The sequence below is a fragment of the Puntigrus tetrazona genome, chromosome 6, assembly GCF_018831695.1.
Source record: "Puntigrus tetrazona isolate hp1 chromosome 6, ASM1883169v1, whole genome shotgun sequence".
In the NCBI taxonomy this organism is placed as follows: domain Eukaryota; kingdom Metazoa; phylum Chordata; class Actinopteri; order Cypriniformes; family Cyprinidae; genus Puntigrus; species Puntigrus tetrazona.
Window position 1 is genome coordinate 17,377,516 of NC_056704.1, and position 72,089 is coordinate 17,449,604.

A 72,089-nucleotide genomic window follows, 5' to 3' on the forward strand; every position below is an offset into this window, starting at 1 on the left:
AAATTACACTGATGCTAGGAACACCTGCAAATTACTGAAATGTGTGCATGAATGCAACAATGTAGCAAAGGTCTCAACAGTTTGGATTTATGTTTTAAAACAGTCATTCGAAATATTTAAAAGAATCATGCAGCAGTCAAGTCTAACATGAAAAATGGCCATCTAAAATTTTTGGATGAGCTGTCCAGAAATATTATCCCTTTACTGATAACTGACTTTTTGCGTGTGTTTGTGAATATGGAGCATGGATCAGTCACGGACCAGAATAAAACATTCATAATGTTAAATTAAACAAATTCATTGATGGTGTTTACAAAAAAACTAACAACCAAAAACACTGAACTGCACAGATTGCTCTTAGTCATAATGTTATGATTTTTAAAAATATCTTCTATATCTCTGTAAAACATGCTCTGTTAATTGTCTGTTCAGTTTTGCATGTCAAAATATTTCATGGCCATCGCGCTGAATCAGCGTGGTTGATCTGTCAGCAACATTGGTGATATCTTTGAAACAACATCGGTAATATCTTTAATTTTAACAGTCTTTCAAAGGCCTTTTGGTTCATAATATTATTTTATAATTTATTCTGTTTATACTGTATTAAATCTAGGGTTAGCCTTACTTGATTTTAAATGCTCGCAGCAGCCCGTGAGAAGCTGAATGTAAGACAATGTGCTTCTTGTATCCTGTTGAGTGTAACAACAAATGAACAAATGTCTTTTTGAAATGTCATTCAGCCTGTAGCCTGAATATCAGTGAAATAAACAATAATGCGCTTTTTTTGCCAAAGCGCCTGTGGTGTCATCATCAAATGATGTTACATTTGGGAACGCAATCAGTTATCAATTTAGACCTTTTGTACTTGTTTCTGTGGTGAGTGTAAGTCACAGAAATTCAAGAAGAACGTTTTGTTCTTTAATAGTATTTACTTGTCTATTAATTTGTAGTATTCTCACAGACTTTTTGCTGTTATTCCACTGAATTTATAAAGCCACCAGAATATTGTGGTTACGCATTTCTTGTTCCAACCTACCATTAAAATATGCACAAATATAGTATGCTGGTTGAGGCTAATGGGTTTGCCTTTTAAAGTCGATTTTCTTTCACAGCTCAACCAAAGTTCTTTATTGAATCCCATTTTCTTACCCTAATGCACATGCACAATGACACAGAAGTCTCAAGCAGGCATCCTGATAAAAAGACTTTTGTACAATTTGCCTTTAGTCCTGTTAGGTCATAAACGACTCCCGCTCTGACCACTAAAAATGCCGGATGAGTATTTGCTGTACAAGGGGATTATCTAATAAGAGATGCATTTAGAACCAAGCTAAGGGATCCCCAAAAGCAATTCGTTGGCAATTTAAAATTGGTTCTTGCAAGCTGGGACTGATTGGGTCCTATTTGTTTCTGTCAGGTTGAACTTGTCTTATAATCATCTCCTCAGAAACCAGAACCAGGAGATCAAACCTCACTGAGATCAACACAATGGATCAGACATCAATCCCCTGTGCTTTTGCACTCTCAAAATTGTCTAGGTCTTCTAGGTGAGACCTCATAGTGCCAGAACCAAAATAAATGAAAAAGCCAAAAAATATTTCTATACCAACCTGGCTTCTTTAAAATATGTACATCTGTGCAGTTTTTGTGTGCGTCTTCGCAGTCTGTGAGCTACCAAACAAATCTGCCATCTATGAAAACCCATAGAAATAAGGCTGCGTGATGTTAATGTTCAAAAGCATCAGTTTTCAAATATCCCAGCAAATTAATATTGTTTTGAAGGGCTGTTCTTCGAGTAGTTGTGTGAAAATTACAATTTATAAACCGAATATCTGCAAATTTGTGTGAACAGCAATAAAAGGTCTCTAGTGTTAATTTCTTTTGGAAACTGCAGTGATATGTACATCAAGGTTGTTCTATACGCTTGTCGTGTTGGATGAAACTATGAAGAAACTTGTTGTTGAGTCCATTAAAATACGTTAAGTATATTTTAAATAGTGTGCCTGGCTCTGTAGGTCAAGCTTAATTCATTTGTGAAGTAGTTTCATACTGGGAACTGGATGCAAATTTTCAAATTCCTCTGACTCTTCATTACAGCAAAGCTCATCAAACAGTTCAGTTTGAAGCAGGTGTAGGCCCTCTCCTAAGGGAATGCTTCCACTTGTTGTGATCAAGAGGGATAATGTAGGACTACACAATCCTTCAGGAGTGGAACATTTTAGCTTTCTGTAGAAAAAAAAGTGAGGATGTAGTTTAAAGAGAAAATTGTGCAAGTTGAGAATAGTTATATATATCTATTTGGACCTGAAGGGGTGCCGCGTATGTAGCAGGATTTTAATGTCGAAAGCGGGAAGGTTGTCAAAGTCACTTATTTTCTCAAGTCCAACAGACCACATGCAGCTTTTAGCACAGCAGTGTCCTCTTCTATTTTTTTTTTTTACTTGTTTATGTCAGCCAGCAGAGTGCCCTGGATTCCCAAAAGGGCTGTTTTTGAAGGCAATACATTTCTGCAGTGTATAAGATCAGTGACCTTTATAATTTATTTCTCTAACCTTATAGGCTTATAAGCTTATACTTATTTATTTTTCTCTCTCTCCGTCCTTGGACTATTGAAAATGTCTTGTTTATTCACTGTTAAGTATTTTGCATTTGATATTTGAATCAGTCGTGTTTACCTACTTAAATCTTTGGTGTGTGAAAATGTAAATATTGCTATGGTAACATGCTTCAGATTTGTACACTCATAAAAAGTAAGGTAAGGTTCTTCAAATCAATGCCATGGAGGAACCACAAAGAACCATTCAGTCAGAAGTTTCTTAAAGAACCATCACTTTTTTACCTTAAGAATCTAACCTAACCATTTAATTCACAAATGCTAAGTCATTCAGAAATGAAGCAACACTAGTTTTGAGAAAGAAAGAATAGTTTACCCCAAAATGAAAATTTGCTCACCCTCAGGACCTCTACGAGATGGTTTCTGCATCAGAAAAGATTTTGAGATATTTTGCACTACATACTTGCTTACTAATGCAGTAAATGGGTGCCGTCAGAATGGAAACCTAAACTGCTTAACATAACATCACTATATGACTACAGGATGAGTAAATTTTGAGCAAACAGATTTTTTCTATTCGGTGACCTATTCCAATTCACACAGGAATGAAATAACACTACTGTTGCTCTGAGACTGTTTTCATTGGGGGAGATAAAAATTGACGAAGTATTGTGTCTAAAACGTTGTTCTTGCTGTATTTACTGTTGTGGCATTGCTTAATTATGATACTATTTCTAAGTAAATGTCGTGTTTTGCGCATGCATATAAAGTTGTGCAACATCGACAGCAAAGGTGGTCAATGGTAAATTCTAATTGAATGTAAAATCGTGATTGATTTGTGCTCATACAAACTACATCAAGTGGAAAGGACAGTGTGAGTAACAAATTGATGTTGATACGGTCCTGGCCCTGGACGACAAAATGGCACTGGTTTGTGAGTCGGTGGTTCTTGATGGCATTGATCTCCCTGCGGATCCTTTTGTTCTCTCAGGTAATAAAGCTGCACATTGATTTATTGGCAGCAGACAGCTACCTTTTGCCTGCCTCCCATTCACTGCAGTATCTGGCCCTCCAGAAACCTACAGTGAAGTCCAAGATAAAGTTAGTGTCAAGTTAGCAATGCATCTTCATCGTGAATCACAAGAACATTACAATGTTTACATTGAGGAGATCAAAGAGGCGACACGGCCACTATTGATCAAGCGTTGGCGCATTGCCTAAGAGTGCTTAGTGAAAAAAGCTAACCTACTAAGTTGATGTATGCTCTTTCTTTAATCTTTGTCTGCGCTGGTGAGTTTTCCATCTTCATCAGGGGAACTGCACAGTAAATATAATGCAATGCTCAGTCTTTTCTTTTCCACAGATCTTACCGTACAAGTACAGCAGAATGATGAATTGTTTGTCAGGCTGCGAGAAAGACCGATTGCCTATGTAATGTTTTGCCATTTCTTATTGTCATATTTGTCATTACAACAACGTGTCAACTCATTTCGGCACAAACTGACAAGCTCTCATTTTACAGGCTCTCGGTGCCGCGCGCAGGTGATTTGTGTATGCATTCTGGCAGTAACTGCTCCCTTGGTCATTTGTGTTCGCAGAGTAATTGCTACAGCGTGGGGTGTTTCACATGTGAAAATGTTGCAGTAGCTGCAATGCGGGTAGATACTCCAAGAAGAGATAAAAGTAGTGATCTTCCCTCTAAGAAGCTTCTTTTCTAGGGAAGCACAAATGGAGAGATTTGAAAGGTGTCTCTAATATCTTGTGCAACTTTTCTTGAAACGTGCAATTTCCTTTTGGCGTATAATCCTTTGACCTTTACATTATGCAGTTTGTGTAAATCGCAGGTAGATTTTCAACAGCCTTGTTGGAAATATACCTTGAATTGAGAAAAACATACATCAATCATAATTCTTTTACCCGCAATTTAACGTTAAACTTGACACGCTTTATTTTAAGGTCCAATTCTCGCCATTAGCAAACCATCAACTACGAATTTTGCCTCAACAAACTTCTAATTTGCTGTTATTATTATTAGTTAGTAAGGTAGCTTTTGATTAGGATTAGGGATGAAAATCAACTAGTTTATGGTGACCATTGTTCCCTATACCAGAGGTTTACCAAAAACTCCTAGCCATTGCAAGCACAAATCTGTCCTTTTTCTTAGAAAGTCATAAAAATAGTGTTTACAGCTTATATTCTGTGGGGGTTTTGCAGTACAAAATGCTTTTTATACTGCTAAGAAAATATGTAAACTTTGTAAAGGTAAGGCTCATTTTTTTATTGTGCTAGTTCTAGGTAAAAGGTGCAAACATGAAGAGGCGATTGACACTTTTTTGTTGGCATTAACGTAATCTGTCATCATGTGTTAATTCTAACTAATTAGCATTCACACTGTCTAAATGAATGTACTGTTATGAAAGAAAAAAGTGAGAAAAAACTGAACTGAGAAAAAAATAATACTTCTGACAAGCATGAACAGCAAAAAATATGCATTATATATGGAGGTGCACAGAATAAGTAAAGCAAAACTCTATACGGTGTATTCACAAAGGCACACTGGATTCCACAATCTTTGTCCCATTTTGGCATCACTGTTACATTCCAGTATAAGGCTCATTTGTAATCATATATATTTTATGTTTTAGAGAAACTGCTTTGTTGTGATGTAACAAAGTGTGTGGTTAAAATAAAGCAATGTTCCAAAAAAGATATGAAAAAAATAAAATAAAATAATGAAAACAGGAGACCAATACAAACCCTCTATTCCAAATGCTAAAAATAAACAATGTTTAGATGAATCCAGAATATCAATTGAAAACATTTGAACTCAAAACATTGCATATATGTGGCTCTATTGAAAAAAATGAAAAATGTCAAAATTATATCCAAAGACGCCTTTACATTGTTAAATCAACCTTGCGCCTTCAATTATGACTAATTGGAGAGAAGAGACAACGTTTTGATAATAATGAATGATCAATAATACAGGAGACACATGTGATATCAGCATAGACTAAATCATAATACTCCAATGTTCAGATAATGTACAGGACTTTGTAATGCTTTTAGTAATAAAAAAGAAAAGTGAATTAAAAAATTGCATGAACCTAACAAGCATATAATATAATTACGTTTTCATTATTATTCATATATCATGTCCAATGTATTTATTTCCTCATTAAGTGCACTCAATTGCAAATATAAAATGTGTTTCGTTTTCCAATAAACTAAACTGTCACATAGCAATAAAAATATGCTGATAAATAATGCAACCATTACTCCATTACAACCATGATGTTTAATAACAATTTATCTACAAAATTGACTGACATCACTGTATTCTTTCCAAGGAAAGCGCACTGTCACTGAAGCAAAAGAAAAACAAAATATATATATAAAAATTACAAACAAACACTCCATATATTTTTCAAATCTCTTCTTTGAACTCAGTGTACTATACAATAAAAATGAGTCTGTTTTGAGCAAGATGATCCACTAGTGAAAGTAAAGTCACAAAAAAAAACCTGTCATCAGTGTCCAAAAGTGTCTCTATCACTGAAAGTCATTGCAGCTTTGACTTTAACAGTCTACTCTGCATTTTTACAGTTGTTCTATTGCTGTCTGCTGTGATACTTTAGCCGTTAGCTACAGAGTTTAGTGGTCTCATAATCCAGAGAATTGGGGAGACGGGCATTGAAGGACTGGAGCGAGGCATGAATGCGCACTACCTCATTAGCTGTCAGTTTGAGACGGTGCCGTAATAAGCAGGAGAACAGGTCCAGAGGTTGCTGTCCCGGTGGAGAGAGTCGGTTGACCCGGTCTCGGATCTCCAGCAGCTGGAGCAAGGCCGAGTCCTGGGAGCCCTGTGTGTACGGGTAGTCCAGCTGCAGGATCAAGTCCCGGATTGCTTCCGGGTCAAAATGCATACTGTAACCGAACACTTGAATGCTGTTGATCTTCATATACCCCAGATTTCTAGTGGGGTCGGCCATTTCCAAAGGCTCCAGGTAAACACTGTCATTGGCCCCGGTGCCAGGAGTTTTAATGCGGCTCCTCAGGTAAATATGGATGGTCTCAAAGAAGGTCTTCCACTTGTTGCCCAAAGTCAAAGTCCAGTTAAAACATTCTAGCGGAAGGTCCAGCTTAGCAGACTTCCAGTCTGGAAAACTGTTCTCGTTCACAGGAATTAACCAGCTTTCTGAATGGCTCCCTCCGAAGGGATTGATAAAGAGCGTGAGCGCAGGTTCCAGAGTGCTGTTTTTCGTAAGGCAAATTTGAAGGGAGATGCCCAAGAGCATATGGACCAGGTTGGATTTGTATTTGTTACTCTTTAGCGTAAGCAGCATTCTCTTCCTCCATGAAGGATCGAACCAGCTATTCAGCCGCATGTCGTTGCTGATGAAGATAGCGTGGACCTCCAAGCGCCGATCAGCTCTCTGTAGGAGGTAGCGTAGCTCCAGATCTTGAAGATCAGTCTCAAAGCCCAGGTAGTTCTCGGTGGAATCTGCCACCATTGGTCGACAGGTTCCTTGACTTAACATGTAGCCGATGTTGCAACTGCCGCAGCGAGTGTGGTTGTCGCTAGCACAAGCGGCGCAGGCGGCACCTTCACCCACAGAGCATGGTGTGGGTACCTGGCAGGAGCTGTGGTCGTATGCACAAATGCAAGTGTGCAGTTCTTCTGAGAAGGATCCTAGCTGGTTGTTCTCTGAGCAGTATAATAAAGACTGGAAGTAGTTCAGCCAATACGACTGTGGCCTAAGATAAGATAAACATCAATATCAGTTAGACTGCCTAAACGATGATTGTTGAGATTAAATTGTCATGTATCCAAAGCCAGTACAGCGGCAGATGGCAAGATTAAAACTAGCACAAACATAATTCTGTTCCACAAAACGTCATCTAAAAGACTACAGGCATATACTGTTCCTTTTTACTGTTATAAAAAAAATTGAAAAACTGTCACTTAGCATCTCTCTCTAACAGTAATTGCTTCATGTTTATTTTCACAAACCTGTAAATGTTTTGCGAAATAAACTTAAAAATAATGCTGCTCTAAACTGCTGGTTCTCAACTGGCGGTTTTTGCCAAATCTTGAAAAAGATGATATGCTTTTTTTTTCTGATTAATATGGACAATGAGCATAATGTGCTCGCATTTACAAATGTATGTTTCATTTATTTATTCATAATTATCTCCCTTAAGTTCCTTCTGCATTAATCTGGGTATTTATTGTGCAAATCGTACATTTCTGATTTATGCATTGTTTTGTTAGCTGTGACCTGTTATTAAATGTTTATTAATGTTTCTTTTTTTAATTAACCAATTGTCTAGTTACTATATATACTATAGGATAACACAATAATTAGTGTTAACACAAATGACAAAATGGAAAAAAAAAAAAAAATAGAGAAATCATAAGTTAGAAAAAAGTACATTAACTTAAGAAAAAAAAAAAAAAAAATATATATATATATATATATATATATATATATATATATATATATATATATATATATATATATATGTGTGTGTGTGTGTGCTGTATATACTTTTTATTTATGAAATATACAATTTATTTTACAGTGCAGTTGGATTACAATATATGCCTACTGCTGTCAGGTCCAAGTAAATGTAATGGCTTTTTTCTAATTTAAGATCTTTTGAAAGCGCAATAAATCGAATAATTCAACATTACATTATTTCATTTATTTTATTTAATATCGAAATAAATATTGTATTGTGGACCTCATACCACAATAATATAATATTGTGAGATTTTTAAAATCGTTATAAACTATTAAACAATGTTGGTGCTTGGCAGCCGATGTAAAATCTTGGGCCTGAAGCAAAACCAGTTGAGAGCCACTATACAGACTTATTGATTGTGGGTAAACACAAAGTTGTCTCCTCGGAGACAAGAGCACTAGTGCTCCCTTTCACTGAAGCACACTGACAAACATCCTCTCGGCAGCCCGTGGAGTCTGAAATGTGGGCCACTCATGAACACAAGTAATAATGATGATAAACACTATGTGAAGAGTTTCCTCTCTGGATACAGTAATTGGGGGCATTATTCCATTTCGGAATTAAGTATCAGTGTATTTATCACCACAACAATGAGGAGATAATGAGTCTGTTGTGCTCACCTTTCACGCGGTAAGTTGATGTGGGGTTGCTTTTGGCACCTCTTGCTGAGGCTGAAGAGCTTGTAAACCACTCGCTGGGCTCGCTTGAAGAGACTTTTCATGCTGCTTTCTAGCTGCTCATAGCGCCGTTGAAATACACCATCCAGCGACCACAAATGTTGAATCATCGAGGAGTTGAGAAAGAAATTCTGCGGCAGCCTCATGAGAAATGTTTTGAACTCATCTGTTGAAGAAAGAGTACGTTCTCTCAGATATAGAAGCATTGTCATGTAAACGTGAGTGAACAGTGGATAAATGCCTGAACGCACTGCCTTTATACTTCACTCTCCTTGACAATAAGAAGGAATCATTTCAGCGAAGAGACTTTTTTTTAAGCGGTTCCTACAGAGCGTTTCATTTTAGCTGATGGGGCAGGACGCTGAATGCCTTTGATGCTCCTATCAGAAGGACACATTTACGATACCTGAGAAAGTATGTACATCTGGCACTTCCTGATAGCTCTAATAACATAAACTTTGAAAGTAATTGAACTCGGGGATATTTTGGGAAGAGGGGAAAAGGATGACAGCGTGGAAGAAAAAAAATCCATGCGTTTTAATTTTGCTCAAGCATTAATGGTCACTGTGGGGTGACCTCGACAGGCAGTAATACAGTACCTAAACATTATGCTAAGTGCTTTCATTCATATGCTTGATGAAAGATGCTGGATGGGCAATAAAGCATTTTATGGGTGATTAATTCTGCTCAACATACTGTAAGGCAATATGTTGAGCAGGATCTTTTTTCTAATCCCACACTGTCTCTGAAGGACATTGTGTGGGGAATGTCAGGATTCACCGAAAGTTATTCATATTTATTCACACCAGTGACCAGCGTGACAAAGAAGAGAAATTATACTAGATAAGACTGTGCAGGTCAACAGGGTAAAAAGTTTAACGAATAGTTATTGGCAAAATTCCACAATTAATTATTCACAGTGAATAACTAATAATTATTTGTGTATTACAAGTTTTCAAAAACGTTACATTCAAATATGCAAATGATGCATTATCTAATTAAATATGGACTGATCTGCATCAGTTTCCAGAACGCAATCTGAAAAATCTGATAAAGCCAGGTTCAAAATGATTTTTGTCGACACATTAATTTTAAAGTTTCTTAACACAGGATATTTCCCTTTTTATTACATAAATCAGAAAACTGTAGAGAGATTTCTTATCACCATGTTTGTAGGAATAAAACGCTATAGAAATAATGTGAATGATACCATAAACACCTTCAGTAAAACCTTTCAAAATGCAGACTAAAATTAAGCTGTAAAAAATGTTGTGTGTTTTTAAAGTAGAGGTGTCTGGCTCAGTGCAGGAAAAACACCAGATTTATAGAAAATAGGCTTTAAACAAATATACTGTAATTGAAAACTTCAGTGGCAAATAGATGAGGTTTATACGACACACATGGGTACTGTATTTTGGATGTTTCCTTTCAACTAGTCTGAAACAATATAGGTTATAAAAGCCTAAAATGACTAGTGTAAGAAAAAAGAGAGTTTGTCCATCATCAGGGATGAATGAACAGTATTCAATTACATAACTTTATAAACAATCATAATAACTACTAATATTAATGCTGTACAATACAATTCCAAATTAGGCCAAATTAAGTTAATTGTGGTTGCGATTGACATGTGACAGGACCAATGAATAATAAAAGCTAAAAGCATTCAATTAAAACATTCTGAATTCAGTCCCTTACCCGAATCTTCAAACTCTTTGTAGGTAAGAGCCCATGATTCAGAGATTCGCAAAAGGCTTTCCTCCATGGCCTGGATATCCATGTAGGGGCAGTTGCACTCTGGGAACTTGGAGTCACATTTGCACCAGCAGTCATTGTCTCGACAGACAAACGTTCCCTCTCCATTGCAGGCAATGTAACTAAGAGCTGCCTGGACGAAAGTGTCTCTGAGATAATCTGGCAAAATGACTTGCAAGCCTTCAGTTACAGAGAAAAGAAAGATTGTTATAAAAATACTGGTTACTGATTAAAGTGGTCTGATAAAAAGAGTCACTCGGTAGAAATGCAGTGCCTGCAATTATTGTATTTTCTGTTCAGCAACTGAAAACACAGCACATGCTAAAACGCCTTAATGGTGCTTTTGCCATTACAGCGGTTTTGATTCTTTTCCAAAACCTAGTGAGTATTCACGCTGTGGACAATAATCAAAACAAATTATAATCAAGCCCAATTCTCTAATGATTTATCCTGTAACAGATAGGTGTAAATCAACTATGCGTATAAATGAGAAGACAAGGGGATTATACCTGCTGTTTGTCTTTTACTAAGTTTCATAGTATCAGTTTCCACAAAAAAAATATTCATTGGTGCAATTGTTTTCAATATTGATAAAAATAACAAAACCAATTCGGCATGTTAGAATGATTCCTGGAGCATCATGTGACACTGAAGACTAGAATAATGGCTGCTGAAAATTCAGCTTTGCCATCAAAATAAATTATATATTAAATACATTAAATTAGAAAAGAGTTAGTTAATAATAGTTTAGAATATTGATGTTTTAAGATATATCGTAAGCAAATAAGTGATGAATTAATAAATTAGCATACTTTTACTTTTCAAGCAAAACTTACGCTTCAGTATTAAATGAATCGTTTCATAATCTGCATTTCACTTCATTTGTATTTGAAGATATTACTGAGTTTATTTCTGAGATTGCCTTCTCTTGGGAGGCTACATAATTACGCTGCCAACCTTTCGGAACAACCTTCATGTCAAGAACATGACTATGATGCCTTAAAATGCTCCTTTGAGCAGAGCTCTGTAGCTTTTGAAAAAAAATAAAAGTGCTTCACATAAAAAAAATGCCTATCACAGAATCAAAATTTGACATACTATATTTGAAAAACATTTTATACCTTGTAAATGGACTTTGTTCTCGGGACTCTGAACCAGCACAGAACTGACAGAATCAAGGTTGTCATAGTTACTGCAGCCTAGAGGGCCAGTCCTTGTTTCAGTTACCTGGGAAACAAATTTCAGACCACAGAATTATTAGTTTCACCGTACGGTTACTGTACCATGGTATTTTACATTAAAAAAACTGTGTTTAATGAACCCCTTTCCCATGTTTTGCTTGTTAAAAGGAATAATAAGCAGCCTGTCTGTGAACAGATGCATTATAAGAGCTTCCTGTGCTTGGTGAGTCACTTGTCCCAGACATGGTGCTAATGCGCATGCAGTGGTGGTCCTCTCACAAATAATCACTTACTGTTCTTCTCATCTTATTGAGAGAGCTGAGCAGGCTGTTGCACAGTGTTTCATTCCCCTGCTACGTTATGAAATGTATTTAATTGATTAGCTTACTCATTCAGAGATTCTTTCACACCCACAAGAAAAACAGAAGTCCATTTCTTTCTACAATGCAGAATGTTATCTAACCTTAGCGGAGGGTACTTAATGATGGTCAGACTCTGTGTAGCCGTATTGATTTAGGCATCTCAATTGACCTTTACTGCAAGCTAGCTCTACTATTATCTGCATTTGCAATAAGAGATCACACTCGATTTTTTCCTTCTCTTTTCTAGTCATTCGTCTCTCCTCATGACACGGAGAAGCACGCATAATTGATTCACACTTTTCTCTCTTATGGTGCCAGTGAACCTTCATCAATTCAGTGATCTCTTTCGATTCGGCCTGTCAGACAATATCTTTTCCAGGCTGACAGTTAGATAAGGTAAGACAAGGTTGTCTTCTGCCACTCCATCACAAACCCACTGAACAGTCCAGTGTTGGTAACAGGGAACTCTGCAACGTGTAGGTTTGCACCACGGGTGTTTTTTTTGTTTTGTTTTTTTTTTACAATTTTGACCTTTAATGTTGCATAGTTACCATTTACATATTTCTACAAATATACAGTACAGGTAAAAGTTTGGGTTAACGTATGTATTATAATTTTTTCATTAATTAACTTTTTTTTAATCATGGATAAAATCCTTTTATTTAGCAGGGACTAATTAAATTGGTAAATTTAATAAACAGTATATATATTTTGAGCTTTTTTTTCATCAAAGAATCCTGAAAAGAGAAGGCATCATGTTTTTCTAAAAAAATATATACGTTTTTCTAAAAGAATATAATTCTGGGATAAATACCAAATAAAATAGTTATGATAGTAATAATAGTGTTTTTTTTATAGTTTAATCATGATAACTCTCTGAAGATTTTAGAATGGTGATAGATATGCTAATGTTAATGTATTTGGTCTTGGTTTTGGTAACTTGCTACTACCAATGGATATGGTGATATGGTGCCATTGAGTATTTAAGACATAATACTGCTGCACAAATAGTATATAAAACACCTGTAGGAGATCTGTGCAGGTGGAGCTGGGGAAGGTGGAGGGTTTTAGAGAAACTGCACTGCAGGAATCCCAAGTAAATTATAGACAGCCATATCAGTGCGAGGCAGTAAGTTCATTGGCTGCGTATGCAGCACGAACCAATCAGCTTGTGCCAAGTCATGTAACTCATTATTCACACACACAATTTTTTTTTCTCCACAAGATGAAGTTTTAAGCAAGCAAATAAATAAATAAGCAGAGAAAATAAATATATAGATGACTAGTTTGCATCCTCACCCATCCCTAGTTAATACAGAACATATGGCCTGAATCCCTGGCTTGAGCAAAAGCTTGAGCTGCAATAAAACACATAGCTTAGCTCAGCAGTAATTGATTTTTTTATAACGACCATACCTGATGCAATCAGATGATACATCTATATGCTTTATTTTTTAATGCACCATATGATGTGCCATATGGTAAAGGGCTACTGATTGATGAACAAGTGGAGCATGATATTAGATTTCCTTTACAGATAACAGCTGTTATTCAAAGCAAATACTTTGCATGTCACAAAATACCTTGTAATGGCAAATTATAGGCCACCTGGACTTGTGTGATCCTCTGCTGTTCAGACTTAATGTGAAACATCAACAGTCTGCTGTTGATTCCCAATCTGCATAGTGAGCAGCTATTATGGATCAGTCAAATATCTCAATTATAGCCAGAAAACAATATTCTGTGTGGAGATATTAGCCACCAAGTTTGGCTGATAGAAAGCTTTTCTCCGATTTCACAGCTGGACAAATGCCACAGCTTCAGCATTTCTTTTTGAAAGCGCCACTAGACAAAACGTAATATCCAGATTTTCCATGGATGGTCTCGCACAGCCAGAGTTTTGACCTGCGGCACAATTTTGGTCCTCAAGTGCAGTTTACTTTGGTTATGAACAGCTCACTAAGTCAGGAAGAGGCCACCTAACTGAATAACCAATATGCCTTTCAAACAAACAGAAACAGACAGGAAAAAATAATCAAAACAGTGGTACGGTAGTCTCAATGAACTGGACAGAATAGGGCATGTCAGCTGAGACTAGCATGGTGGGATTTGCTTGAAAAATTCTACCTGTAACAGAACACAACAGTCAATTCTCTGCGAAAGAGTTGGAGTTGTCTCCCTGCGGTTACAATTCTGACACGGTGTGTGTTTCCGAAGGTATCATGGCTGTAAATTCAATTCTGGCTTGGCTTAGAGCTGATCTGGTATGAAGAAATTGTCAAATCATGAGCAAAATGATCCCCGCCGATTGCAGAATGGCTCGGGTTTTCACGCATTAGACAAACAACCTGAGCAGAACCACAAAGGTGGGATAAAGCCCGACTTTGTAAAGAGCTTCGCTCCAGTGTTTCCCTCTCACAGTCCCAGCACACCGCCACACTAATAGGCTTTTCCTATGAAAGGAAATAGCTAAATTTTCCCCTCCACGGTGCCCAGTGGGGGGAGCTAGAAACCTCATTCTGTACTCCAGCTCTGTTTAATCTGGAATTCATATGGAGGAACGTTTGCCTCAGTCTGTCCCGTGAAATGTAGACATGGGTCAACGCCCTGTGGAAATGATACGCGTGTCAGAGGCCCCTGCTGCTTCTGCGATTCATTCTCTTGCGCTGTTGGAGCTGCACCGTCCTGCCTGGCAGGCTGCTTCCGTCACTCACTGGCTCTTTTGCTTTTCTCACTAGCAATAGACAAACACAGCCTTGACACCTGAGATCTGCCCTCCCAACTGTAATAAAACCGTCTAAGCACTGCAGCAGTTGTGTGCCGAGGGAAAGCGCTGTTGTATATAATGGGTTGGGGAGGGATCATCAAAGTGTGGACTGGAATATATGTGTCAAACTGTGCGTCGCTGTGACAGAGTAAATGTCTGTTTGGGGGATTTGTACTGCTTTGTGCGACCAATTTTAATGGCTGTCAGCAAAAGTGTAAGAGCTACTTCAAATAGCACATTGACTGAATCTCTAATTGTTACAAATATGAAGCACGAAGCTTTCTTTGCCTATTCAGATTAGTTTGTGTTTATCTTTGAGGATTAAAGAGAAATGTTAAGAAAGTAAGGCATGGCATATGGCAAATGTGATATTAAGACATTTAAAAATGGCTAATTATTAAAGCTGTTTTGTTCTGTGTTTACTTTTTGATGAGCCCTTTCCTGGAATATATGAGACTTTTTTCCTTCTTTCTCCCAAACAGTGTTTTCAGTATATCTCTGTCTAGGAGGTGGTTATTGCAGATACAGAATTCCATCATTGTTTCTGTATCATAATACAGGAGAAATAGGCAAAAATACAGCTATGCATAGACAAAATGCAGTAACTAGAGATTTTGTCAAAACAGATGACTGAAATCAAACAGTTTTAATGAAAAATACTGCCAATGTTGACAATATTTATAATAAACAGAGGCCACCGTAAGCTTTAGTGTTGTCATACTTAATGCATTTTGCAGAGCTATACAAAAGGCATTAGACTTTCAAGATGCAAGACATTCAGATAACCAGAGAAAGTATACTGTGTTTTTGTTTCTGCCTGATTTTTAATATTTCCCAAAATTAAGCAACCTCATTCTCAACATCAGTGCTGGGTTTAAAACGTTACTTAGTTACTGTAATTAAATTACTTATTCACTGAAAAAGTAAATAAGGGATTACTGTTCATTTTTAGCTAATTTAACTTACAGTTGTATTACATACTGTAAATAATTTCAACATAAAGTACTTGCGCTACATACTGTATGTAATTTCAACACTTCTAAAGTCAATATTGAACTTGAAATCTACATTTACAGTCTAAAGATAAAACTGACCCTCTGTGTGCAGGTGTGTTCACATTCAGTTTTTCCTGATTCATAGAGAAACCATACAGATTAAACTAAAATCATACAAATCTACAAATATGTCTATAGAAAGCTTGAAGTGTTTACTTTTAAATTAACTAATTAACTAACTAACTGAAAACAAATATTATCCGATTGAATAATGCATATGAAAGCAAGGCTATAAAATAATAAAAGCTTTCCCATGTTTGACTCAAATTGAAAGAATAAAGAGTTCAAAGGTTTATAGAAATTTTTAAGCTGTAGCCTATTAGCGATTTGAATAATTAAGTTACTTATTGAGTAACTAAATTACTTTTCAGACACAGTGATTAGTAAAGTAATTTAAATACAATACTGATGATGTAATCATTAACTGTAATTAATTACTTTTTAATAGTAACTTACCCAACACTGCTCGGCACCACAGGTCATTCATAAATCTCACTCCTGAACAACATACAACCAGAGCTTTTTTTTTTTTTTTCTCACAATGCAGAACTTGTCATATTCAATGGCGAATGGATATCTCCAGATACCCACTCATAGCATATGACACTTCTCATAGCAGGATCATGGCAACAGGGAGAGTGAAAAAATGCACTTTGTTATACAGAACATGATTATTCTTGAGGAGTTGAAAGAAGGAAGCTGTGGGCTCTGACTTGACTAATGACATACCTTGATGGCAGTGGAAGCAATCTGGATGTGATGCAGTTTTCGCAGAGTACTCTCCCTGTCTATGAAATAGGAGGCAGCCAGCTGGTGCAGGGCCTCCAGAGTCACAGCCGTGCTGTTACTGGTGTAGTCGCTCGCCTCTGCTTTCTTACTCAACTTCCTCTTGTCCACAAATATAGTCAGAGCCTCCTCTCCTAGCAGAAACAGAACAGACCAGGCTTATTGATATAGAAATGTTTTACAGTAAGAATTTATCTATTCTATGCTCCTGCAGAATGTATTATTCTGATGAAAGTTGTAGCTTTATATAATCTGACTGATAACCAGGACAGGGTGAAGTAAAACTATTTGATGTTTATTAGAACCTATAAAGCATGTATTCTGAATGACCATATTTCCCATCCCTAATTAATAACTTAATTGAACAACTACCTTACAAAAACTATTAATAAAAAAAATTAATTTAAAATTGATGAAAGTTGGGCCTTAAAAGAAAGTGTGGCCAAATATAGATTTTCTGATTATTCACAATCTTTATTTTAACAAAGATTCTTAAAAAATTCCAAAGATCAAAAAAGATTTACCCTCCCTATTTTCAGTGGCTATGTAATATCACGTATTAATATCATGTATCAGTATTTCCAGAACTGGTTTTCAGGAAAGGAGACTCTATGAAATCTTCAGCATATTAAATTATATTTTATCTGTGCTAGAAATATATATATATATATATATATATATTAGTTTGTACTAAATCTAATGCAAAGTTTGAACAAACAAACAACAAGTGAATCAAATTAGTGCATCAAAAACATACAGTTTATCTAGTTTTGCCCGATTCTCACAACAAATTACTCTAAACAGCTGGTAATTTCAATAAAATGTTCGAAAAGACAAGTTACCATTTTTCCACAATTTGAAGAATTGGCAGTTAGTGTTAGCAGAATCAAAATTGTAACTATAATAAGTTAATTGGAATCGAATCAATTGGAATCAAATCAAGAGATTCAATTATCAAGCAGAATTGAATCAGGAAATCTGTAAAGGGTGACTTTACAGTTTATGCTTATACTGTATCTGTAACTCTCTCTGGCAGTTGGTATTCCAAGCAGATCTGTTGCAAAGCCAAGACTTGCATCTCCATTTTCATGCTCTAACCTTACACAATATTGCTTGTTTTCCAGAGCAGTGAAGGCCACATCAGTTGTGTACAGCCAATACTTTTGCATTACGTGAAGTAACTTGTAAGCACACACTGTGTGCAGATTTCTGAAAGGTAACCCATTCTGGACATGATGCCATCTGTTTACACCTGCCTCCCCCTTCCAACCACACAGTGGAAGAAGTAATACATTATGCGGCAAAGCATGTCACAAGTGATTTTGCTTGGCTTGATAGAGTGGAAATTGAGATGTAAATATGCATGAGATCTATTTGTGTTTCTTCTGCATGAAAAACGCTAGTCTTCAAGTTAGCTCACAGTAGGAATTATGACCTTTGTGCAAAACCACCATGAGGATGTTTCACAGGAATATGTTTTTCTACCTCCTAGTGTAGCTGACAGTAGAAAATGGGTCCCATATTTCTTGATCAGGTTGTCAGTAATTAGCTGGGCAGTGGGTCTGCGTCCCAGGAGTCGAATGTTTCTTATAAACTCCGGGGTGAGAGGCAAAGGGGAGTTCAGGAAATCCCGTCGCTCTACAGCCAAGTTATTCACTTTCCACCGGCCAAATTCCCTGCATGAGAAAAACAGAGACAGTAAACAGGCCTGTCCCTAATGATCTGTTTTCATTAACATTTCTCGACTGTTTTGGACATGATAGAAGGAGGCCTGCGGGGCAACCAGCGCTCCTGCCAAGCTGCATCTCTAGCCTCAGGTTCTCAGAGCATGTTTCATTTGGGGTATGAATACCACGCGTAGGGCACCGCCTCTGAATGTGCAGCTGACAGGTGTTATGCTCAATGAACACTTCGTGACAGAAATCTGCCCCGACAGAAAGACTCATAGAAGTCTGCCCTGTGGTGACAACCCATACCTTTCATAAAAGTGGAAGAGAAGAGAAAGAAAAGCTAAATGAAAAAAATAACACCACAAAGCTCTAAAATCCTTCCAGGCGAAAACCCCAAAAAAACAATGCTCCAGGCTTTGGTGACTCATGCATTTTTGCAATTCCTTCTGCTCTTAAGCTTCCTCCATAGCACCACACGAGACACAGTTTACAATATATCACACATATGAAGAAAAACTAAATGTTTCTGAATCTGTAGGAATGATCATAGGTCAACGTGAAACAAATTAGTCTGCACTTTCAAAAAAAGAGATACAAAATTGGGTTAATAATATGTACACTTAAGGTACTAAGAAGTATTTTTAGGGTGTGTTTATGCTTCTAGTTCAGTTCAGTTTTAGTCCTGGTTTTCATTTTTAACAATACAAAACAAAAGACAAGAATACGGTCAAATGTTGATAATGTGGTGGTGTTAATTGCAAAGTTACTTATTGTCAACAGAATGTTCATAAGGGACCATCAAAATAAACTGAAACCATATTTTTTGCCAACGTACCAAACATCCGCAAGTCGATGCTTAAATGCTTGTTAAATGTGTATGTATAAGATGAAATTTTTACCAGCTGATAACTCACAAAGACCATATAAAATGTATAAAGGAGTCAAAGCAGAGCCAGAAATATTATTTGCTGTCATGAGTTTGCCTGTTTGTTTGTTCTGCACCAAAGTTTAGATGGCAGTGTTCAAATGAACTGCACTAACAAAGCAATTGCACAAACAAAAACATGGTTGCTACAATAAAACCATGGCAACATGTTTTTGTGACACTAACCATAATTTGATTGTGGCATTTGTAGTAAAACTGTGGTTAACAAATGGTAAGCGCTACCTGGTCTCATGGCATAAATCTACCTGGCTACACTGTTTTAGTGAGACACAAAATATGTTCCAACAAATACATATCACTGCAGTTTCCAAAGGAAATGAACACTAGAGGCAGTAAAACTCTGATGCATTTTATTCCTTTTCACACAAATTTGCAGAAGTTTGATTAATAAAGTATAATCCTCACGCAATTACTTGAAGAATATCATGTAATGACTTCAAAACAATATTAATATGCTTGTAGATTTGAAAACTGATGCTTTTGAATGTTTGCATCACACGTATCGATATGACTTCATATCTAAGAATGTATGTTTGTTTTGACATGATAGAGGATTAGTGACAGTCCATGGATCAGGTACAATACATACCCGAAGCAACGTAATAAAAACACAGCAATACGTACCTATATCAACAAAATAAAAATGTGCCAGGGCTGTTTTAAACCTGTGTTGTAGTGCCAGTGGAGATTTCTCTTTGAATCTGCAGCGTTAAAAAAAAACAAAATATGGATACTACACTTTTATTATAAACCATGGTTAATTTTTTTTGCAAAGGGGGTTAGCATTTAGGGGTAAATAAGGTGTGAGGTCTGTACCATTGACAGCTTTCTACCTTTGATTTGAATGTAGAATTAAGTCACATTTGTTCAAGTCTATGAGACTTGTTTTAAAAATTTTTAGCTTGTTCTATGCACCAACAACACCATTTCATCTAAACTGGTTCTTAACACAGTTTTGTTTAATCTGACTGATGCAATGAAAAGAAACATGCCTTTTATTCTTGGCACAATTTGTTTTCAATCTGCATCTATCTTATTTTATTTAAATAATCGTATTTTACAAATGTACTCTGTTTACTTAGAATCAATTTTTTAAGACATTCAGTAGAGTTAAGCTCAGAACTGGTGATCAATTCATGAAAAAAATTGTTTGTGCTCACTTAACCACTATTTCAAAAATTGAGCCTGATGATGTTTCTCAGATTTTTATTGTCATGCTGGAATGTGGACATTGGTAGGTCCTTGTTTGTTGTTTAAGAAATGAAAAGCTACAGACTGCATCAGTTTGGTTCAAAACAAAATTACTGCCAAACAAACAACAAGCCGGAAACATAAAAATCACTGCAATAATCATCCAATTCTAGACTCTTCAGTATGTGCTCATTTAAATCCAAATGGTGACTTGGCAGTGTAGATTTCAATGAGTGTACCTACCAAAATTGTTGTAAATGTTTGTAAGCGATGCAGGACTGCGAAAGAGACACAGACAACCGTGGGCATGTTTATCTTTGGTTCAGAGGTGCTGGTGTTGGTTGTGCAGACCAACCTCTAGATGTTGACGTGGAAGTTCTGCACTATTGGGTGTTTGATGCTTTTTGGACTGATTTATATACTTAACTGAACCTTAAACATAGCTGAAGTGCAGGAGCTCAAGAACTGTTAAGTAATGACAACTGAGATGTCATTTTTGAGATGCTACATTTTTGTACTCGAGTCAATTTAAGTGTTAAAAGTTTGAAACGTAGATGTAGAATGTTCCTTTTGTACTCATGTACTCCTAATTTTTCCCTAAAGTGTGGTGTTGAAGCCACTCAACCCCTGAGCCTTATGACATTTTTTCTAACCATTGTCCTATTGTTCTCAATTATTGCATGTGACAGTGTTACTGCAACATAAGCATTACTGTTATCATCAATTTATCTAATGTATCTGTCTACCTTAAATTTGGTGTGGTAGGATTAAAATATGAAATAAGGTATATTTATTAATAAAAAAAGTGATGCATTTTAAGTACATAGGGTTTATTGCCTAATAATGCATATACATGTTTCTTATTCATTTAAAACAAATTGGATTTATTGGTACTATTAGATAAATCGTATAACTTTTTACGTTTCATTAACATAACACTGGCAAATTTGCACCACATAAGGTTTATTAGTTAATTTAGATTACAAATATGTAATAAAAATTTAAAAATAAGTATACAAAGTGTATGACTTGGCCTAAATATTTTTTGAGCCTAGTTGGGTATCTTCAATGCATCAAGTCACTTTTCAATGTAGACATGAAAAATAGCATGTCAGCTAATAAACTGGAACTGGGTAGTTGATATAAACACATCCTAGTAGGCCAATGGATCTTCCTTGGAGCAAAATACTAAAAGCATTTGTGCCAACTTATTGCAGGATGAGTAGCTGATGAAGCAATTTAAAAAAAACTTGTTTTTAATTAGCCCTGACAGAAACTATTTTGTTTCTTAAGTGAAGGTCAAGACTAATGCTCTCTTTTGTCTCACCAGCAGCAACTCACATTGCATACAAAAATAACAAATTTAATTCATGCAGTTACAGGCAATTAAGTATTCAAGCCTTTTCTCTCTATAATTCTTTCAACCCCCGTTCCTTATTTTAAGCTCTGCGTTATGCAATTATGCATACGCTAAAATCGGCACATGCCTCTACAAAAGGCATTGGCACAATCTCGCACTCAATACATCTCAAAACACCCTCCAATCGCCGTGCGCCTCTCTTCTATAAGAGCCTGTCCTCTCAGTTAGCCGAGAAATAGTGAGTAACCTCATGCACAGGTGATGGATGGAGCTGGGGTGGCCTTCTGAAAGGGGATCTATCACATTAAATCAGGAGTAATGACAGAGGCCTCCCGACCCAGATGTTTGATTGATTCATTCCAGCAAACGCCCTTAATTCCATCTGCTGTTTTGCAATTCATAAGGGGCAAAAGTGATAGAATTATGTCGAAATTATGTCACGAAAACACACATTATTAATGTATGGTCGAAGCTGTCGTTGGATTTATGTCAGAATATCATTTTGGGTAATTTCATAAGCTACGCCCTCAGCTGCTGTAAATAACGGTAATATTGCATTTGGCATGTGCTATACCAACAATTGGGACAATGTCTGCTTGCCTGAATTTCGATGATCTGTCTCAGTTTCACATAGCACCACGATAAGCCAGTTTTTAGACTGGACAGTTCTTCGGGAGCTGTGATGAGCTAGCCTTCAGGAGTTCAAAGGTTCCCCACAAAGAGGAAAGTAAAGACGGAAAATCCTCCCTGTCATTCTCTTTCCCGTCACAGCTGAGCACGATAAGCTTGGATTGTCTTATCAGGTGAGGCTTTGTGTGAGAGCAGTTTAAAGGCTTCTCTAGGAAGCACTCTATGGGACTTCTGCTGTGCTATATGAAACGCTCATTACGACCGTAGTCATCATCAGTCTTCACAACGGCGCTGAAACCGATTCTGCTTTCTGCGCTTTGTTTCTCAGCTTTTTGTTGCAGAACAAAAAGTCCTCAAGGCTTATGTCACAAGCTTTTATCTCTGCCTTTAAGATACGTATTAAAAAGATGATTTGAATATCATACAGAAGAAAGTGGCCCTAAAAGAGAAAACTTTAAATAAGGGCAGCTGTCATCGTGAAAAGAAATAGCATTTTATGAAATGACCTTTTACAAGCAATTTCAAACTGATTTTCCCACTTACGTTATTAAGATTGTGTGTGAGAGAGATAGAGAATTGCCTTAGTCTGTGCGCACATCAGCCTTTCTGGAAACTGTCCCGTGGCAGTGGTTCAGTAAAGCAGGTGGTATATTTGGACCCCGTCTTTGAATGTTATGACATGGCATTTTCCCAATATTCTACAAAGTGAAATCTCCCAAATAAAAAAGAACTATTTCCAACAAAGAGCTCATTAAAATTCTTTCAAATTCAATCAAGAAGGACGCGGAGAACTGAAGGAGGGATGAGACGGTGCACTTTCATTACCCGGACGACAGTGTTACACACCACTGTAAGTAGGAGAACCACTTCTGGTAATTCATCTTCTACCTGTCATTGTGGATTATTTGAATTGAGCAATGTAACAAAGCTGTGCTTGAAGGAGAAAAAGCTATCCCCGATATAATATTGCCACTTTTAATCTCTCTAGGTCTGCTACGTTCATGCGTTGTTATCGGCAAGGAAAGAAACTGAAAAAGTGATTGCTTAAGTAAAAGGCTCCAGGCTGTGCAACATATTACAGAGAATCTGCATTAGCATTAAAGATGCGATCTGTTCTAAGAATTTCACAAACACAATATGAGACACCAAGATGAATTAATCATCTTTCCATGCATTATCTGTATATATATTGCACCCAACAGATATGCTAAAAAACTATTAGATATTTTCTTTAAAACATGTATGAAATGTGTGTTGTATTGTTTATAATATTTATAATATTTTTAGTACATAAGCTTTTATAACATACTTTTATAACTCATTTAGTATAACAATGGCGCTTACACCTAAGGAGGGGAAAAAAATTAGGAAATAAAATGCAATTTAGTGCAATAATCTGGGACACATAAAAAGGCATATGTATATCAGTCGTCACTCTATTTCTTCAAATAATGTCTTGGTATGTTCACATGTATTTAGATGTTTTTAACCAAATCGACTTACAGATACAGAGTTGGCAGATACAACAAGAAATGTAATGTATAAGGAGACTGATTTATCAAATTTGATACTCACATTTTAACCCAATTGTTAAAATAAAAAAAATTATGTATGTATAATCAAGAAGACCAAAGCTGCTTAAAAAGAACAAAATGTTAAGTTGCCTTTGTCTTTTTTAATATAAACCATATTAAGATTGAGCATGATTAACACTAATAATGTTTAATAATGTTGTCATCGGTCAATAATGTTAAACTTATATAGAAATATAGAGAAAAATGCTTTTTCTTCTGAAGCACAAGACTAGATTAAACGTAAAGCCCTCATAACACACTTGGTACATAAAACACGACTAGAGTAATTATCAACAAAGCAATCGTTTTTAGCAAACGAACAGACTAATCTCGACATCACAAGACAACAAATAACTGAACGCGACAGCTGACAACAATATCAACAACAACTGTGTAAATACAAGTGGCAAACTGTCAAACAATGCAACTGTTCAATTATTCAAGGCCCAGTGCATATTGAGATAAGAGGTGAATGGGACTGAGCTGGAAAATATTTTTTAGGCTAGGCCTAAGTATAGTGATGGTTGCACTTCTTAAACTTTTTAAAACTTAAACATTTAAGAGCTTAAGAAATTGTTATATTTGAATGCTTTACCTAAACCCTGGAATACACGTGAAAGCTTCTCCTTTTCAATTACTATTTTGATATAACACACTTATTTAATCATGGAGTGGTTGTAATCTTCCCCTAACACAGCCTTGCTGCCGACAGTAGCCATCTCAAGGGAACAGGTGATAATGCCGAGTAATAAGAATTAAGAGCCCACTAATCAGTTGGCCACATGATAAGACTATTAATCTTGCAGAGGGAGCTCTGAGCCTCTGAAGCACCAGGTTTAGCCAACAGGCTAAAAAAATTCCAATGTTTTTATGAAGGGCCAATCAGAGCAGCCGTGAAGTAGCTCCCGCAAATTAGAAGATGTCAACTGTGGCCTCTGAGAACAGATGAATATTCGATAACTGTCCTGTAATGATGGAAATGATGTATGAGAAATCACCAGAAATTTAAGAGCTGGAATTTCTGCTCACTTTCCAACAGGCTAAATTCTACTAACTGCAATTCAACAAAAAAAAAGTGTATTATGCTTCTTCTGCCAAGTTCACTTCAGCAAAAATAAGGCCTTTAGAATACAAAACCTTTCAAAAGTTTGGAACAGGTACGGTTTTTAAATAAGCTTTCGAAATAAGCCTTTTATTCTCACCAAGGCCACATTTAGTCAAAAAAATGCAGTAAAATTGATATTCTTTATAATATTACAGTTAAATAACTCTTTCCTATTTTAATAAATTTATAGTGCTATTTATTCTAAATTGAATTTTCAGCAGCCATTATTCAAGTTCAATGATCCTTCACACTAATTTGGTGCTCAAAAATGTTTAATTTTATTAGCAAAGTTGCTTTTTCTCTTTCTTTCTTTCATTCATTCTTAAAACCTTACTGACGCCAAACTTTTGAACACTATGTATTGACAAAATATTTTACTACAAACCTGTTCATTTAAGTATTCATAAATTTCGTCATAGGAGTCATGCCTATTTGAAGTGAGTCCCGTTCAACATGCCCCCTCAAATTTCTGAGCCAAATAGATTCTGAACAGTTTACAAAAGATAAAATATATTGAATGTTATTTTTTTTACACCTATTAACAAGCATATTACTAGAATATTAGCCATTTATCAAAATATTTTACTGCATAACTTTTTTTTTTTTTTTTTATCTATTAGTGCAATCAACTAAACCTTTTTTTTTGTTTGGAAATATGTAAAATGAAAAGAGAAAAAATAAAACACAGGCCTTTATCGGTCATACAGTGCTATTTTGGCTGCTGTGTGTCAGATGACAAGCATCTGACTCCCCCACCCCCCCACCCCCAACCCTCTTTTGTTTGTGCATGACACCTCCTGAATCCAGATGATATAACAAAATAATCCATATGCTGACTCATTATTTATATAGCAACAAACAATACACCCACTTACAATGAACATTTATATTACATGAAAAAATGTGTTACACTCCTGATATACATATTACATATTTTACAATATACATATTTTTTATATGTCCAATTAATTGGTATAGATAATTCTGTGTTGATTTCAAAGGATCATTTTCTGTTAGTCAGCTCTTCAGAGACGGTTCTGTTCTGATTTCTGTCGATTATAACAAAATTGCTTTATAAAGACAGGAAAACAGCAAAAATGCATTTATTCATTCTAATAATGCTCAAGGCTAGAGTAAATATACTGAATCGTGACCCGCTGACCTTTTAACCCAACATAAAGCAGAAACCACAACTGGTACCATCACAAAGCATGGCAAGCCTCAGTTCAATTCTAACTAACCTGTAGATCTTGTATCTCGTGGAAAATCCCTGACGGTTCCTCTCCACGAATTCAGTGTACTCCTGTGAGTGGTGAAATGGGCCCTTGTCAGAAAGAAGCCAGTCCAGGGGGCCTGCGGGGCCTTCTTCAGCTAAACTGGCAGAGCTTGTCAGCCAGCAGCGAAGGCTGAAAGTCAGCAACAGCAGCTCCCATAGAGCCATGGGGGAGCAGCACAAGGCTTCAGGAGCACAGGCTCTGGTGCAAGACCACACTCCACCACCCGGCACTGAAGATCAGCATGGCTTCGGCCCCACAAACGCTCGCCTAAACACACACAGCACACAGATTGACAAAGAAAGAACAAAGATGCATTAGTAAACACTCAGTCACCTTCACCTCCACTCAGACACACTCCCCAAAACAACTGTTCCTTTAAGTGAAAAGTGCACACACGGAGAGACACAAAGACAGGCAATTAACAGGGAATTCTGTTTCCTTGAGGCCATGAAAACTATTTAGGACTCCGGAGAGATCTTGTCAACATAGAGAGGGGAGAAAAGTACGATGATTCTTTGTGGGAATAATCTGCTAATTGTCTGTAAGTGAGAAATGTAATGTATTCACATAAAAATGTTCTCTGCATGGTAATGAGTGTTTTAGTACTTCAGAGGAACAAAGTATCACCAAATTAACAATAAACGAATGTAAGTGAAATAATAAGAACCTCCTGTGCACATGTTTCCAATTTTAGCATCCGCTGTGCAACTGCGCCGGTACATGAAATGGAGAAGTTCTCCCGAAAACTGCTTATATTAATCCAAATTATTTCTAACTCTCAACAAGCCTTTTTTCGCTTCAAGTGCAAACTGTATAAAAAGGCAAAATGTGACAGATACGGTTTAAATCCAAGCACTGTAATTCAGTCCCATGATAAACAGATGCCATGAGCGCATTTTCGACATCTCTTTCAGTAGTTAGTTCTCAGCGTCTCCCGCAGTCCCGCCCCTTGTTCTAACCCTGTTATTATTTCCATATTTCCACCAAGTGCTGTCAATCATTCTTCACGGCCGTGACCAAACCAGATGTTTGAATAGAGTCTCATTACTGTATTCTGATGACAGTCTGTCAAGTCATGTGTGCCGTGTGACCATATGTGTGGGCGACTTTCAAAAATCATCATACTTTTGTGGAACGGTGTGAAAGGAGATGCACATACAGATTAAAACTCAGACCTTGCCATATAAATGCACCACATTGACTTGTGCATCACTGCTTAGTACAACCTCTAATTACAAAGACATGCATATCAAAACAAAAGCTCTACTATGCCTACACTGCAGTACATTTATTTCAGCTGTATAACATTTACATAGCTGTTGGTCACCATATCAGTTCATTAAATATTTTTAAGCTTAGCGTTTCAAATCGCAATCATAAGTTGTCCACTTTTGGAATTTATTCCTATGGGAGGCCTTTCTCAGATGATGTATCTACACCCCATCTCACACAGAACTTTAATGTATGTAGCACGCTGATAAGCACATCCATAACGGTGTGAATACAGCCCCGATCCGAGCTACAATGCTTTCTGCTGTGATTACAGCAGATTTAAAAGCAAGGCATTTGCTGCATGACATCTAATTCTTCAACGCAGACATCCGTACTTCTCTATGCATATTGATGAGGAAGTCTCAGCGGAACACAGTAACCACTCAGTAGGGATCCTACAATGCGCTGCACTTCAGCGCCACAGTGCACCACAAAAAAACCCTTTCAAATGCCGCAATCTCCACGTTTCCATCAGCAATTCTTTTGACTTGCTATTTTTCTGCCTTGAGTAACAAGCGTTTTGCTTTTGTGTAAAATCACTGTTTACATTTCTCCCAAGAGCAAAGCATTGTTGTATGTGTTCCAGTTTTTTCCCCCCTCTTTTTCTGTGGGGGGGAGGGGATGGTAGCTCTGCTTGGCAGGTGGCAATGTGGAAAAAAAAAAACCCGACGATTAAAAGACGTGTAATGTAAGTCACAAGGGCAGAGAGAAGCTTTGAGATGGATGGTGCTTCCAGCTCCTGTTCTCTTCTGAACATACTGTTATTTCAGCTTAGCTCTATATAAAAAAAAAGCAAACTACTCTCATTTTAGTCAGCAACTTGTAGTTAAGTACTTTATTCAAAAGCAGAATGCCAATGAGAGCAGGGTTGTGATCTCTGCAACTCTCCGGTCCTTTGAGATAAAACCTGCACCTTGAGTCAACAGCTCAGAACTGTACCTGCATCCTATCTTCATACGCCAAATGTGTAAACATGTATTCATTGAGAGCACAGTTCATTTCAAAGCAATCTGCTGCTATAATCACATTATCTCCCCCACCCGGTGCAGTAACAGGATTTTGGTTATTATCTGCAGGAATAATATCAGGTATGTGTCAGTCCCTGTTTACAGGGGCATCATCAGACAATATCTGTGGTTACAAAAACAATACACTTCATCAAATGCTGCTGAACAGATCCACCTTGAAAGAGAAGCCGAGGTGTAGCCAACTTTTAGACCACAAATAAAACATCTGGCCAGAGAGAGAAATTTATTTTTTATCATCAACGGTGGACACATGAAAAGCACCAATGGTGCCACTTAAATATAATTGAACACCAAACAGGTTTGAAATATCCTCAGGCTGGTCTGAAATGACATAAAAGTGACAATTTTGCCAACTTTATTTTGATTAAACCACGACTTTCTATAAAAAGGCTCTGAAACAATACGTACTGGGAACAGCGCTTTCACCAATATAACTGACTTAACTTGACAAGCGTGACATGTGGAGGACTAAAAGAAAATTTATGTATAAAGCGTGTGGGATGAACAGAGAAATAAATGATGGAGGAGAAAGTGTAAACACATAAATGAGGATAATTAAGAAATGAAATAAGTATCTGCATGAGCCAAATTAAGCAAAGGTCTGACGGGAGAGAAGATCAAAACATTAGCTAGTTTTCTGGGAAACAAGGAGAAAATAATTATTCAGAGTTATGTTGGATTAAAAATTGTGTTATACCACAGTAGAACTCATAAAGGGTGCTTTAAGCTCTTTATGGGGAGAAAATTATGTATACAGTTTTGCACGATCATCTTAGCCTTGCTACATGACATGCAATTTTTCATTTAAACTAGATGTTCCGAGAGTATTTGTATCATAACCTGCAGGGTCTGCAATAGCAATACAAACACTTGCATTGTAATTTGTCATGTAAATGGTGACTATGACAAGGTCCTGTGTATTCACCTAGAGGGACGAATCATTTTAAAACTACAGCCCATGCCTGGTAATAAGAGAGAAGCAGACTAGACAAATAGCTGTCTGAATGACAAAAAGCCAATCTGTTTTAAACGGTATACTATTTTGCACAAGAGCATTGAGTTATATTCATTAAGCGGCATTGCGACTCTGTCATCTTAGATTATGCTGTTAACGTGATTGTGGACAGATTATAAATAAATAACTGACTAAAGCCAAACAGATAATAGAAAGAATATCCATTTAGCAAGAAATAGAGAAATTCTTCTTTTAAGTGTTGATAAGGCTATTTCCTTTTTTTGTTGTCGTTGTCTACAGTGAAGATGAACATCTCTGCAAGCTTATTTAAAATAAAAAGACTACAGGTGTTCAGAACAAACCGATCAATCATCTTTCACTATTTGTTGAAAAATGCATCCAATGATGAGGTACTGTAAGAAATTCTATAGGTCAGCTTGCCTATAATATAAATATAAATACAAATCTGCATTTACTTAATGCTAAATGCATTTGCATACAATGAATGTGACTTTACAAGCTGACTAATGAGCTTTCTTTTTTTTTTTTTTTTTTTGGTAAAAAAATAAAATAAAATCTACATTACACCATACATGCTGTTGGCTAACCCTGAATGTTTCTTTAATAAAAAGATATTCCATTAATGCCACTGTCATCTCCAACTCTGGGCACGTAACCTTAAATTACAACTAAAGCAAAACCAAGCTCAAAGTGAAGTGTTATCAAAGTACTTTTGAAAGGTTGAGATGATGAGATCTGGGATCTCTCAAACTTGAGTTCTCAATGGCATTTGAGTCAACCATGTTCAGAGGATAGACTCAAGTGTGCTCTTTGGACTCAGGGCATCTGTTCAGTTCTTTCATTTACAACCTGTGCAATTGCAATGAGTTTTGGCTGTCTCTGCTGGAAGCATGCAAATGAAGATACATTCTCTGAGATATTTCCTGCTCTAAATTTGTGTCCGCAGGGTGGATAGAGGTTTGTCTGACTGTTTGAAAAAGTGTGTATCTTAGGTGAAAGTTGATTACAGGGTTGTATTTCTACAATAGGATCCCACTATTTGTAATGCTGGTTCTTTCAGGCTTGACTTCGAGTCATCCCTGAAACCACCTTCAGAGCCTGAGCAGGAACCGATAAACCTCACATCCTCCTCTCTCCGCTGACTAATGAGCTTTTACTCTTAATTAGCAATGTTATTCTCTAACCCGTGACAATCAACAGTGTCTTTCATTGTGTGCCTGAGGGTAGAAAGGTTTCTTAGCGAAATAATGTGTCTGGAAGTCATAATTATTTATCCGTGTTTCGTTTGAGAACAAAAGGATGTGTACAAAGAGATTTGCAGTGTGTAATGTATCAAAGAGAATATCCCAGCAGATAGGCAATAAAAGAAATATGAAATACTAGCTTATATCAGTGCATGGGACCAAAAGGAGGAAAATGAATGACAGCCATTGTGTAGAGTGTTAAATGCAAATCAAATATTCCCTCTAATCTTTCTGTCACTTTGAGAAATGGACCTCTAAGAGCAGACAAGCCATGAAACTAAAATAATTGTCAGATTCTAGATGAACCACTGAGCATCAGACAAACTAATATCAATTTGCACTCAATGTTCAGGTACATTTTAGCATATGGCTGATACAGCTGACGACCTTGTGTGTCCACAAGCAAAAAAAAAAAAAAAAAAAAAAAAACTATAATATACTACAGCAACCGTATATATTTCATATGCTATCTATCTTGCATCATCCAGATACATAAATGTCAGTCTTATAAATACGCGTGTCTTTGCACATTATTCAGAGCATTACTCAAACGGACAATGGAGGGCCAAAATCATGTCAAAAAAGCAAACAAAGAGATAAAGAACACAAAGAATGAAAATAAAAAAGTGCAAATGCAGTATTGTTTGTTCACCAACATTCTGGAAGCCACATTTAGTATCCCATTTTCCTGAGAGCATAATGTCTCTATGGACATGGCACACATTTTAATATGAGGGTTTGAAAATGCTCACTCCATGTCCCTAGGGTACAATAATTGCTCTTTTTTTATATAAAAAGACTAATTGTAATACAAATCTATATTAATAAAGTCTTTGATCTTTGAGGTAGCATGAACGACGAGGTAGCCATTCTTTTGATCATGGATATAATAATTTGTTTAGATGATCCATGAATTAAAAGGCTACAGTTTATGGTTTTGATGAGTCATCCAGTTCAGCGATATTCAGGTCACGACATGTATGCACAGAGTAAAGGTTTATAGTAAATCAGTTAACCATGACTAATAAATATGGGGCTGAATTCCATTAAAATTTCTGTTGGTACGGATAAAACCCAACAAAGAATTGATTACAAGTTAGAAATAAAAGTCACGCTAATAGCGCACAGAGCCAGTGGTAACGTGCACGATGCTGATTTAATTGCTGCTTTACTTATTGCCTTTTTGATCGTAAAGTTCTCACTTTTACATTTTTATTTGGCCACATATCAGTGAAAGCCTCAGCGCAATACAGGAATGGAAAAAGCAGCAATTAATCTCAGAAAACAACCCATGGTCTTCTTTTCTAAATTCAGCCAGACACAGAGTCTCCTCTTCAAACACAGGCCATTACGGAAATATATCCAACAAATTTCTTCCAAAATGCTTTACATTTCAAATGAAAGCCATAACTTAACTAAAACATTAATGGAAATCTGTAAGATTGAAATGATCTAAATGTTGCATCAGCTACAGTATGAAGTCGGACAGTAATGAATTAAATACACGCACATATATATATATATAATAAGTAATGGTATGCATGAATATCTTCATGGTTTCATAACTTTAGGTTCACCTAAAAATTTATGTTTTGTCAACATTTACTTGACTGATGACATTTCGAATCTGTAATTTGGTTATCAACTTTTTTTTTTCTTTTGTTTTTTATACAATAAATAATTTTAAAAAGTCATTAGAATTAATAACAGTGAGTAAAGGAGAAAAACGATCAAATTTATCAGAGCACTGAATGTTTGTTATGCATGCTGTGTCAGAAAGATGATTCACAGCATGTCTGTTGTGGATAATGAAGAGTCAGGTAACACTTCTGCTAAAATCCCTGGATTTTTCTGCTCTTTCCTCATTGGTCAGAATTATACACAGTATTTCTTCATCAGAACCCTCACTACCTCACTGCTGATGTGTAAGCTTAATCAGTTTTTTTTTTGCTTCACCTACAGCATGAAGTTCTGCTAACATCTTGTGAGTTATGATAAATCAATGTCCTAATTGCAAAACTACAAGATTGTCGGTCCGCATTGAATAACTGAGCCGAGAATTTTAGGCCAAAGAAATGTCATATAATGAACGACAAAATGTCCTATCGCTGTTTAGAACTAAAAAAACATCTGCTTGTTGCTTTATTGTGCCACTTTGGGTTAGGACACAATGTGACATTGAAGTTTAAAAGACACACAGTTTTGTAAAAATCTAACAAATTCTGCATGTCAAGGAATTCACAATGACACCCGAAAACCTTTTACCGGCATAGCTTTCATGCATATGTCTTATTGCTTGTCATTTCATACACACATCAAGGTTTTTGTTTGCCTAGTTGAAAGGTGTCATGTCACATCTTTACCTTCTTTTCAACTGCGTACTCCCAAGGGTCTCTTTGTTTTCAAGCTCTAATCAAGGAGCCAATGTTCCCGCGCCTGTCTTTTCACACGTTTGTCTCACAGAAATCTCAGCATCAGGATGGATTCAGTGATCCAGCTCATTATCATAAAATAATGGGCTACGGCTCACCATCATAAAGCTTCGCCCCTGCTCGGGCCTGTCTGCTTGCTGCATGTTCAACCAATCAGTCGTCGCTGTGAAATTTCTGATGTGCTGGAATTGCTGCAGAAGGGCCTTCACGCATGAGTCATTCATTAATTTGAGGACTTGTTAGGGAGCCACTTTACCTGCAGACAGCCATTTGAAGAAAAAAGGCCCCATTGAGGCAAATTCACAAGACTAGGAAAGGTATTTCTCTGGCTCTCTTGGGCTCCCATCCATGGCTATATCGCACATCAGTATAGGATGAATGAGCCATTGAGCTAGAACACTACTGGATGCTGATGTTTGCACGTATTTGTGTAATTGTCTGTGTGTGCTTGCGCTAAAAGGCCTTTTTGTCTTTTATGTGGCCGCCAAAAGCTCTAAATGGTGTTTTTGGAAAATGGCAAAAACTGTGCCAGCAGATAGCAATGATGAGAGACAGCTGGGATACAAAGGCGTGCACACACACTTAGTTAGACCCCTTTACACAGGCAAATGTGAATGCAGCATTCAGATTGTCAGTGTTGTGGTGCCCGTGCCCGTTGCAAAGACATCCACTGTGCAGGGGTAACAGCACACTGAAAAAATAAACTCTGCGGTTTCTGTGCCTCCGTCAACGACAATAAAAAATCTAGTTTCCAAAGGTACTGTAACCAGGTCTACTGCCTGACCCAAATAAATAAATAAAAAAACAGACAGACAAGAATGTAATTCCCTTTGGTACCACTAGTGGCACTGCAATTAGACAGTTGTGAGTAAAAAAAATTGTGAATTGAATAAACGTACATATATATATATATATATATATATATATATATATATATATATATATATATATATATATATATATATATATATATATGTTTAGTAATGGTATGCATAAATATCTTAAACTTTTAGTTCACCCAAAAATGTATATTTTGTCAACATTTATTTTTTACTTTTTCTGTCAACATTTACTTGACTAATGTTACTCCAGATCTGTAATTTGGTTATCAACTTTATTCTTTTGTGTTCGACAGAAGAAATAAAGTCATTAGAATCAATAACAGTGAGTAAAGGAGGAAAACTATCAATTCACAAGCAGAGCACTGAATGTTTGTTATGCATGCTGTCTCAGAAAGATGATTCACAGCATGTCTGTTGTGGATAATGAAGAGTCATGTAACAATATTCTGCTAAAACCGTTGGATTTTTCTGCTCTTTCCTCGTTGGTCAGAAAGAATTACAAACAGTATTTCTTCATCAGAACCCTCACTACCTCACTGGTGTTGTGTAAGTAGCTTAATCAGTTTTTTTCCTTCTTCTTCCGTTTACATTAAAGTTGACATTTTTCTATAATCAAATGTAATTTATTTTTTAAACAATTCCAAGTAAGCTATAAGCTATTTTACTAACAGATGGTACAGCTGATATAGTGACACCAATTATAGCAAAATATATTAGCAGCTGATTCACTGGTCAGCAAACTCTGATACCTCATTTTATAGATTTTCTGTAAGTGTACAGCTGTATAGCATATATTAAGCTTGGCTTTCACACATTGACACTGAATCCCACACTGTAAATGTTAACTGTTCAAGAAAAAGAAATGGTTCATGGATATTTTATGCATCACTGGTAGCTACAAAATCAGATCAAGACTCATTCATGTGAAAAAGATTAATTGTGAAGTTAGTATAACCCTCATAACCTGTAACCATCGCAGGTCAAATTCAAATGCAAAATAATCATCCACATCATCATTATTATCATCATCATGTTTTCCATGTTTTTTTTTTTAAATCATACTTTCCATGTAAAATATCTGAACACCTCTAACACACACACACACACACACACACACACACACACACACACACACACACACACACACACACATACTTCTAGATAAATGTACTTGATAAGCAAAGCTGCTTAAAATATTAAGGCTTGTTTTCAGAGAATACATCATGAATTAGATCTGTTTTTCTTAGAGTTATGCACGCATGTGACAAAATAACATGAAACAAAACTTAACGTTAGACACATTCTCTAAAAAAAAGGTCTATCAGAGATTTGAGTATCCTAAAATGTTTAGAAAAACACATAAAAAAATTAAAATGTTGTAGCAGAATTGCAACTTGGTGTGTGTGTGTGTGTGTGTGTGTGTGTGAGAGAGAGAGAGAGAGAGAGAGAGAGAGAGAGAGAGAGAGCGAGAGAGACGTGTCTATGTATCAAACACCACATGGCATAAATACATGAATGGTCTTGAGGGATCACAGTTGTAACTCGTGTAAGAAGCTGTGTAGTCTTGATGGGCTGCTGTAAGGTTATGCTCATCATTCATGAGAACGATGTGACGATCAGGTAGCGTTTGTTCAAAGTTGTCCCGCTGCAGCAAGAGGCAACGATTATATTCGCAGTGCACAGTCAACTGACAACAACTTAAAGCATGTCAGAACGAACACGACTGAAATATACAACTCACCACAACGTAGCTCAATGTTGAAACTTCACCCGATAAGGTCCCATTCTTCGCAGAATCAGTTTTTTTTTCGTTCTTCACAAGAGTATTTAACGGGCACCAGCTTAAAACCCTCGGAAGTAATGAAAACTGTTTGGCGTAAAGACAAAATGGACGAAAGGTCGCACGGGCAGCACCTAAATATTTAAATCGGTGCTACTTCACTATAGTCCAACTTCGGAAACAAAGCGCTCCCATTATAACGCGAAGACAAGGTTATCCGTGTAGTGCTCAGAATTGTTCCCTGAAGAAGAAATAACCGCATTTAGTCAAAAAAAATGTCGAATAGATAAATCCACTAGCAGTACAGACAGTTAGAAACAGACCGCAGCTATCAGTTAAAGCGCGTGGTTCAGTTTAACATCCGCCAACGGACTGCGACACCGAGGCTTTTCGGTCTCTGTTGAAAGTGCCTGTAGATATTCCTCTATAAAGTCAGTCCCATCACATAGCTCTGCTTGACCCTCCTACTCCGCATCGTTGTCCGTGTGTATGTGTGTGTGAGAGAGACAGAGCCAAATTTCAATGGATAGACGCTGGCAGACGCGGGCGCGCGCCCTCTCTCACCCAAGTCACATGTTTAAAACACAAGTAGCCCTCTGTAATGGCTTTTCGGAGGATATGCATAAAACCCGAGACGAGGGTGGAATGATAAGCAGGCTGTGTTACCAAATCTAGAGATCTGTGTAAGCGCGTGCTTAAAGAGAATGCTTTTTTAAAGAGATTTTTTTTTTTTCCCAATAAGTTTTGAATACTGTAAGCTATTACTAACACAGCAGTTCTACTGGTCAGCGGGTCAGAACCTAGTGTTTTCTATTTGTGCGAGCAGTGTCGGTATGTTTCTACCAGTTGACCTTTTTGAATAAATAATAGTACGGGATTATTCTTATAAGAGTTGTTATACAAACAGTATACATTCTAATGCACTTTAAAATGTTGTTGTAAAGTTCATATTTAAAAACTGCTAAATGTTGTCATTGCCATAAAAAAAAAAAACAGACAATGTTACAAGCATTATGAGATGACATGTTGGTGACTGTATATTTTATACCTATTAAATATAGTCTATTTAAGCTATAAAACTGTATTTGTTGTTGTAAATTGTACTGTTAGGACAAAGCAGTATCAAACAATTTTATGTAGTTTATATGTATACAAAATAACATTATGCTTTGTATTGGTATTTCTGGAGTTACTTCGTAAATTTTAGGTTAAAATATATTTCTTAGATACAAATATTTTAATTTAAATGAAATTATTTTATAACATACGATCATTATTCATCTTAAATGGTAAGATAAGAGTCAAACAATTAACAGGTTTTTGCTGCAACATTTACATTGCATTATTTTTCCAACATTTTTACAATGTGGCATTTAAATTTATCACCCGATTCATTTGAGGTTATTCCGAAATGCAAGCAGCATGTGTGGGTGCTAAAGTCTCTATCCCTGGCCCTAAGCCTCTGTTCATCTGTGCAGTAGGAGTGACTCAGACAGCAGTGGCAGCTAATAAAAATCATACCTCTGATTTCATTCCGTTGCATCAATGTCCAAATTTTACTATCACTACAAATCAGAAAAAGACAAGAGACATTTAAGCACTAGGTTATTTTAGCCGTGCTTTGATGTGTGGTCGATAGGATTTCAGTTAAAGTTAAAGTATTGGTTAAACCCAATTCTGACTACAATCAAAATGGCTCCCTGACCACGGACAAATTCAGCACAAATCCATTACAGAGGTTGGCAAAGTGAGATTGTTTGTCTTCTGGCAATCTGCTGGAACACGCATCAGTCCTGTGTGTGTTATCAGGGAACTGATTATGATGGATTAGATACATGGGCAACGTCCAGAGTGGACATTCTCTGAATGCAATGCAGCACTGGAACTGTCCGTGGTTCTGAACGGTTGAAGAGTTGGACTGTACACTGTAACTTTTGCCATAGTCATTCAATGTATTACGTATGGGTGTATTAGATAACAAATAATTAGCCTAGATAATTAAACAAAAGTAAATATTTCTGCTGCCACAAATCATTGATAATGCATGTAAAGTACATAAAGACGTGTGGACTTGAAGGATTAGAGTCATAGCTCTTGGGAAGGCATGTAACAGATGGCCTGTAGTATGTTTGCCAAACCATCAATCGAAGGCCAAACTCTTAGTGGTGTTCTTACATTTTAAAGCATAATCAAGTGCAAATGGTTTCTCAAGAATGTTTGAACTATAGTACCAACTATGATCTATTCTAATGTGCAAATTAATCAAAGTGGCTGAAATATGTCTACTTGGCTGAGGCTCAGTCAAACTAGTGGACATGCATTTATGTTTGCTGGCATATTAAAACTTGGTTGGGTATGTCGGTATATTAAATAGAAACTTTTATTTCTGAAGAAAGAAATACACAGTTTCGGGAATAACATGAGGGTGAAATAATTCATTTTCATTTTGGTGTGAACTTCCTTACGCAAAAAAAATAAACTGACTCAAAACAGATATGGAGAATTTCAGAACTGCATAATTTGGAATCTAGTGAGATATAACAAATAATCGTTTGACGGCACTGTTGGACGTTTTACAGTGAATCCACCGGTAATCACACAGTTAACGTCTTGTGAAGTTTAAAGCTTTGTATCTGTAAGTAACATCTATCATTCATGCATTTTAACTTTAAACTATTGCTTCTGGCAAAAATACTAGTCCATAATCAATAGTCTTACTCCAGTGGAAAAGTCCATACCTTGCTGTCCTCTCACATCAAATCCACCAACGTATTTGTTTAGAACTGTTTGCACTTGCTTGATCAGGGAGTATTTCTGTTCTAATTCAGACATGGCACCACTTTTTTACTTTATTCTTTAATATGGCTAAAGGAGTCATATTTTCGCCAGAGGCAATTTCATTTGAAGTTTAAACATGCATTAATGAGGAACTTCTTTAGATAGCATTTTGTTTTATAAGATGTTAATTGATGGTCCACAGTTGTGTGGTTTACTTATAGATTATTATAATGTTCTTGTCAGCTGTTTGGACTCTCATTCTGATGGGACCCACTTTATTTTTACTCCACTGGTGAGAAAGTAGGACTAAATTTCTCCAAATCTGTTCAAATGAAGAAAAAAACTAATCTACATCCTGCATGGCCTGCGGGTGAGTACACATTCAGCAAATTTTCATTTTGGGGTAAATTATTTCTAAGCATGAGCATGGCGCGGTAGTATTGCATAAGTCATGTCGCTTTATGCAGTGTAAAATGTTTTGTCAGTTAACCTAAAAAAGGTCTTTGTGCGGTGACATCAAAATGAACTGGCTTTATGCAAGTCAAACATATTACTTAATATAACTGAATCAAGCTTACAATAAGGTGGGAGTAACTTCCTTAGATAAACAGCAGATGTTCAGTAGATGTTTAGTTCACACTGTTTGTAGACCCTAAACAATACAGACAGCCGTGGCATGGCATCTTAAAAGCAAATTATTCAAAACATTCATTGAACCCATTGGATTTCTATGGTTAATCAAATCATCGGTTTTCTTGCCTACAGCACCATTTTCACGTGGTCTGAGGATCCTATCAGTTCTTAAGCTTTTTAGTCCCTGCTGAGCGCAGTTGGAGATTGAGATTATCTCTGACTGAGTTGGAAAACTTTCTCTGGCATTGGAGTCTAATGCTCTCAGATTTTGATGTAATTTGACCTTGGCCTTCTTCAATATCCTGTAGTGAATATAGAGGAGAGTTGATTCAGATAACTCCATTTCGTGAGCTAGCAAAATGAATTTAGCTCTGTTGGACTAGGCGCTGTTTCACCCCAGGTCTGATCGTCCTGGTTTATCACTTTCCAGAATACCACCATCCAGAGCTGTTATCTACTTTACATTTAAACAGGCGGAATTATTCCGTACCCTCTGAGCTGATGAGAAACACACAATAACTCCCACTGATTAACACATGCTATTTTTTTTTTATGATACACTCATCTGCTCTACTGGATAGAGTATTGAAATAAAAAGCACATTCGGTTCAGTGTGATATCTTAGGGTGAATTACGGCGCGATCTTAATAGTTCCTATCACTTCAGAACGTTTTGGTATATATTTATTTATTTATTTTGGCATTATAATTCTGCCTACTTTTATGTACTCTTACTGTTTTTATTATTACCTCAAAGGAGATGCTCCTATTGATTTTGGCATTGAGTTGCCTTGCTCAGAAAAATCTGCAGACACTTTAGTTGTAAAGAATTTTTTTTTCTTTTATTCTTTAACAGCATAAAAGCTCATCTCCTTGTACAATGACTTACTGCTTTCAGACCTCTGCTTATGACTGTAAAATGCCCCCATGGATGTTTGTTCAATAATATGCTAAAATGTGAGAAAAATATTTCAACACAAGCAAAAGCAAAATATGTTATTCTTAGTGTTCTGTGGTGTGCCAACTAATTTCAATGTATTTGAAAAAGTTAAGCTGTCACTTTCTGTACCTCATGGTTGTGTTCAATAAAGATAATGTTGTTTATTTCATAATAAATTATAGTGCTCTAGGTAGAAAATTAGTGACTATTTATTTAACTGTATTTTTTATATATCAAGTAACAAATGAACTTTATTTGATTACATTTTCTTTTTTTTATTAGGGTTAAAATTTATTTAAAATGACAGCTTTTAATATGTAATTGCACTGTTAATAGTGGAGCACAATGGTAATTGAGGAACAAAAATAAATAAATAAATAAAAAGCCTGGAAATACTTCAGGGGCACAAGAAAGTCTGATGCATATACAGTTTGAGAATATGATCTGATAGGCGAGTGATGCACTATACCTTGGTTAGAAGGATTTTTCTGTTCAATTTTGAAACTCGGCAGGCTACAGCAGTCCTAATCTGGAGGCGAATAGTCTTTGAGTTAGAGAGAGAAAAAAAAACATAACACAGTTCACTGCCTTCTCTCAAACACACACACGATCAATAGTCTGAGTGGTAGCCTGACAACTGAACAAACAAATGTTATTCTAGATTTATACAGTCAAAACACACCCCAGCTAATGGCTCCCGAAAATGCATTGGTTTTACCCAGACAACAATAAACACAAAATTATTTGCTAAATTAAAACTTAATCCACATATTGCAGACGGAAATCAACTGCTGTGCGCTTCAGAGGTTGTTTGGATAAATCTTTGAAGACTGCGATGACGGGTATAATTCAGGGTCATAAGAATGACTGCTTTGTGACAACGTTGAGAAGAGAGCTGGCAAAAAACTGCATGGCTCAGCATATTATATGGTGCCATTAAAATTCAATTTACAGCCGGTTTCAGACATTGCCTGTACTTTCAAGCAATATGAAGGCAGCTCACCTTCCAAGTTGAAGATGTGGCAGACATTGCAAATTGACATGGCATTTCAGTGCCGTGGAGCTATTTATTAACCTTATCACTGCTTGAACTTTCTTAACAATGCCCTTCCTGTGTGGAGACCTGGTCAGCATTGTCAGCTGCTGAAATTAAAGTGAAATTCTTAGAAAATAGCTTGGCTGCATCTTCGAATTCAAAAGTATGCAAGAAAGGGTGAGATGTGCCTTTGACAGGCAAACCTGCCAGGACTAGTCAAGTATGTCTTTGCAGCGGCAATAATACATCAGGAAATACTGCGTGCTGAAAAGATGAAATACATTTATTAATTATTATTACCTGAATGTTTAAGACTTTCTTGACGGGTTGGGAATTTCAAGGTGTTTTCTCTGGTTGAAGCATTGTTTTGGCCAGTGTTTCTTTGTTTTTACAAACAAGCAGCCTTTTACTTTACAAGACATTAATTGATGAACTGTAGTTGTTTTGATTACATGTGGATTGCTGTGATAGTTTTATCGACTGTTTGCACTCTCATTCCGACGGCACCCATTTACTGCAGAGGATCCAGTGATGAGAAAGTGATGTAATGTAATTCTCAAAATCTGTTTTTGATGAAAAAACATACTCATTTACATCTTGGATGGCTTAAAGGTGAGTACATTTTCAGAACATTTATATTTGTAGGTGAATCATTCCTTTAAGATTGTGAATCTTTTTATCTGGTTATATATGAAACCATATATGGGGTTAATATCCTGTCATCAGTTGGGCTAGTATTCCCGATGCAGACTTTTCTTTTCAGAATTTACACATACGTGAATTGTAACTCAAGTTTGTAAATATTTTTCAGTTCGATTAATTGGTGGCGAATTCTCATGGACTCTTATGAATCTCATTCTTGCATTTTCATACTGTCCGCTTACTTCCCAAAAGTTGTACGTTTTCATGCAATGAATATCATGCAAATTATTAATATGAAATCACCATCTTGTAAAACAGCTACTTTTTCAGTGAGAATGGGTCCATCAGTCTCTTCTAAACTTCAGTGATTATTTTAAATATTTATCTTTCACCCTCAAGCGCTGAAACAAAATATTGTGCATGAAAGTTTCTGTCACTATATAAAGCACATGAATATTTAATAAGACAAGCCCCATTCAGATTGGTTATTTGTTGCTAAACAGCCGGCCTTTTACATCTCTGTATCAATAATTTAACATTTCTTTCTTTCGTTCGTTTTTTTTTACATACAGTACATAGTTTTGGCTGGAAACTGTAATATAGAAACCTAGATTCCAGACATGTTTTGATAATCAACATAAGCACTCTACGGGAGTTTTCCAAATATGCTGGTGTTTAAAACACCACATCAGGACACAATTGCAGTCTATCCAATTCGTTAGTAATTTGTTGGCATTAGGAGGCAGACACCTGTTCTGCTATTGGGAAATGCGAGCAATGACCATTGTTTCCCCTACCCCATCTCTGTTATTCTCTTTTCCTGTTACTGCAGAGAGATGGAGGGACGTCGAACAAACCTTGATTGACAGCACTGTTAAATTACTGCGAAATTCCAGGAGAGCCTAAGCCACTTGGGAGGACTGACTGCATTCTCCTCAAATCAGGCATGGGCATCCCCATGTTCCTCAGGCCTAAATTAACAGTTCTAAAACAGACCCAGGAGCCTGGTGCTAAACAAAATGAACGTGGATAATGCCAAGTTAATTAACACAGACCCAGATGCTCGGCCTTATGAATACTTGGTCTGCCAAAGAGGGAATATTCTGAGCTAGATATGTTTATTTTGACGTCAGTGCCTCTGTGTCAGTGGGACAGGCTGTGTTAGCCTCTCTCGCTGCTTTGCTAATTTAGTTTCGCTCAATTGTTTTTCAGTGAGTTGTTTGATTAATTCCAGCGTCCTGGCATGTGAGGACACTGATGGAGGCTTGAAGCTTTTAATGGAAGAGCTGTTGTCAGGAGTGAAATTAAAGCCACAACTTTGGATCATGATAGTGGGAATGGAATTGGAGTCATCTTTTTAAAGTTATAACTGTGATACATGATCTAGTAGGGAAAAGCACTCTATATTCATTGATTTTATTATAGCATTTGTACTTCTTAGTCAGACGCAACCTGTCAGACTCTGCAACAACAGGGACAATGCAACAGAGATCATTAGTCTCAAGCAAAAATTAGATCACACAGCGTGATTCACCTTTAAAGATGCTTTCACTAATGAATGATTCATATGCATAGTCATTAGTCTCTCATCTAAAAACCAAGCGCTCTTATTTTAATAACCCTTGCAGCTTATATAAATAAGAATCGAATACCTCAGAAATGTGTCATTCAGACAATTGAAATTTACAAAGAACGCTTAAGCTCTTGTGGCTCTATTAAAGTGTGCCCTAATGGTGCACGGTTTTAAAGATTCTCTAATTTAATTGGCCGAGAGTGATGATATTTTGCCCAACAGCACTGAAACTTTTCACTGTCAGTCTGCGCCCCTTTTGTCTAAAAGGGAAGTGCCCCTTAATTTTCTCGTAGTAAATAATTTTATTGTTTTAAATAACATTACGATTCTGTAGTATTTGCCACTAACAATAATAATTAACACCAAATTTTTTTTGGCTGACGTATTTAAGCCGAGGTGGAGCGGTGGGCGGATTACCCTTACAGCACTACGCATCAGATTTAGCCACGAGTCTTCAAAAAGAAATTGGACACATAATGCTATTGTAAATTTAGCGAATGCGGTAGCAATGCGAGTAATGCTTAATTAAATATCACGCAATTGCTGCCACATTTCTGACACTGACATCATGCCATTTGTTTCTATCCAAGGCTATTAAACATAGTTTTAGCATGTTTTCATGAAAATGCATTTAAGGAAATTAAATCTAATTCCACGTCCAACTCTAACAATGCAAGACATCCATGTCTTTGATGTAATGATACCTAACAAATTTTCAGACATGAAATACAAACAAAATTTGCAATATCAACAGAACTTAACATGAATTCAAAGTGATTTTGTCGTCCTATTTTAGTCCCTTCACCCCTGCCACCACAGAAGGTCTGTGCACGCCACTGGTTAGCATCACATATATCCAGCTTCATATCTATGGGTTTTCATAGACAATAGGTTTGTAGATGAAATAACATTGTTGTGTCAACAAATGACTTTTATATCAGTTTTGCATTTGTTAATACAATAGTATAGGTTTCGGGTTGGATGATGTATGGCATATTACAGACACAATAGAGCATTAGCTTTTGATGAAATTAACTGGATATTTGAATACTGAATCGTCACAATAATAAAAACGCAGCGGTATGTATCTATATCAACGTGGTAAAAACGTGCCAGGGTTCACATATCGAACCTGTGTTTTAGCGCCACTCAGTGGACATTTCAGTTTGAGACTGCAGCGAAACATGCATCAAGGCACATAAAAGCGGTGTTGCACAAAAAGTGCACAGAGATACGTATTTTTGTCAGAAACACACAGCTATGCTAATGTTTTAGGGCCAGATTCACAAAATCTGAAAAATAACATCTTAGAAATGAAACTTTCCTTGACACAACTCCAGTTGTGAGAGAAACAGTCTGCGTGGTTAATTTTAGTCATCTGCAGGCACAGCAAAAACCTAAGAAGTGTTTTTCATTGAGTTGATAAGCAGCTCTTCCACAAGAGCTGCCATACAATCTGATTCTATTTTACATCCTATTAGCATCAAAAATACATTTATTTCTTATGATCAGAGTATGAAGAAAACACATAAGTAATTAAATTATCTTGAAGAAAAGAGAGCAACTCTTATCAAGACTCTCTTCACCCTTCATCAAATGATCAGGTTAATTGAAATGAGCGATAGCAGTGTATGCTTATTGGTCAGTGGCTTTATCAGTGCTTGTTTTAAGAGAAGATAATTAGAGGACAAATGAATGACCAAAGCAACAGGGATATTTTAGGAATCCTACAAGTTTGACTGATAACCACCCCCTAAATCCAATCATTTAATTGACTCGACTTGGCATGCCATATCTCCTAAATTGCAATGGAGAACAAGAGATACACACAGTGAAGGTCGTCAATCATTCAATAACTCACAAACAACCTTTAAACTGTTTAAAAAGACCTGGTTCGATTCTCTCCATCCATTTTTTTCATTTGATGTGAGATAGTTGCAAGCTGTATGGTAATAGCGTATGTTGAACATTCTTGAAATCAGCTATGGAAGTCATCAGGGATGTGCTGATGTATTCTCAAGATAAATTTGTTCTTCATGCTGTTGCACACATCAGAGGCCCGTGCAATATTTTGCGCTGACTTTGTAGTACATAAAAACATTTTTTCCAGTATGTCTAGTTATATGTCGGTACCTGTGGCTACGTAATAAAACTGAAAAATGTCCACATTTTCTCTTACTGTGGACTGCACAATATTGATTTCTCTGAGGCATAATCAATCCCACTCGTAAGTTTGAAATCACATATGTTTTTGAGAGCCATCCTTCAGATACCACAGAGCATATTCAATATGGGCAGAAATATCTGCATGTTACCTGCAATGTGTATACCAGAGGCCAATATTTTATGAACCTAACAGTTTGGTCGATCAGTTTTTAAAGAGAACTGTTATTGCTCAGGCTTAAACAAGTGATTATTTTACTCCACAAAAATCCACTTTTTGTGTAACATGACAAGAAAAATATGTATGGTATATTGTTTTTTTCTGTTTTCAAAATAAGATAAGAAAAGCCTTAGTGGGGAAAGCCTTATGCATGCCTTCCTAAGCCATATGCTATTTGGGCACACTTAGGAACAGAAGCATTTATGCATACACCATTAAATAATTATAAAGGGCACTTTGAAGAATACCTAGACATCAACACGAGTCCTGAGGGACTCAACTGTGCCCAGATAGATTAAGGACTAAAGTCTAGAGTGCCAGTCATAGCAGGGTAAAGTAGACCTATTATCTTTTTAGGACACACAATTACATCAAACTGAGACAATATTTTTCCTGAGATCCAATAGATGGAATGTTTATTATGAAAAATGGAAGGTTGTTAGATCACTAGGATGTAAGCCAGATTTTGAATGGCATGCTTTATGAATAAAATATTTTTTTTTAGAAAGATGGTGCTATCATTCTGACCTTGTCCCACTTTTACCTTTGTTTTACCTGTGTTTAACCTTTGTACATAGATTTTGAGGCTGCCACTACAGTACTCAGTAAACAACTCAAGACATCTCATATATTTCCCTCTGTCTTGGTATTTGCGGACTCTTATGTTGAAGTGTTTGTTTCCCATTGTTTCTGTTTTTGTTTCCATTGTTACTTTGCCCACCTTGTTAGCTCCTCCCTCTTGTTAACTTGTTATTTAAAAATCCACTCAGTTCCTGATCAAACCGCCAAGTATTGTTTAGCCAATCTGCAAAGCCCTTTTCATAGCCTAGTCCTGTTTTTTTTCCCATGTTTGATTCTTCCGTGTTTGGTTCTCTACCTGGTATTTGGATTTTTTCCCTGTTTTGCCTTTTTAGAAGTTTGCTGTTAATTTATTAAAGGGTTAGTTCACACCAAAATGAAAATGATGTCATTAATTACTTTCCATCATGTTGTTCCAAACCTGTATGACTTCATCTTCAGAAAACAAATGAAAATATTTTTTAAGAAATTAGAGAGCCATCTGACTCTCCAAAGACAGCAAGACAACTGAAATGAACCCAGATCCAGAAATGAGTAAACACATTAGTAAAACTGTCCATGTGACATCAGTGGCTCAATTACACTGAATACTTTTTTTGCACAAAGAAAACAAAAATAACATAATTTACTCAACCATTCTTTTCTCCTAAATGAACGCATGCATGCAGTTTTTCCTAGGCATAAAAAAATCACGCATTACGTTCATGCTTGCTTTCCCTTGGAGGTAAACATGCATATGCGTTGCATCGCGATACTCTCCAAAAAAAGTATTCTTCTAGCGTCGCAAAGCTGAAGTTGAGCCACAGATGTCACATGGACTGTTTTAGTATTAACTATGTTTCTGAATTTCAGTTGTATTGCTATCTATGAAGGAAAATATGCCTCTGATTTAATCAAAAATATCTTCATTCATGTTCCAAAGATGAAAATCTTACGGGTTTGGAACGACACAAGGGTAACTATGATAAATAACAGAATTGTCATTTTGGGGTGAACTAACCCTTTAAGTTCATTTTAAAAATGAGACTTTTGAAGCCTTTTTCAATTATTTATTTTCAGCTTTTTTGAAATTAGATTGATACAAAATACTTTCGCTGCCCTTCGTTTAGATATTTTTAAAAGGATCGGTGTGTTGTGTCTCCGCGAGAGCTTAAAAAGCTGAGGTTTCATCTCCTGTTGCTCCCACTTAAAGTAAACAAACATCTATTAAACTGGAGCACCTGTCTTTTTCATTAATGTCACCGCAATACTCATCTGGAGTCATATGAAAAATTCATGTAGAGGTTCAAGACCACAGCCAGAGATGTGTTATGAGAGATATGAGTGTATTTTACAGAGTAAGTGCTTTATTTATGTCCTTACTGGTTTTACAAATAATGAAGCCTTTAAGTGTCACTACTATGTCTTTGCTCTCTTAAATGAAAGAAACATTTAAAAACTGTCTCCCATGAAACTGCCTCAGCTGCTAACATTTTATTTCTTAGCATGCAACAGACTTTTAAAAACTTCATCGTACAGTGCCATTATGGAGTGCTAAGGAGAACGCTTAACCTTTTTACACTCTTTGTGAAATGTTAATTGGTTCCTTTTGCGGTACGCTCAGTTCTTGCTGGGGGTAATAGGGTTTAATGGAATTCATTTCTTTAGCGTAAACAAATTGTTTAGTGACATGGGTATTTGCCATTTCACTGGGTACAATAAAGTCGGATAGACACGGGCATCTACGAAGCACACAAGCGTTTAATTCAAAGAGTCCCTACAGGTCCCTCATTTATCACTCAAGCAGAAGTAAAACAAATAAAGATTTGAATTTAAAATACACTCTGACAGGAAATCCTCTAACCTTGACAGTGGAGCTAAACTCATCTGAATAGTTTTTTGAATTGCAGGGAAAGACATACTGACCTTGATTCCATGAAGATTACAGACAAAATACTAAAAGAGCATAATTGAACTGTTGGGGGGATAAACACTAAAATGCCTTTGAGTCTGAGAAGGTTGGCTCTTTGGTTTTCCTCTAGAATGCTGCCAATTCTGAGCTGTCATCTGTTATCAGGTGATAGCCCGCTTTAAAGTTGTTTGGTTGGCATTGGCTGCAATGGAGAGGTGCCTCTGACACTGATTCTGTGAAAAGCAGACAGTGATGTCTCACTGCGGCGGCCAGAGAGACAGACTTGCCAAGATTACACAATCATCTTCATCATCAGGATGGAAGCATGAGATTCACTTCTTCCAGATTCCAGAATTTGTCAAGGTTTTTCAATAGAAGCAAAAGGGTTGTGTTAACATATATTAATTTGACTTTAAATCTGATATCAATCACCATGGTAAGCTGAATTTGAAACAATATTAATAGGAAAATTAAATAAATCTGAAGAATCAACCAACCGAAATGCAAACTGAATTAGAGCCCACTGACATGTCTCTCAAAATGATGTAAAAAAAGCGTGCGAAAATCTAGCGATATTAAAATGTAAGTAACTCTACAACAACTGAACAGTAATAAGTTTCAATTATTTGACTACATTTGAGATGCGAGAGGAGCGAGAAATGCTGACATGTACATCAAAAACCTACTACATGTTACTTGGCACTTCTCTACACTTTATTAGCAAATTTTGAGTGAAATCCTCTTTCTCTCTCTCTCTCTCTCTCTCTCTCTCTCTCTCTCTCTGTCTCTCTACAGTTAGCTTGACAACATACATCAAACTCTACTGAAATCAATATTTGTGTGATGTGCAGTGTTGCTGCAGATGAAACACATTCTATACAGGTATCTCACACTTAAAAGGTTTTGTGGTAGTTAGGATGCTGCCTAAAAATGCAACTGCATTTGTAGGCAATATGCAACAAGACAGTTCACTAGGTTTTGGAGGAAAGCTATTGATTCAAAACTGTCTCTAAAAGGCATGTGGACCTCTAACATGTGACACCTGCTGGAGCTGAAGGCATGATTCCAACCAGATGTTCCTGTTCTTTCTAAAACTGTTTCAGGTCATAGATATTTTTGGACTGTCTTGTATCAACTGCTCACTTCAGGTCATGGCACAACATTTCAGATGTGTTTAGGTCTGGACTCTGCCTTTCCAAAATGTGAAAATCCATCTGCTTCTTCAGCTGCTCTGTTGTAGAATTACTTGTCTGTTTAGAGCCATTGCCAAACTTTGACCCACATTCTGGCTCCAACTGACAATTAATTCTAAGCTTCGGCTCAGAATGAATTGTTCCCTCAAAGATTTCAAGCTGTCTGGGTCCTGAGATATGCCGCAATGTTCTCCCTCATTACATCCTTCTGTGTATACTTCTCTTCTGTTTTCCTCCTGGTGGTTTCATGAACATTTCAAGGTGCACCATAGAGGGATTCTCGTTTATTTTTTATTTTTGGTTGAAAATGAATTATTGAGCCAGTGCATAAATATCCATGTTCAAGTTCTCCCTTCTACAGTCACTACAGAAATCAGTCCTGCTAAAAGAAATCACATTTATACAGAAATCAAATACTCATGGTGGCGTTTACAGTTTCTTAATTTAAGACGTATTATTTGTCTCTTTCTGTGTGTGTACTGGCATTTGTGGTTTATGATGACACACATGTGTAAGGGGTGTGTTTAGGGGTAGGGTTGATGTAGGGCAAAAAAAATACGGTACAGTATTAAAACCATTACACCAATGGAGAGTCTCCATAAGCCACAAATGCAAGTGAGTGTGTGTGTGTGTGTATTATTACACACACACATACACACACATATTCTATACGATAATTTATAAAGGATAAAGGGTCCGTTATTAACAAGTGCAGGAAGTAATAGGTAGTATTCCATTAACTCTTAACTTTGTACTATTAATTAATAGAGAAGCAAAAATAACTAAACAATAAGTAGTAACAAAATTAGGACAAAGGTAGTTCCTTATTAGATATTTGATACTTATTAAATATAACTATCCTCATTGACAACTACTTACAAATTTTAAATCCCCCAAATAAACCAGCTACATTTTGAAATTGTGACTACTACTGAAAAAAAGGGTGGATTTTTCAAACTTCACTTAAAAATGTTAATAATTATAAAACGATGCTGACAAGCTTCATGACTGAATTAGTTCACAATTATGCACTTAATGCTGTTTTATGTCAGTTCAATATGTATCTCATTTCAAATGACTGGTTAAATATCACATAAATGCCTCACATAAATGTATGACTGTACAGTATGTGTCAGACATAAAATGTTAATATAATATTTATTAATATTAATAAATAATTAATTTGCACGTAAGCAATTACTAAGGGGTTAATGTGTTTTTAACTTCAAAATAATAGATCACTTGTAGTTCTTTAGTAGCACTTAGCTTTAAAGTGAAAAATGCATTAACCCAAAACTAATTACTTAAGCGTTACTCTGTCAGCCTGCTCAAAACCACTAGTGATCTGTACCATTATTTTAAAGTGTAAAACACCTTAACCATTCAGTAATTACTAATTAATTTAATAAGTTATTTAACATATTTTATATTTTAGTAGTGCGGAAACGCCAATATGGGCATGCTTTGAAGATTCTTTTATGCAAATTAGTAGCTTTGTGCTTGTGCACTCACTCATTTAGAATTTGTCAACATTTAAAATTAGGTAAAGCCTCGTTCACACCACGAATGATAACTTCAAAGACAACTATAAAGATAACAGTAGTGTCCACATCAGCAGCTTTAAATTCTCAAACTCGTTATAGCAGGATGCAATCTGATTGGCTATCAATGTTTTTATTGTTCATAAGCTGAAAAAAAATAGTTCTGATAGTGATTCCAAAGATATCGTTTCTCTGTGCCTTCAGCGTTATAGCTGTGGTGTGGACTCTGTTTCATGAAATGTCTGTAATCCGCTTGAAGCACTGAACAACCCGTCCTGCCTGATTTTTTTTGCTGGACACTGATCCGAGTAGGAGTGGTGTTGGAAATCATCTCTTACTTTTGAATGATGATTAATGAATGCCTTCGTCTTAGTCTTTTTAGTAGCAATTGTTTTGTAACTCTTTCCAACCTCATTAGCGCTGACAACCATTTTCATGAGCTTTTCAGAAATATCTTTTGATCATGGAAGGATTCATTTATGAGCCATGCCATTAGAAGTCACATACTACATCCTCAACAAAGACAGTCAATGTCAGATCCGTGTGTTAAATGCATTTATAAAGAGAATGTTTTTTTTATTTTCAGAGCGATTTTTTTGTGTAGCAAGATTTTCTTTTTTGCGTTATGATTAGATGGAGAACGGAGCACATCCTCATTAATAAATCACTATATCATTCTAAATATGTGCTTTAAATATAATATGTAGAATATTTTTTTTATTTTCTTGTTTTAGAAATGCTCTGCGTTGTAAAGCAACACTAATTAAAAAGTCATCAGGAAAAAAAGAAAGTGTTGCACAATCAAATGATCATTAGTCATGCACTTTAAATTCTCATGCATTTCATTTCTACAAGATGTCGAAGACTCTGTGTGCGCGCTGGGTATGTCTGGATCACAAGACTGCATTATCAATGCCCACAAAAAGTCTAAGTCATGGTATGATGGTAGAACCCCCCGGCCTTTGTTGCTCTTCAAGGGGAAAAAAATCAACAAATGTCAATCAAAGCTTTCTGGCTACGCTATTGAAGATAGGAGAAGAGGGCAGGAAGGCTCCCCACCTGGCTCTCCCCCACCTTTCACTTCATACCCTTCACTTTCATCCTCCACTGAGACCCAAGTCCTTGCCCAAGGCTTCTGTCTCGCTGGGGAAGCAAACTCTTCCGGGATAAAAAGGATGAAGATATTTTGGATCGTTGGCTTGTGTTAATTAGCTCCCTCTGACTGCATCAATCAGCAGGGCTTTGAACTGGAATATCTGAAATATCATTTCATGGGAGTCTGTATGCCACTAATGCTTAATTCTATAAGAAATATATGAAAGGTGGAGGTCAGAATTTGATCACACAGCAAATGGATGATTGCGAATGCTTTAATAAATAAAGATGGCATTTCATGCTTGATCGTTTTAATTATATAATCTTTCTGCATTATGTCCACTGTGTGTCTGCTTTCAAATATCGCAACTTCTGCTATTGTTCTTCAAATAACTTCTGCCATTGCCAGCTATCGTGCAGCAGAATATATGCCGGATAGGCTGAACATAATCAATTTTCTCCAATCTGCAGAAAAAAATAGAAAGCATATGACCAGTAATATCTCAAGTCATTAGGGCTAACTCAGTGGAGTGTAAAATAATGAGTGTTGAACAAAAGACCGTCTTTTGTTCTACTGCCACACATCTGTTACATGCCTCATTTTTTATTTGAAATCAATAAATGAATTATACTTTGAAAGTTGAAGAAAGTCCCTACTGTCTGCTCTCATCCTATCATTTTATACCAGATTTCAGAGGCAAATGTGTTCATTTAAAGTATTGTGAAGTGTTGCGACTTATTGGATTATGCAAAGTTTGCAGAAGTGGTTATGATACATGTACGTTTTTATTCGACCTTTAGATTAATCTCCAATTAAACATGAACACAGATTCAAAGCATTCACCAAACAATATCCCATTGGCACACATTTCTAATGAGCAAATCTTCTAAATATTTATTTTATATATTTTGCTATCAAAACAGATCAGGATGAAATGGCGACTACAAAGACGCCATCAGACATGCACTAAATTATTAAACACAGTAATTCAGTTATTTAAAGATGTATGCCGAAAGCTGGGTAAATAAAAAAAATAATTTGCAAAACCAAATTAAACAAAAGCTTAGAGTGAATTATTCAGCTCTGAATCGTTAAGAAAGTAAAAGAAATGTGTGCAGATGCCCTCCTTGAATCGTTCTCCCGCTAACGCTGTCACCTAGCACAGAAGAGAAGAAAAAAAACAGAACAAAAGGTAGAAGAAAGTTTATTTAACAAAAATAGGCAAGGACTTTGATTGATGTTTAGACTTGTGCTTTGAGGTGAAAGGAGACATATGCCACGTCAAACGTGAACGTGTTAGTACACAATGCTGTCTAGCATACAATTTATTCATGGATTTCGTGACAATAAAAGAGAAAACTTTGCCTTTGAATTCATTACCCTACAGATCATCTTCTCAAGGGCTGTCTAACTTGTGCTCACAGAAAGCAGACAAGCAAAAAACACTGATTATACATTCCAGCATGATTATGGACCGGCAACTTTTTTTTGTAATTGCACATGAAAAAGCATCCCCGCAGCATCTCTCCATATTTCTAATCTGTGACGACAGTCATATACAGAGTACAAATGTACCTTGACAATGTTTGGTTTGTCAGAGGACTGACTACTATGCGTAGAGGTGAGCCAACTCTCAGCATGTAGGACATTTATTGATATTATGGCATGTGCGGTTCCATAGGAATAAAGGTGCTCTTTGTTTCACAGAGCACGGCTGCTCTTGAGTGAGCACAGTCAAGCTGCAAACTCATTAATGCTGAATTCACAAGTCCTTCTGGCACTGACTGATTACTTATTCAACCTCTCCTGAGTCGCTTGTGGAGGGAACATTTTTACCCTGAAATTTCATGAAAGGCAAGAGTTATGAGATCCAAACTATGTAGCTCACATACAGGTGGCCAATGTATTATTGCAGATATTAGTTATTCTGGTTGGATAGCACTGCAAACCATGAGCTCTGGCTTTACAGGTGTGTTGCTACCAACAGCAGGCAGCATCTTTCCTTTGATGCATGGTGTTGAAAGTAAATCTTTTACACTGAGAGAGAGCGAGAGAAAAAAAGAAGTTTTTTTTTTGTTTTTATTCTTAAACAAAAAAAAAAAAAAACTTGAAAAACGACTTTTTTTTTTTACTTTTGCAATTTCAAATAAATGCTGTTTTAAAAAATGTATGTTTTTAAGGGAAAATGCATGTTTGCTATCACAGAAATAAATTACGTTTATGTTTTTACAATACAAAGCAGTTATTTTGCTATATTATTTTTACTCTGTGTGTGTGTCACACACACTGTAAAAACTATTTTTTTTATCAAAAAAACATCAGAAAATCTTACTGACCCCAAACTTTTAAATGGTAAGGTATGTTGAATGTAATGTCAAGTTAGCACAATTGTTTATTATTTTTGAGCACTGCCAGCAGAACTTAACATTACCAACTATAATAGTTTCACATTGTTATAGCTCAACCACTGACAGGTGAAACTCACTATTACAAACTGTGGCACTGCTTGTTTCTCGAAATTGCCCGCTGTCATCAGTTTTGTCCACCTGCAATGGACTTGTTTATCTTTGGTTACACAAAATGAGAATAGAGTGGACATTGACTGTGGCTTCTATTCCAAGGGGACTAAGGGGCAGCTTGGCTGTCCTTTTTGATTTAGCGAAAATTGCTCCATATGATATGTAGTTCATTTAAATGACTTTAAATAATACTTATTTCCAATCCGCAGACATTGGGAATTGAACAGTACCTATACTTTACATAAGGTCCATATTATCTTTTATTATGATGGGTGAATTAAAATCTGTGTGACAACCTTGAGTAAGGTACTGATGGTAAGAAGAAGAGAAAGAGAATCATTAGAGGAGAATGATATTCTCTAGAGCAGCAGCTAATTGCCTCGCTCACAGTATCTTAGACATGTTAGCCAGCTATCTTGCTGCACCACAGATTCCTTGGGAATCTTTGCACCACAACTCACCAGAGGACAGCTTAGTTTGGCAAGATTATTATTTATATTTTTTTCGTCCTCCTCAACTCATTGCTGCTCACCTCTCTTGAGGATGGTTCCCATTGAGGGTGGCTTGCTTGTGATGGATTGACATTTTCTGTATGTCAAGTTGCTTTATGCCACTCTAATTGGCAGCATTGGCTGAGACATGGCCATCACTATTTCTTTAAAAGTTGGAGTGAGTTCCTGGCTGATATTTCGGCCAAGGGCCTGGGTGTCATGTGTCTAGGAATTTATCTGAGCAAATAATGTAGTCACATTGACATAAATGGCATAAATTTGCATGCCTGCTGGCAAAAAAAAGATATATAAACACATAATTTCCTGAAACATTTTATTAGGAACGGTTGCTATGTTTCCCTTCGAAACACAAACATAGGCAAGAAAGGAGCTATGCAATTAGCATACAAATTACTTTAGTCTCTTGCCAGTTGTCAAACATGCAATCAACCTCTGCATATGTTCGACGGTATAGACCTTATCAGATATGGGAATATCTGCAGGATGCGTAAACAGAGTTGGCCTCTGCCAAACGTGACATGACAAAGCAATAATAGTGTTCTCCTTTTCGTTAATCCAAGTTCAGCTCTATTCACGCCACAAAACAGGTTTCATTGAGTTAAGTGAATAATTTACCTAGTTTTTTCGTGCAACTGAACTGTTTTTCTCTGCTCTTGATATTGAATTTTTCATCGTTTTTGTCCACATAACTTTGCAATGCCCTTCCATGGCTGAGAAGCCAGCAACCAGCAGCAGTTTCTAATTGAAAAAGTCCATGCCCTCAGCTTCCCTAGGAACCATCTGCGCAATGACATGAGAATTGACTGGAGAAATGTGGGTCTCAGGAAGCACTTGCAAACAGATGCAATTTCATGCTGCTTTAACACTGAGGAAATCATCTTTAATTCAAGAGCACAAAGCTTCCATCCTCTCAGCTGAGAAGAATGTCAACATGAAATAAACTCATGTAACAGAAAATATTTACACTCATGGACTCTGAGCTTAACGTCTTGAGCTCTGAATGAACACAGTGAAGGGATTTGTATATAGGTACCAGCTATGACCTTCCACTAAAAATTGTATATTGCGGTAGCTTCCAACATGCTGTATTTCTTAACAATCCAATATTCCTTGAAAAATGCCCGGTCCCGGCGATGGATCAAATATGCGCTTGGTCTGGTCTGTTCTTGATAAGAAGATAGTTTGTTTCAGTCAAACTGTGTGAAACGGAGCTGAACCAGGGCACATCATTCCGAGAAATAACTCTCATAAAAGCCAAAAGAAATATAAAACGAAAATGAAGCTTTATTGCGTAGGCAAGAATGCCAGATTTACAGCTTTCCTGTTCAAAGCTGTAAAGTGCTGCATTTCTTCATCCAGTTTTGTTTTTGGTGTGTAATTCGAAAGAAGCAAAGGAGCAAAGAGATTTGAAAGGGAACTGGCTAAGACCGTGCCACAGTCTGATACCCTGAGAATTTCGCTTTGAACTCGAATGTGTAACGAATGTAATGTTCTGAAGCAAAACTTCTGGTAATATTTTCATGTTTGAAAAGTATTGAGTGTTGTAACTGTTTTTGCAAGGAGATGAAACAGGCCTGCGAAAATGGTGCATTTCGGAGACCACGTTGATTGTGTAATGTTCTAGATCATGATATTTGCTCAATCGTCTCTGCTTAAATGTCTGCAGTGTTTAATTACAACAGCCACGTGTTTGCTTCGGCATACTTTTAGGTGCTTCTTTCTGACAGATTCGAATACACGTTGCATTTGGGTGTTCACAATAAGAACCGAACCCCCACTCCCCCAAATTAGACGCCCTGTGGTGCTTATTGTCAATAAGAAATAATTATTTTAAAATACACCAAAGTGATTCGCTTTCAAGTGTTCTTGCGTTTAGCAGATGCTTTGGCTTTAGATTTATTTTGTATTTATTTTCCTAATGGTGTTTGTAGAATTACTCATATCTGCATGTCACCCACATCAAATTATCACTATCATTCTAACTGAGGGTTCATCAAAACTAATCAAAAGATATTATTTTGAAAATGATTGATGGACTTGTCACTGAGTAATAAAATGTGTTCTAATAGATGTGCATAATTTCTCAATAAAAAGTACAAATTGAAAATCAAATATTATCATCCAACAATTTCTTGTGCCTGCTGATAATATAACCATTATTGACACTGAAGTGTGAAATTAATCTAGATTAAATTAAAATATTTCACAGATTTAATTTTCAGGCAAGATTTAATCTGTGTATTTAATGAAAAACAGAGATAAGGCAGGCACAAACCTGAATTATATTTAATATGAATACAAAAATAAACTCTTCAAGTAAACAAATGAGATTTTTTTTAGATATATAATATCTCTTCTATAATATTCTTAGGGAAAATAACATTTTGAAGTAATAAACATTTGTGTGTGTGTGAGGGAGAGAGAGAGAGAGAGAGAGAGAGAGAGAGAGAGAGAGAGAGAGAGAGAGAGAATATATCTTATGTCCCCATAAATCTCTATTCAATAGAAAACAGGCAGCAATTACATATTCACATTCGCTGAACTAACTGCTGATTCATTTGCATGTTGCTCAGACAACATGACCTATCTTTAAATAAAAATGTAACAAACATTCTCTGAGACTGGAATGTGAAACCAGAGCCATAATTAACTTTAGCCTTTCACTACGGTGTTTGAACTGAGAATGAGGACATAAGAAACATGTATGAAAGCAATATATTAGAGGCATCTTATAGTTTATACTTTGTTTTCTTTATGCGGATGAACTGAAAAACGATGTGTGTGTACACATATATATATATATATATATATATATATATATATATATATATATATATATATATATATATATATATATGTGTGTGTGTTTGTGTGTATTTTCTCATTTGACTTATGAGGCTATTTAATTTGTGAGGCGTTTTTGAAACATTGATTCTCGTAAGAATACACTGGATGTTTGGGCAGCAATTCATTTATGTCAACAGTGCATGATGAATTGAAATGGGATCTAGTTTTTATTCATGCGGCTTGCTTATGGTAGCAGTACTGGATTTGTTTTGTTCTGTGGGGGGACAATGAAAAACAAAAAGCGAATGACATTGATTGTAAATCCTTTGAATTCTAAAACTCTCACATTCAGCATTGAGTCCATCTTCCTACAATTACATGCAAGCACACCAGCCGTGTTTATTATTATATGAATGCATATGCATACAGTTTGTGTGTGTGTGTTGTGATTTGATGTGATTTTAAAGAAAGCTTGTTGAGAATGACCCTAATTAACACCGGGACAGAGATGAATCAACATCATGAGGTGCTTTGACTGTAAAGTGCAGCTCATCAGCAGATGAGATGAAGGGCGGATAGATGAATTACCAGTGTCAGACAAACAACAATTACTCTTTCAGAAGCACATTTTAACTGTGTACAAACACTACTTCTTTTAATATTTTGTATGCCACTGTTAAAGAATTAATTCCATTTCCTGGATTTCAGTATGCAGTCAAAGGATGCATTACTACACAGTAACCATTTTAATAATCGTTTTAATTTTCCATAGTGTCGATTTCAGCACTTACATGCTCTTATTTGCACAATTATATGCAATTTAATTAATGGATGAGTTAGCCAGGATTGGACTGCAGAGAATACCATAAATCTGAATACAGGACTTTATTTAAAAGCATTGGCATTGTTAGTACGTTTTTTTAAATTGGCATTATTAGTAACTTTTCTCTTTTTAAGTGTTCAGTGAGGCACTGAAGGATCTCTGTTCGTTTTTATCTCAAGCCACAGTGAATGTGATTCATACCTAAGAGGCATCTGAAAAGTCCAGTAAAATGTCAGAATATAAATGCTTTGATATGAGTCAGCGGTTGTTGATATAAAAAAAAAAAATTAATAAAAAGAACAAGACATCAAAAAAGAAGAACTCTCGCTTCTTTATCGCTTATATAGTTCTGTGAAGTTAAATTATTCATCCTGTTACATCTAATAAACAATAACATTACTGAAATACACATGCATTATAAATACACAGCCCTTGTGGCTTCTTCAGAGAGTATGTTTCATGGAATGAGATGACGTAGAGCTGCTCTTATATTAATCAGTTTTCTCTGCTGGGTGAAGATCTGGAACACACAGATAGATTGGATCTAAATTGCTGTAATCTTAACATTAGATAACAGAAGGCATTCCCATTGATGTTCCTCTGATTCTGTCATGTCTGCAATAATTCTCAGATAATGAGAGGGCTTTTGGGATTCGCCTTTCAGTGCTTAATCTTTTAATCACTTCTCAACAGCAAGACATTGCTGAAATTTATCCTGTGTAACCAGTTAATAAAATTGATCTTTAAGTTAAGTTAGCAGAGGGTTTTTTTGTGTTTTTTTTTTTTTTTACTAACATCACAAGTTTAGTAGTTTTCTTTATGCCCTCTAAAAACCTTCTTTGGCTGTGGCTTCTAAAAGACTTGAGGTTGCCTTCTTCATTATAGTGTCATTGGCTGAATGATAACCTCGCTGCAGCACCAGACTTAATTGCTTGCCCTCTGCGAAACCTGGATGTGTGAACATCGAGTTAGACCATACCGCTTTTATGACGACCATCATTATAAAACGAGACCTTAAAACGCGATCGTAGGCCATGCTTGAGAGTTGAGCTACTGCAGAAAACAATGGTTTTCATGTCAAAATGTTGAAATAAAACTATTGACTACAGTAGGATGAGAGAGCAGGCAATATCTGCATATGTAGCAATCTCAAAAATTTTGTGACCGGGCCTAACCAGGAAGTGTTAAGTTACATGTGAAGTCTATGTCGTCTATGCGAAGCCTTAACAAACTATGTTAAATTAAAGAAGAAGAGGAAACCACCCGTAACCTCTAATAAGTAGTCTTTATATAAAACAGAGGATTAGAGAGCATGAAAGTTTAAAGAAAATTAAGTGATTGAGATCCTCTTATTACTTTTACTATTCTTAATATACCTGCAAATCTGAACAAATTATTAGAATACATACACTGCAAGTGTTTTATGTTTTTTTTATTATGCATGCATATTTAATAAATCGTATTGCACAACATTTGAAACACGTAAATACATCAAATAGTAGAAAATGTGTATGATTCTGTATCTTTGTTCATATTAGTCTTCTTGGCAAGCTCTGATTTCAGAGAGGCACATTTAGACAGTAATGCGGCAATATTTGATTTGCTCTCGTTTTATTTACACTCATTCACTTCAGACACTCATTACTCATTGTGTAGTGGTATTAGAGATTCATATTATTGTGCTGTTATGCATTGAGGAGTGAGTGTGTCTGCCCGATATTTTTACTATTATTTGTTAGAATTTGTTACTTCCAACCTATTATCCATGCTTTTTTGTTATTCGGCATCCTTAGTCTACTGGTATTCATTTTTACAAAAAAAACCCTGGTCTATTTTAGTACAAATCTGATGATTTGTATAGTTAAATACTGCATACTGCCTACAGAAATGTCCTTCTAAACATCTGAGGCTCCATTCTTCGATCTTTGCAGGAACTCCCACTGCGAAGAGCTCATTAAACACTGCTCGTTTTAATATGACATGATATCCTGCCGTATACAGCATCAACAAATATTGGACTGGACACAAATTAATCTAATTTTCTATTATCCGTAACATGACAGATACTGTCAAGTTGGGTAATTGCATTTATAGAAATAAGGAAAATACTTTTTCCTACTAATTTGCAAGAGTGGCACTCTCATTCACCAAGATGGGGAAACTGCTAGTTACTAAAAAGTGTACACAGTATTCTGCACATAACATTAGATGTGATTACAAAAGATGATTTATAGCAAGCTTTTGTGGTGTGTTTAGGCACTATCCATCAAGAGAAGAGATCTTCTGTATTTCCTCTAAGGCTTAAAAAGTGATGATGCATTTTCATTTTTTTTAAAGTCTAATATTGATAGCATTTGCTTACGTTCACTTACAAAACACTAGGCACAAATGTTCAGTAAGGGGCCAATTTCTTTTTTTAAATCAAATAAATGCAGCTTTGGAGAGCACAGGTGACTACTTTCGAAAACTTTTACAAATCTTACAAACCACAAACTTTTGGAGAATGCCTTCAAGTCCTTGACTGACATTACAATGGTGGTAGTACAACATACAAGATTTTTGCAGTATGCACTATGACAAACACTTAGCATTTCAGAGGGACAGCAGGCAAAAATGTAAAGCAAACAAGTCTGACACAGCTGTCTCTTTTTCTCCTCCTACTCACACCTTCAGCAATAAGGGGAAAATTGCATCGGTACAGTAAAACTACTTTGCCTGACAGGTTGTATATTGACCTTTTTTCACATTTTAAGTCCTAACCCAACTCAAGCCAAGCGAAAATGTGCATGCTGGGAGATGTGTGGATAATCAGCATCTCTTATGAATTTATGACATAATTCAAGAATATAAAGGGGGAGGTGAGGTGTAGGACACCTGCATTCCATTTCCTTTACAAGTGGAGAAATTACATTTAAAATTCTAATTATTTATTTGACTTTGGCATGGTACTTAACTCATAAAGATTTGACATAAAATCCATGCGTTAAAATTTGGCAATATCAGCGGTGCCTCCACAAAAGCTAATCTGACAGGTGATGGATAAGATATTTCTCTGTTTAAATACAATCTGGGATCTTATTGGCAGGTATTCTAATTTGCATACTTTGTCCCTACAGTGTGCATGCTAAACTGTACGCAAGACTTGGATTAGTCTGTCCTACGCGTGCCAAAAGTGGCTGTAGGTGTATTATGCACCGTGGATTTTCAAAGTGTGCATCTGTGTATGCCTTTGGTTTTATAATGCCCATAACCCCTTGTGCAATGGATGAGGAGGAATTCTCTGTTGACCTTTTCAGTTGTAGAAAAATGGCAAGGAATGCAAGGCTGAAACTGCCACCGCATTTATTTAAATGTATGAACCTAAAAGTTAAGTAAGGGAATAGTTCACTCGAAAATGAAAATCATTTATTCACCCTCATGTCGTTTCAAACCCATATGACTTTTTTTTTTATTATTTTCATGAAGCAAAAAAGGAGAAATATTAAAGAACGTGTTGGTTTTTATTTTTTACGTGATAAAAGTGAAACAGACTCTGAGCACCTGCTAAATTAAAAAAACAGTTGCACCAAATTTTCATAAAAGTATTCTAAATGACTTGTGCACATAACTTTTGAGGTGTTTTGATGAAAAACAGACCAAAGTCATCATTTACCTATAATCTTTTTCTTTGCTGAACTCTCAAATCAAACCTGTCATTTTGCTTAATATATTGTGCACAAGTTATATGGAGATACTTTCTTTGCAATTTTGGATCTTCTTGGCTAACAGGGAATATTCTAATAACAGTTATGAACGAAGATTCTTCCAGTAGCATAAACAGAAAGTTCAGAAGCTATCTGATCTTTAATAAATTTCTTAAAACTTTAGCACAAAAACATTATTTATTTATAATTTAAGGAACATTTCTCTGCAACTAATTCAATTAATTAGTTTTATATTGTTTAAATGTTACTACTTTCAGATGGTTCAGAGAACATTTGAAGTAGCATTATTATAATGCAATGATGTGCAATAATAAATAGTTTTTTTAATATTTCCTTTATTATTATTTTTTTTTTTAAGTTAGAGAGTGTTAGAACTGGAACATTGACAAATCATTTTTAGAATATGTTTTTTTCAGCTGGTTTAACATTTTCATTTTTATTTATTTATCTTTTTAATGAACAGTGTTTTTCAGCAATAATGAATTTTAGTGGAATTTTGCTAAAATCTTACATGCAACAGCATAGCAGACATAAACACGATGATAAAATGCAACCACTAAGGTATTTAATCCAGGTTTGGTTATTACATACGGTGGCAAAATGAGCATGTGCGTGCTGTGCTTGGACTTTTGGAAAGATTCCGCATGGATCTCGCTAACTATCTTTCACTTTCACCTTTTTAACCGCTCACAGGCTAATGTGGAAAGCATTGTTCTTTGTAAAACATAACAAGTTTACCAACCTTAATTATTTCCACAGTGACAGGAACGGCATCCAGTGCTCTTTCTATTGGGAACATTTTGACACCTCATTACCTAGGCTGTAAATGAGCAACTAAATGCAATATGGTGAGAAATAGACGAAGTGGGCAGGTGATAGCTGTGGGACGTAAAAGAAAAGGACACTGGTCCTCCTTCCTTGTGCAGTGAAAAATGAGCAGAGATTGCTAATGACTGTTTTTATCGCATACCTTCATTTATCCTAGTCTGGCACATTATAGGAATGCTTTGATTAATTGGTCTCTCTGACAATAGCTTTAATGAACATCAGGGTCCAAGCATGGGGCTTATTCATTTGATCTTCATCTGCAAGACGCCGCTAATAGAATCTTTGTGAGATGCTTCAATTGGAACATATAGGCTACTACTATCAGCGTGTGGCATTCAATAAGGCCATTTGAGACTAATTCAGAGTTCCCCTATAAATAGCAAGAGATGTTTCTTTAACATAATACGAAGACTTAGAGAACAGTAACGATGTTACATGAAACAACATCAAATTCATTTTAAAATTCACTTTAATCATTTGTAAAAATCTGTTTTATTAAACAACTGTTTTAGATCCAAACCGTAAAGCCCCATTTACACAAAGCATGCTAACAATAAAGATAAAGATATAGTTATAAAAATCTCTCTAAATTTCTCAATATAAAACAATAGCAGAGTCCACACCACAACTATAACGATAAAGGCATATAGAAACGATATTGTTGGAATTATTTTCAGTACTTTTTTTTTCAGCTGATGAACAACACAAACATCAACAGCCAATCAGAATCCATCCTGTTCTCACGAGATGAAGAATTTAAAGCTGAAGAATAAACAGACAATATCGATCGCTTGTGTGGACGCTAATATTGTTATCTTTATAGATATTTTTATCGTGTTTGGTGTGAGCGGGCCTTAAATAAATTCAAATTGGACACTGTAAAAAAAATCTTTAGTTAGAGCTCTTTTCAGTTTGTTTCACAAATTACTTATTTATGCTATAGGAGGTGATACCTGACTGTCTTCATGAGTCATGAATTAAATTCAGCCACATAAATCATCAATGCAATTTGACTTATTTATCTCATCAAAGTTAAATCATTCAGATCTACCATTTATAATTTACAATTTATCTACGATTTATAATACTGCAAACAAAATCCACTTTAATTTATACTTTATTCTGTGACATTATTTATTAATTCACATGACTGTGAATTTTTCCACAAACAAACCTGAAAAAAAAAGATTTTTAGGTCAGAGTTTAGGTCTAGCTGTAACAATGAATACATGTTATGTTTTACAGACTTTTAGTAACTCTGATTTAAAAAAAAAAAAACAAAAAACAAGCGGCTTTGGTTGTTGCAAAACTTTTAAGACACTGTGCCACAAACTTTGCAAACTAAATCCAGCGACTATTTTTATCTTAAGCAATCATTTAAACAGGCAGCTAAATTATTAACAAAGTTAAAAATACTCAGAGTCAACGACTGTCACTTTTATATAATATACCCTGGACTACTTCTTTTGTTCTTTTTTTAAATACAGTGTTTTGAAAGAAACTTTGGGCATGTATGAGGCTGAAATGGTTAGTGATTTTTTTTTTTTCCTTTTTACTTTTATCTTGAGCACTTCATTAAAATGCTACCTTGCAGATGTAACATCATTTATTTTAAAGTATATAATATTCCAACTTTTAATGAAAGGACGGGTCCGGAAACATCTGCACAAGCCCTGAATATCAAATGACCCTATAACCACCCCTGCAGTCACATACATTACTATACAGTCATGGAGGTCTTTACCATAAAGCCTGCCCACTGAAGAGGATGGAGAATAGACCCCTTTATCTTCCCTTCGCTGCAATTTTCCCCTGAGACCACTAGCAACGAAGACATAATGCTTTGAGAAGAGTAAGACTCTGTCACTGCCCATGAACAAAGCCATGGGATATGCCAAACATCACATATTTTCCCAAAGGAAGGCTACCATTCCCTGTGCAGCTGTACTCTGGTGAATACATATGTGTTTCTCAAAAACTAAGTCACTACTACTACCCAAACTGCGACTGCTTCGAACCACTAAACCAAACTAATCACCTGTGTTGGCTGGAGAGCAATGGCCCATATGTCTACACCCATCCCGAACAATCCCAGGACAGCTAATCTAATCCAGAAAGCTCCCCAAGGGCCTCGCCGCTGTGCTGTTTGATCTGACAAAGTCAAGGACACTGGCCAAGCATGGCTACATCCACCGGTCCATACAAGGTCATCTCATTCCCTTCCTCTGCTTACTGTGTGAAAGCTCCCTAATGCCTGTTAGATTGTAACAGATCCAGCGAAAGAGGTTATTTGCCGAGAAACGCCGATGCAGCAGGTCATCCCGGTACCGATGTACTCCTTAGTGATTAGGTACCTAGAGCAATGTATCAGACCATGTCGGTCGACAAACATATCACCGAGGATATTTTCTCTATAATGTACTGTTGTCTTTGTGAGAACTGTTCTTGTCACCTTTTTATGATGATCGGGCTTTTGTGCACGTTTATTTGATGCATATTACATTATGCTTCAGTGAAAGTGTCTTGTTGAGCTCCTGTCTGTGAGCATCTGTGAAACGCTGCCCGGCATTATAGCGGAAAACTGATGAGGAGAGATGAGGTCCGTGGTAATCTCTGTCAGCTTTATTCACAAACTGTTAACATTTGTAAGTTTCATTTAGTTTTTTTTGTTTTCTTATCAAATAATCAATGTCAAATAAATATATATGCCGCTGGTTTATGTAAGCGTAACTCATTTAACTACTAGAAAGCGAATACTTCTAGATGCGTTTAGAGCGTATGCGACTAAATGACACGAACCTGAAAACTAAATGGCAACCGGATAGTAACAGCAGGGCTATGAGTTCTGCAATTGTGGTGGAACAGCAATCTTCTATTAATCAACAAATTCCGTGCCCAAGAGATTTCTCCTTGTACTATACAGGAAAACACCCTCTCTCATTTTCATCTTCTTTCTGAGTCATTACCTGTTGAAAATGGATCTTATTAGGGACTTTTTTTCTGCCTATTTCAGACTTTGCTCATCATTTACATTGACAGGGACTCAATCCCAAATTCTCTGGCGCTTTTACAAATGAATGAATTATAGTACAGATTAATCCAATGTGGATGGGAGGTATTGTAAGCAGGAGTTCGGTGAGAATGTCTAGACTATTTTTCAAATATTGTTCACTTTCATATTTTCAAATAGTCCATCTTTATATGAGCGACAACCAAAAAAGTTTCAATTTTAATGATAATAATCAAGGTTTAATTGTAAATTAAGAATTCAATAAAAAGTGAATGAAAACGTCAAGTTTTCTAAATGAAAACTAAATGTATAAACTGGAATGATTTTTTAATAGTGGTATTGCTGTAGAAGCACTTTGACCAGGCAGACTCTCCTTCTGTTCTAAGTTTTTTTGTTAGGGTTAAAGACAGTACAAGTTTGTTATTCTGTCATATATCTCATTAACTGTATACAAAACAATAGAAGTTAAAGGTAAGTTCTCATTTACAGTAGATAATTATTTAATGTGTTAGCGAAAACATGCATTAGTTTAGAATTGTGGTGAATATTTATTGGTAAGTGTATAAATTGTTATATGAACACTGCTTCATATGTGTATATCAGGCTTTGAGATGTACAAAGCAACCTTTGAAGTTGTTTAGAAAAATGTGTTGGTTTATTGATTGTAGGGTCCTAAGGGTCTCTCTATCTCTGTGTATATGTTTTCCTTAATTCATGTTGGCACATTTGAGAAACAAATGGAAAGACTACAAGCAACAGTATCTATGCAAAATTCTGCCAGTGCAAGCATTGCGGGGAGCCACATTACAAACGCTGCATACACAGAGCTCAAGGCATAGAACAGGCTTTAAGAACATAATGCTGCCAGGCACATTCAGACATATTCTTGTCTGCATCAGTATTCAGCGAAAACGTTGTGTGGATTTATATGGCAGCTAAATTGAACAGCTTCGTACAACACTGGAGGATTGTGTTAAATATTCAGCATTGTACATGTTAGATTTTTATATCATTTACTGTATTTTATCATAATAATTCATATTTAATGTGGTGCTGTCAATCGATTATAATAATTGAATGAATAATTCAATTATTAATTGTTAAATTAAGTACATTGCATGCTGATTAAGTAATATTATCTGTTATTTTTTGGGATTTTTTTAATGTTGCAATGCATTAGACAAATGTCTTTAACAATATCATTGTGTCTCGCTATCTTTTTATAATTTCATTTTTAAGTAAATTTTTTGGTCCTCCATCTAATATTTTTTGATTGAAGAACGAATGTGTCTGCTTTCAGTATCTGTGATTTTGTGAGGCTACCTCTAATGTAAGGATCAGGAGCAATGATTGATTGCATTTTTTTATTTGTATATGCATTATTTAAATTAAATTAACAAGTTAAAATGACAATGCTAATTTAATGGTTATATAGGTCTATAATTATAAATCAAGGTTTTACTATTGACTGCAATTCACCTTCCTTTGTGTGGCCCTCCTTATCATAATGAAAACTCTGGGTGTTATAAAATCACTGAGTCAGATTTTATTTAGATAAAAGGTGAGAGGACAAGTTGGTTGGTTTAATATGACTCTCAGGGCTGTTGTGGAATATTAAATCAATATTGAGATAAAACAAATCATTTTTTATCTTCTGTGTCCATGTGAATTATTCATATGAAATTCATATCAGCATTATTTTATTATCTGAATATTACCATATAATATAAACAGTTAAACGGTGAAATTTAATTCTGCGATATTATTGTCCAAAAACAGCCATCCTCAGAAACAGATTATGAGTTTACAACTTTATGCGAAGCTTTAGTTGTCATGGAAATCAGAGGGGGGATGAAATCATTCTTGTGTAAAATGTTGCTTTCATTTCAGGACAAGTTTATGTAAGAACAAGAATAGCATTCTGCATTTGTGCTTCCTGAACCAAGCCCAGCTGTTTTATAATGCCACGTTATTAGAACTTTGAAACACTAGAAAATGCACACAGCTACTGACAACATGCACACGAACGAACTCATCTGGCCGTTCATTATATCGCACCTATGTGAGAGGGACAGACAGACAGCCAGCCAGTGAAATATTATACTAATGTCTTTGTGTCCGTGTTTAACGCTGTCAGCATTTTCGGTAAAGTATAATGATCAGCAGGAACCCTGGCTTAAACAGCATGATTTGAATTCTGCCAAGTCAGTAATTACCATTCCCCTTTTGTCGAGAGTTTATGTTAGCGAAGGGATCGGATCTTGACAAGTGTACAATGCTTAACATTAGCTTCAGAGATACAGGGTCAATCGATGTGGCTAGTCCTGGCCCTTTAGAAGATGCAGATATGCTAAAAATCAATTTCTTCTTGTCATCACTTTTCTTTTCAGTTAGGGGCTCGGATATGATGGAACGGACTCATGCAAGACATGGCTTCATGTATGCTTTATGTATATTAGCCCAATAGTGCTTTTTCACCAGCTGTTGGACACTATTTAACCATTAAGCTGAAGTCGTTAATGAAAGGTCAGTGAAAGGTTTAGAGCCTTTTATTCCATTGTGGCTTCTTTTGAAATTGAGTTTGGGAAAGTCCATATTATTTATTTATTTGCTAATTAAAAATGTATTCCTGAAGAGTGAAGACACGAATTTGACTTTTTAGAAGTGTCATTAAAATGCTGTATAAATAATTCCAGTCATGTCGGGTCTGTTTTAGGTGAAGCCGGTCACCTCCTCTTAAATTCGAGTGGCTAAAAAACAAAAAGGCACAGTGGATTACATATTCTTTGGGTAAAATATAACAAGCTAGTGTTTGTTCAGCATGCCAAAGAAGACAATAAGAAGGCTGTTTGCTCAAAGGCATGTATTTTTTATCAGAACAAACAGCTTATGACCTTTTGCACGGGGGTTGCATTGATTGTTGAAGTACTTTATTCTGTATAACCAATACTTTTCAAGCTTGACATTGGATGTGGTCAAACGTCAAATGTTTTTTTTTTTCCTCAATCAAATTGTTGTTTTACATGCAGTATGCAGTGGGTGTCATTCGAATATTAAACTCTTGTTCTTTCTTTCTAGTATAATTCTGAATAGGACCATGTTTAGGTTTTTTATTTTTATTTTTAGAATCTGTAGTTTTCTTTAATAATTAAAAATAGTGCTTAATTATTTTGTTTCTGATTGTGCATTTATTAGTATTTTTTGCTATTGTAATCTAGGCTTTTTTGGGGGCTAAAGAAAAGGTGCAGACTCACTATTTTGGTCATATCTCGGGAAACCATGAATTTTGTAATGGTTTCCTTTGATAAGGACTTGAAGGGATTTATATGGCCAGTTGTGTTCAGAATAAAATATCAAATATGTTTTAAGAACAATCCTTTAACGGACTCTGTGTTGCTACGTTTTGCCATCAAAAAGCTTGTCAGGATGGTGCCCATAAATGTCCACTTTTACGCCAAAGTGAAAGATTTTTATTCATTTATTTATTCTTTTCAAATCAAAATCAGTGCTCTCATTCAATAAATTCTATCTTAGGTCCTCGTCTTTCATTGTATTGACTAAAATTCACTGCAAAACAAAGCTGTGCCACAGTGAAAAGCAGCAAGAGTCAAACACTGTTTCTCAATGATAGATGGATTCAGCTGCTGGCTGCTAGTTTGGGAATTTAGAGAAATGGGTCTGTTCAAGTTCCAAACAACCTTTCTCTAGATGGTGCTTTACTGAGAAGCCAAGCCACTATTGTAGCGTAGAGTACCCATTGCGTTTTATTTACAAGTCTTTACTTGGCCACTGCCAGAGGAGAACTAATATTGACCCTCAATCCTCTATAGTCCTAATGATTCATTTGGTAAGCAGAAACAAGAAAACCCCATTTTAGAGGCCTGTTATAAACTGATGTGGCTAAAATCTAGTAGATTAGCATTAGTAAATGTCGGCTAGCAATTAGTATCATGGCTTCACAATCTGTAGAAGCTTTTGTTATAACCCCAAACTGATTTGTTGGCATTTAATCAAGATAAAAATAACTGCATGAATAAATCTAAATTGTGCAGAGCGACTCTGCAGGTCCACTTTACATTGATCTGTTGGGTCAGTGATTCACAGCATTCATACCTATCACAATAAATCCCAGGTCTCTCCTTTTTTTTTTGGATGCTGGACCTTGGGTAATAATTTCAGCGCATAACAGAATTAACAAGGAGCAGTTGATTTAATGGAGTTCTTACTGACAGCCATGAAAATGAATTTCACCCTCAGTGAATATGCTGACCTTTTTGTTACGTACATTGATTGTTCTTTTCAAAGTACATCTTTTTAAAACGAGTCTTCAGTATGAATCTCACGATATTGTTAAGTAAAGCATGCATCATCATTGAGCTGTGTTTAAAGATCAGTCATTTTTGCTTGGCTAGAGGTGCAATGCATCAGCATGTTCAGCAATTATGTGCGCTTTCAATAACGTTTCAGTCAAAGCTGAGATTTGTTTTCACGCAGGCTCTGCTGTTGCACAACCTTGATTGTATAAGAAATCCTTCAGTTAAAGTTTTGTTGGCAAACATCATTATCAGTTCCGCAATTTTCCAAACCCATTAGGTAACTTTTACAAGACCTATGTTCATCTTGATTTTGGCAGCAAAAAAGCTGTGAGAAGCGAAAAGAAAACTGGCAACCTAATTAATGCATATTCCAGAGATACTTTAAGTGGTATTTCTGTTTGGATAAAACTGTTGGGCTATGCGGGACGGTCTTGAGTGCAGCTTTACAGAGAACTGTAGTTAGAACAACCACCTGTGGTGTTGGACTGTGTTAGGTGTGACTTTATTGAAAAGTACTGTTATTAACCATAAAAAGGTGTTTTTAAAGGTGTATTTATCACAGCAGAACATGGTTTATGAGGCATTTTATAAGAGCAGGCTTTACAAGCATTAAGAGTGTCCACCGTTCTCTGTCCGGCTTTCCATTAGCTGGGGCTAAAAGGCACTCCTTGACCACCAATGGATTTTAATGGCAGTTCAGGGGAATGGAGAGGTGCCTATTTCTGCCAGGCCTCTCTTCGTGTGCACAAGATCAGGACACTCTCCGTTTTCTGCCCCTTTGAACGTAATGGCATCATAAATGAAATTGAAAACAAAAATGAACCAATAACGTTCTCTATTGAATTTACAATGATGGAAGCTGATGAAACTTTTATTGTCGTCATACCCATTAAGAAGGTTGAAATGCGGCGCTCTGCAGTTATGAGTGTAGAGAGAAAGAGAAGCGGGAGAAAAATGGTGCTACCGGAATAAAGCAGATTTACAAGCTAATGGACACAAAGACGTGGGCCTCTAATGCGTCCCCCCCCTCACTCTGCCAGCTCATCAGTGTATTCAATAATTCCTCAACCCTGTAATCAATGTGTTGTCTCTATGTAAATGGCCGTAAAGCTGTTCCCTGCACAGAAATTTATAGATCAGCCTAAGCTCCCTAGATTTATGGTAAAAACCTGCGTGAATGTATTGACGTTCTCATCAGTTCATGTTCTGACCCAATAATTAATAGGATGCCAACATTTGCTTTGAATGCATTCAACGAGGTGCACTGCTAGGGCGCTTAGTAGCTATAGCTGTCATTCAGCATGAAAAAAGCA

The 72,089-nt window shown here is 36.2% G+C and overlaps 1 protein-coding gene across 1 annotated transcript; it reads right to left on the reverse strand.

Moving 5' to 3' along the window:
- Positions 1–4,811: 4,811 nt before the first annotated feature.
- Positions 4,812–36,571, reverse strand: brinp3a.2 (bone morphogenetic protein/retinoic acid inducible neural-specific 3a, tandem duplicate 2). Its single transcript, XM_043242382.1, has 8 exons — positions 35,955–36,571; positions 26,384–26,686; positions 18,152–18,342; positions 16,610–16,800; positions 11,637–11,742; positions 10,459–10,695; positions 8,704–8,926; positions 4,812–7,312 (listed from the first exon to the last, which is right to left on the reverse strand). The coding sequence occupies exons 2-8, from the start codon at positions 26,581–26,583 to the stop codon at positions 6,196–6,198; spliced, it is 2,265 nt and encodes a 754-aa protein (XP_043098317.1). The 5' UTR covers positions 26,584–26,686; positions 35,955–36,571; the 3' UTR covers positions 4,812–6,195.
- Between the last annotated feature and the right edge of the window lie 35,518 nt (positions 36,572–72,089).

What these genes read in the sequence shown, in the direction of transcription:
- brinp3a.2 (XM_043242382.1), bottom strand. Translation starts at nt 26,583, where the DNA reads ATGGCTCTATGGGAGCTGCTGTTGCTGACTTTCAGCCTTCGCTGCTGG. An exon ending in GAACAAAGTCCATTTACAAG is followed by an intron (nt 10,696 to 11,636) that starts GTATAAAATGTT and finishes CTGTAACTGAAG; the next exon opens with GCTTGCAAGTCATTTTGCCA. An exon ending in CAAAGAGTTTGAAGATTCGG is followed by an intron (nt 8,927 to 10,458) that starts GTAAGGGACTGA and finishes TTTCTTCAACAG; the next exon opens with ATGAGTTCAAAACATTTCTC.